The 72,089-nt window shown below is 34.9% G+C and overlaps 2 protein-coding genes across 2 annotated transcripts; one reads left to right on the forward strand and one right to left on the reverse strand.

Annotated features, from left to right (window-relative positions):
* Nucleotides 1-19,307: 19,307 nt before the first annotated feature.
* Nucleotides 19,308-49,556, forward strand: LOC123534216 (zinc transporter ZIP4-like). The gene is made up of 15 exons (XM_045316355.2): nucleotides 19,308-19,692; nucleotides 34,304-34,565; nucleotides 35,403-35,539; nucleotides 36,075-36,186; nucleotides 37,820-37,924; nucleotides 38,527-38,657; nucleotides 41,519-41,699; nucleotides 42,450-42,619; nucleotides 42,891-43,014; nucleotides 43,450-43,502; nucleotides 45,785-45,835; nucleotides 46,808-46,886; nucleotides 47,654-47,806; nucleotides 48,086-48,273; nucleotides 49,181-49,556. The coding sequence occupies exons 1-15, from the start codon at nucleotides 19,438-19,440 to the stop codon at nucleotides 49,310-49,312; spliced, it is 2,133 nt and encodes a 710-aa protein (XP_045172290.2). The 5' UTR covers nucleotides 19,308-19,437; the 3' UTR covers nucleotides 49,313-49,556.
* Nucleotides 49,557-68,978: 19,422 nt separating this feature from the next.
* On the reverse strand, nucleotides 68,979-71,039 carry LOC128547606 (trichohyalin-like). The gene has a single exon (XM_053520652.1). It carries the CDS (start codon nucleotides 71,037-71,039, stop codon nucleotides 68,979-68,981), a length of 2,061 nt encoding a protein of 686 aa, XP_053376627.1.
* Between the last annotated feature and the right edge of the window lie 1,050 nt (nucleotides 71,040-72,089).

Below are 72,089 nucleotides of genomic sequence, written 5' to 3' on the forward strand. Positions count from 1 at the left end.
GGTCTATATTCACTATTTTCTAGGTTAAAATTTGATGTTAAGACTAAATTGACACTCTTTGCTCGTATGGTTGAACCAATTTTATTATATTGTGCTGAAGTATGGGGCATATACGATACAAGTTGCTTAGATAGAATACATATGAAATTTTGTAAAAGGATACTCGGTGTAAAAATGCAAACCCCAAATATGGCAGTGTTGGGTGAAGTTGGAAGGTATCCTCTCTCAATACTATGCAAAGAGAGAGTTCTAAAATATTGGTTAAAGCTTGTAAATAATCCAGATTCTATCATGACTGATATTTTTAGAGACCAATGTAACAATGTCAATTCTCCCCGATGTACAAACTGGCCCAAATATGTTAAAACTCTTTTAGAACAACTAGGATATGGATATTTATGGAACCATATAACGCCAAATATAAACTATTTCCAATGCTACAAAAACGGTTAAGAGACCAGTTTATACAGGAATGGCATGGTAGTATTACAAACATGCCAAAACTAGAATATTATTCAAGATTTAAAACGCTGTTTATGTTTGAAATATATCTCACAAATGTTGATAATGATTACTTAAGGTGAGTCGATACCTTATTCGTCAAATATGACATTCCCTCCGATTTTGATGAAACTTGGCCCAATTGTAGCACTATGGTTCTAAACTATTTTTCCGTCGTCTTAGCAACAATGCGTTATCAGTGATGACGTCACGAACGTCACAACGTAGGGCGCCAAAATGTCGAAATACTGACGTTTTGAGTCCTCTAAAATGTCTAATTATGATTTAAAATCAGCGCAACTATACATTTTGAAACTTTATTTAATTTATATTAGGAGTAGCATGTTTGTAAGTGGTATCACACCATATTACAACGTACATTTATCATTTGATAAAGCAAACCATGTTCCTTCTGATACAAAATTTTGACAAAGAATCGGCAAATATACGCGAAAATGACATCTTTAAAAATCTACAGACCTATTAAAGGTCTGAATTTCGACACAAGTGATCAATTCGCAAATGAAATGTCAAATCAAAAAGGGAACTTTACGTTTTCAGTTTTTCACAACATAGTGTTGAAGACAAACTGTCCTTCCGATTTTTGGACGTACAACTCAACGTTTTGACGTTAGATGCCATGTACGTACAGCGCGCCATAGCAATTTGATATCTATACATGTGTTTGTTCTTCGTTTTACGAGGAGATCACATAATAAACATAATAAGCAAATAAAAAAAAAGGTTTCCGAATCGGCTAGTGCTTCACAAATATATCTAAATACCTGTGGCAGATATTTCCTTAATATCGATGACGGCGATATGACAATTCCATCGGCACTGGTTAATGAAATCGTTAGCATTGATTTATCAACGATTTTGTGTGGAATTGTATGATGAATCTGTACGCCTGTTTTAAGTAGTCGTGTATCATGTAAAAATTCGACTAATATTAGGGAAAAGTGATTTACATCCAAGAAAAAAAATACTCAATTCACGCATGTTTTCGTTTCTGCCTCGATGTCATTTAGCTACATTATATTTCTTTTCTCCCCGGTTCAGTTTTTGGTGCGTATGCGAAACAGCCATTACTAAGATACTCATACGCCCAACGTGCCAGACAGAATTCACGTGCGAATGAAGGGCGGGATAAAGGACGCTGACTGCAAATTCAGCGGGAACGAGACAAAAAAAATACGTTCCGTGTATCGCGGTCATGCAGTTAAGTAGCGACTTGTAGTTAAAAAGGAAGGAAAATGTCCTTGCCTGAAACCCAGATAGCTGGTAGTGTGTCAATATTAGAAAGACTGATGCATAATAATTTCCCAAAGTTGTTGGCTCATGAATACAATTGAAATGGACCTAAGATATAATGCAAACGTCCAAAGCACAACGATGCAAACAATAAGCAACGTCGATAAAACGTTGCGTTTTACGTCCAAAAATCGGAAGGACAGTTTGTCTTCAACACAATATTGTGAAAAACTGAAAACGTAAAGTTTCCTTTTTTATTTGACATTTTATTTGAAAATTGATCACTTGTGCTGAAAAGCAGACTTTTCATGGGTCTTTAGATTTTTAAAGATGTAATTTTTGCGTATATTTGTCGATTTTTTGTCAAAATTTTATATCAGAAGGAAGTGGATTGCTCAATAAAATTATAAATGTCCGTTGTAATGTGATGCGATACCACTTAAAAATACACTAGCCCGTATGTGAATAAGATTAAGTATCATATTGTGAAATTTTGTTTATTTTAAATCATAATTAGATATTTTAGAAGACCTATTACGGCGGATTTTGGGCATTTTGGCGCCCTACGTTGCGACGTTCGTGACGTCATCACTGATTATTTATTGTTGCCAAGACGACTGAAAAACAAAAAAAGGAACCATAGCGCTATAGTTGAACCAAGTTTCATCAAAATCGAAAGGAATGTCAGATTTGACGATTAAGGTATCGACCCACCTTAAGGAAATTACTCAGTTGTTTTAGAATGTCTTCACATTGCTTAGCTATTGAAACTGGAAGGTATAGTGGTATAGCTAGGGATCAAAGGAAATACACCACTAAAACGATAAATATCAAGCTAACTACTATTTCAAAACAATATCTACAAACCTGTATCTTTTACTACATACTGGAATGTGCCTTCTATCATTAGTAATTTCAATAAAAACTAAAATACTCTAAGCTGCTGCTCAAGCTATCAACTCTGCGTGGAAAGTGAACGATTCGCATGATATTGTTCTACTTGACTGATTTCACGCGCTACTTCTTTTACCAAAAACTATTTAACTACCGACATCTACCGTAATATACCATGAAATTACCATAATACACGGTTAGTAAACAATTATAAACTAACAGTAAATAACCAGGTGTTGACCCCGCCACATACTCCTCTCTTCTCGGAAATGGCGTCCCGACATTTAAATAAAAAATAAAAAATGTAAAACTATAATACATCATGACATAAATTAGTTCTAATAATCTTTACAGAAAATGTGTTACGACTAACTCTTATTATTTCATTGAACTATATTCCAATGTCTGATTTCAGCATCTGACCAAAAATCTGCAAATGAAGCAAATGTAAGTCAAAGCTAACTTAATTACACTGAAATAAAGATATGACTTTACTTAGATCACATAATGCTAATATTCTCCTTCACCCTGCAACTTCTGTTATACTGAATAATTACATACATGAAATATTATTCAATATCAAAAATTCATAGTAAAATTATGTACAGTGTAATGCTATTCTATCTAAGCTAGTTCTTATGTAACATCATCTGAAACAAAATTAGATGACAAAGTAATCACGCTTATTGACTATTCTAGGATTTGTTTGCAACTGCCCAACTATATATGGTTCAAGCCAAGCTGGTAATTTCCTGGTCCGCTCTGGTCTCCTTTTTGTATCTGACCCGTATCTGGGGGTTCTGCTTGCGGTCTATTCCCTGCTGGTTGTTGAACAGTATCGTTCTCATTCAATCTATCATCTGCACCATTTTCACTACTACCATCTGCACTATTTTCACTACTACCATCTGCACCATTTTCACTACTACCATCTGCACTATTTTCACTTCTACCACCTGCTTCAGAGTCATCCTCTGACCCCTCCTCCTCACTTTGATCATCATCATTACTATTATGATCATTTTCCTCATTCTCAGAACTACTTGTATCTCCACTGAATCTTTCTACCGTGTGGTGGGCGTCCCCATGCACACTTGGTTTATAGTTAATATGTATTCCTCTGATTCATCTTGTGTGACGTCACTTTTTTTATCAAACTCCGTTTCATTTTCAGAACTATTTGTTTGTTTTGTCACTGAAACAATATTCTCTGGTGCTGGTAATACTACATCTTGTTTCTTTACAATGTCTATTTCCTTATGTTTTGTGGCATGCCTGATCTTAGTATCTACTTGAAACAAATGATTTCTGTGCAGGGTTTTCTCAATTCCATCGGGTGACTTGACCACAAACACTGGTATATCCGTATTTGGCTGTCTAACCACCTCGTAAAATAGTTCTTCAAATTTGTCAGCCAGCTTGTGTGGGCCATCGAATGCTAGTACTTTTACCATTGCTTTGTCTCCTACCTTGATACTTGAAGCTTTGGCTTTCTTATCAAACTGTTGTTTTTGTTTTAATCTTGCTTTGTCTGCTATCCTTTCTGCTACTTCATATGACTTTCTAAGTTTTTTTTGTAAGTCACAAATATATTCAGACTGAGTAGATTCTGTACTGCTAGTCCTGTTTTTCTTCCTTTTCTAGTGTCCCAATCATATCTATCAGGCTTCTGTTGAATTTTTCAGTGATTCCATTACACATCGTATGATAAACCGTTGTTCTTAGTTTCTTAATTCCTGAAATGCTACAAAGTTCTTTCATCAGCTGACTTTCAAAGTTTGTGCTTTGGTCTGTTAACAGTTTTGATGGAAATCCATAGTGTAGAATGAAATTATTGAAAAAATTTTCTGCGGTTGTTTTAGCCGTTTGATTTTTGGTTGGAAAGGCTTGTGCATATTTAGTGAAATGGTCAGTAATTACCAAAACGTTACTAATTCCGCCTCTGCTTGTTTCAAGTTTCAGAAAATCCATGGTCACCATTTCAAGAGGGTATGTGCTTTTTATGTTAACAAGTGGAGCTTTTTGGTTTAATGGACTTTTTCTTTTTGAACATCTCTCACATGTTTTTATCCACTCTTCTGTGTCTGATGTCATACCTGGCCACCAAAATCGTTCTTTGATAACAGCCAATGTTCTTTCCCTTCCTGGATGTCCCAAGTCGTTATGACAACCTTTCAACACATCTTCTTTGAAAACATTTGGTATAACAAGCTGAAGTTTTTTTACATCTTTTTCAGTGACTTCCCTGTACAGGACTCCTCTTTTAAGTGTGAAGTGGTTATAATTCTTCGACATAATAGTGTGAAGTTTGTTCTTCTCAGTCAGTTTCCTTTTTGGTCTTATTTTATCTCTGATTGCAGTGACCCATATTGATATAATGCTGTCGTGTCTTTGAGCTTTACGTATCTCATGTACATCTGTCTGCGTAGTCAAAGTACCAGGCATATCTGCTGCATCCATTATGTCGATTGATGGAGAATATGCTGTTTCATCTATAAATGGTGGTTCTTGAATGTGTCCACAGACTGCTTTGATTACATCAGTTGCTATTTCTACACTGTTACTATCTTTATTGACTGTTGGTAGTCTTGACATAGCATCTGCATCAGCATTGTGTTTGCCAGGCTTGTATACTAGGTTGAAGTCATACGATCCTAGAGATGCTAACCATCTATGACCTGTTGCATCGAGTTTTGCTGAACTGAGTACATACGTCAATGGGTTATTGTCTGTTATGACTGTGAACGTGTTACCATACAAGTAATCATGGTATTTTTCTGTGATAGCCCACTTCATGGCTAGACATTCTAATTTGTGTGTGGGATAGTTTCTTTCTGACTTTGTTAGTGATCTGCTAGCATAACTGATTACACGTAAAATGTTATTCTGTTTTTGGTATAGTACTGCTCCTAATCCATCTCCTGAGGCATCTACATGTAGTTCAAAAGGCATTGAATAGTTTGGATATGCGAGTATTAGAGCTTTTGTTAAACATTTTTTCAGACGTTGAAAAGCCTCTTCTTGTTGAACACCCCAAATAAAATTGTTTGTATCTTTAGTTTTCTTTCCACTTCTCTGGTTTTGCATTGGCATTACTTCATACAAGGGTTTGGTAATTTATGTAAAGTCTTTTATGTATTTCCTGTAAAATCCTACAAACCCGACGAATTGTCTAACTTCCTCTGGAGTTTTCGGTGTTGGCCAATGTATAACTTTTTCTACTTTGCCTGGATCTGTAGAAACTCCTTTTTCTGATACAACATATCCAACATATTCAACTTCTGACTGCAAGAAAACACATTTCTGTGGAGCAAGTTTCAAGTTACATTCTCGAAGGCGCTGGAATACTATTTCCATTCTTTCAAGATGTTCTTCAAATGAATTTGAGAAAATTGTCAGGTCATCTAAATATATTACACAGATTTTCATATTTAGGTCACCCAGACATTCTTCCATCACTCTTTGGTATGTGGCAGGTGAATTGCACAAACCGAATGGTAGCCGATTGTATTCATAAAATCCAAGCGGTCCCACGCAAAAAGCTGTTCTTTCTGGTGCTGCTCTAAAACCTCTAACTGATGATATCCACTTTTCATATCCATTACAGAATAGTACTTTGCGCCTTTTAGAGTGTCTAAAATGTCCTCAATCCTAGGTAAAGCGTACTGATCACGCAACGTCCTAGAATTCAATAATCTGTAATCTGTACACATTCTCCGAAATATACCTGCCGAAAGGAGCTGTTCTAAATGTTTCCGAACTTCGTCTATCATTCTTGGTGGGATTCGTCTGTAACGTTGTTTGAATGGTCTTTCATCTGTCAAGTGTATCTCATGTTTAATTCCTGTATAGTGACCGATGTCTGCTTCATTTTTAGAAAAGATATCAATGTGTTTCTTGATGAGCTGTTCTAATCTGCTAGTTTGTGCTTCACTAAGATTAGAATTTTCAATAGTAATTTGTGAGAATATGTCGGTATCCCCGTCAGTGTCAAGTTTGATACTGTCATCCACCTTCACCGGTTGTAGTTCGCACAGGACTGCCTTTGGAGAGATAGCAACTGTCCTAGTTGTAACATTTGAAACATTTATGTCTATGATGTTGTTATCTTTGTACTTATAGTTAATGAGTACTGGAGAGATGCCGATATCTGATGGTATTACTGAAAACTCACAGGCTTCTGTCATGGCACATGTTGGACTGTATTCAAGTTGTTGATCTATATACCCTTTCATATTGATACTGGAGTAAGGTTTAACTAGCACTGTTTTACTTTCAGCTGATCTAACGATTCCTAGTCTATCTTTGTTTTTTTCGCAACTCTCTTTCTCGAATTGTCATGCATCGGAATGCTAAGTACCACGGTGTATGGAGCTTTGCTGACTGTAAGAATCTATCACCATGTTTTGTTTTGCAATGTTCAATAAGTTCATTTAGTATGTTTGTACCAATTAATAAAGGAACTTTGGCGCTGTAACTGCATTCTGGAACGACTAATAGGAGATAATGATGTTTGGTAGAATCGTCTATTCCATTAAATTGTCACTCCATTTCAATAAATCCAAGGTACGGTAACTGTTGTCCGCTAGCACATTCAATCTTTAATATCTGATCTAGCGGCTGTATTTCTAAATTAGCTAAGTTCTGTTTGTAAAATGTTTCACTCACTGTGCTCACACATGACCCTGTATCTATCAATGCATCTGATGAAATGTTGTTAACAGTTACTTGTGCTTCATTGCTTTGTCCGACTAAATTGTTTTTGAGACCATCATTTTTATCTTCTTGTTTTTGTTGTTGGCCCAGTGTCTCCTCATCTGGGCCCTTCCCATCTTAAAAAATCTTCTCTTAAATTGCATTGATATTGGTAGTGACCTTTCTGACCGCATCTGTAACATGTTACATTGTCTAAATTTCTTCTTGGTGTTTGTTGTTGTTTCTGTTGTTGATTTCCATGGTTGCTTGTTACTGTTTTTTGTTGATTTGTTGGTGTTTGGTTGTTATTACGGTTCTCGTCTTCTGTGAGAATCCTTTTTTGTAGCCTCTACCTCTACTGTATGAATAGTTATATCCTCCCCTATTATATCTGCTGTTGTTATATCTGTATGGTGTATGCTGTTGTAACTGGCTTTGATGCTGTTGTAACTGGTGACTCATAACAGTGATGTTTTCTGACATAGTAGCCATCATCCCTTTCAAATCTTCCAATTCCTTCTTTGTGTGGTTTTCTTCAGTACATGTTGCTCCTTTGCTGATAGTGTTTGTTGTTTTGCACTTCTGTTCTATTTTTCGTAACTCTACTCTTAATTTATCAAAGTCATCTATTTTGTCAAACTTGTAACCACAGATATCTTTAACACGATATAGCCGGGGAAATCTAAACTATTTGGGCGCAAATTTTAAATTGACAATTTGGGCCCCAAATATAGTGGGGGGGATAAAAAACACGAATTATGAAGTTTATAAAAATCAACTTTTTAACTGAAAAGAATTAAATAAAATTTTTCGGGAAATTTTTAAGTTATGAAATACGAAAACATGAGGGGTTTTTCATCGTGAAATCTGACATTTCCCTCAATAACTCAAAATTTAAAAAAAGATAGAAAATCCTGATTTAAAATACAGATAAAAAAAGGCCTTATGTAAAATTTGGACACCGTCCCCCCCCTTAAAAAAAAATTAAAATTTTTCTTAAATGAAAACAAAATGAATACTGAAATAGCAAACACAGCAAAAAAAAAAAAAAAACCCCTGCACTATCTTACACCATATAATATAGCCACCTTTTACACTCTACTTAAATAACTGCACCACATTTTCTCTACCGGGAAATTTGCTTAATATTGACCTTTAAATGGCTGAAATGCAATTTGCCCTCTCACACCGGGAATTGCTAATTTTCGCTTATTAAAGTAAGTCGCGCTGATGATCTGCCAATACAAGTCTTTACCGAAAAATCCCGTGAAATTGCTACGCCCATACTATCGCTAAACACCCTTCTCTATAAAGAGTACTTTTGCCCCCTGGGGTAGCAATTTCCTACTAGCATAGCTAAAGGAATTTCTCCCCATACTTTCCCAAAGCAAAACTGAGCAAAACCCAAAATTTTAAGCACTCTCCAATAAAAATCTGATCTAAATCTGGCAACTCAAAATGGGGGCCCCCCTTAAAGCTAGCCTTCAAAGTCGGAAACCCTTTTTCTTGACTTAACCCCCCCCCTACAAGTTTTTGGCGACCCTTTTTCGTCAAATATTGAGTGGAACGCAATGGCGCCGAAATTTGAAAAATTTAAAAAATATAAATAAAAATACACATAAAAAAATAAATGTCGTCAAACTTTGAGAAATTTGTCTAACAAATTACTACTTCCTTTTTTACATTCTACGGAATCCGATTTATCTCACATCTTTTGTACTTTCTGTCCCCTCTTAAGGACCAAGACTAAACCTTTCTACTCTACTTGAAAATCATCACTACTTCTTCGGATCTAATCTGTCATAATCTCTCTATCCCCTCTACAATAGCTGCTCCAACCTTATTTAATAACCCTTTATCTGGTATAATTACTTTCTGCTGACGAAACTGCGATCCACAACGGTAAGCATTTCCTCGGCACCCAATCTACTAATATCTACTAATCCTCTGCTCTCTCTCATTTTTCAATACTAGGTATGCATCGCTTCGGGATATCGTAGCATAATCACCATAGTCAAAAGTACCTGTTTTTATCATCATGGGTTCGATCGACCAACGTATCGACGGAAACTCCCTTAAAAACGGAGATAATCAAAGCTTTTTCCTAGGGAACTTTACTTACTCTACCTTGCTATGTACGTTGAAAAAATACACATGACTGACAGTACCCCCTAACCTCTCCCCTTACCCCGGGCCATAAAATTCCCCTAAACCCTATCACTAGTTTTCCTTAACCTAAAGGGCTGACAGTAACGAATTTTTGTGCAACTTTCATCACAGTTTCTCAAAAGACTTTTGGGTACAATCAACTGTCTACTTTTGTCAAAATTTTGGGGCGGAAAATACTCTCTAATTAACTCTACCTTATCCCCCCCCCCCACTCTTAAACTTTCCCACCCCTTCTTTCTACACAAACTAAAGTGTATTTTTCTGTTGCTTTTCTAAGAATTCCTTTCTAATACATCTAAAATTGGACAAACCTTAAGTTTTTACTTGCTTTAACTTGGTTGGGCCCCCCCTAGTTTCTACGCGAGTAAACTACTAAACGGGGGTTCTACAGCCCCCTCTACATTACCAATTATAACATCATTGGTAGGAAAACTAAAACCCAACCCCTCACGACCCGAAATCACAACAAATCTTTTATAGCTACATCTACCCTATTTTCCCCCCCTCTAGTACTTACTCAAGGGTTTTTTTCCTAAAAACTGACTTGTTTCTTTTAAAGTTCCGTTTCACTAAAAACATTACAACCTTTTCGAAACGTTTAATCCCTCCCAAATAAAAGTACCGGGTTTTGGGGACATTACTTAAAAAAGCATCCAACCCTCTACATCACTTAGTTCTATATCTATTTCCAATCTTTTGCCATTGACTTACTCCTATTCTACTCAAATTTCTTCCTCACCCTGCTCCTAGATCGGTCACGGCCCACCTCTTTTTCTATTTCCTTACTTTTTCATTCTCCCCTTTACATTTCCCCTGTTCCTGCTCATTTCTAACTCTGTGCGCATTCCCTTTTAACCGCCGTATTTTCCCACCCTACAGTAATATGAGCTATGCCCTTTTCCCCACCTTATTACACTTCAGTACCCAAAAGGGGTTAAAAAACCTCACCTCATTAGCAAATTTCTATACCTCTTTTATAGTGCCTACATTCGAACTGGGATACTGTCCTGAGGTATTTCATATGGTTTATGGCTCGGTCCTTTTGGTTCGATTCACCATATTTGGGGACCTCCACGATCTTTGCAAACAAATTCCCCATTTCGCTACATCCTTAGCTTTAACTAACCTCTTATACTCAAATTCTGGTATGTTCTTTTTACATACTTTAAAAAATTGGCCCCTAAGTATAAAATCAAATAACCTCGACTTTTTCTCACCTTACTCAGTTAACCCCAACCACAAAAAATCTCTTTTTCTGGCTAAAACTCACAAAGGCTCTTTAAACCCCGAGGCTTTCATTCTAATTTTTTTATACCCATGCATGATTCGAAGACGTGCAAAGCGGCTTCATTTTATCATAACCTTCCATTTTCCACGAACCTATAAAAACCCCTCTTTGGCCCCTTTTAGAAGGAAGGGTAAGTTAGTGACCATATCCTTTCCCCCCAATCCGTGCAACAGCGCGTTTCGACAAATTCAAGTACGCATCCAGGGAATCAATTTTCTCATAAAAGGGGAGACATCTTAAAAACCTTTTACCTTTTTTTACTCATCTTTTTAAGCTGTCTTAAACTTATGCCTTTCAATTTTCCTATTTTGTTCCCTTTTTCCTGTTTCTAACTTTCTAGCAAAATTTTTAATTATCCTTTTCCTTTTCAAACTTTTCCTGTTCTAACTTACTTCAATTCATTTTTTCCCTTCTGCAACCAGCCTCTAATTTAAACCCTTACTCTCCTCTTCTAATTTTTCCTTTCTGCTTCTAAACGATTTTGTTTTCATATTCTTCTTTTCCTTCTGTAACCTATTTCAAATTTCTAATTTCCCTTCTCTGTTCTAAACTACTTTTCGTTCATTTCATCTTTTTTTCTGTAACCTAGCTTCAAAACTCAATTTTCCCCTACTCTTTCTCTCTCGTTCAAACCCATCTTTCCTGCTTCTAATTACTATGTCTTTCCCACTTTCCCAGTTTTCCCTTCCAACAAAGTTACGAAATCCCTCCTTTTAAAACCAAACCTTTTTTCCACTTCGTTAACCTACAAACAGTCATGTTTTAAATGAACACAGTTAACACTATACAACACTACGCACACGTATATAACAACCGAGACACAAAATAAACAATCGTGAGGGAATACTAACTACACATTTACACAAGCTTACAGTTTCAACTGAACCAAAAAAAATCTATCTCTACGTATATATACAAAAAAACGCCCTATAAAATAAAAAAACATAATTTGCGCAACAGTACTAGTGCAATCAAGGTTGCATGGGCAACAAGCAACAAAGTACAGTGACGTAGGGCAAAAATACCCACCTTATCAAAATCAAATTAAATTAACTGTGTTAACACTTTAGGTAAAAAAATAACAAATAAATAACGGTTTTTTCCTAAAATAAAGTATGGGAAAAACAACTTGTAGCCTAAACATAAAGAGGGTTAAAGTATAGCAAGTAAACAAACTTGCTAAAACACAAAAAAAAAAAAAAAAAAAAACGATTGGGTTTTATACAGACATAATACAAAATAGGGTCCTGGGAGAAATAGGGCGACGCACAAATTTAAGAGGGATAGGAAACTCTCCTTTTCAAGGGCGTCCCTCTCAGCACAGATATAGGTTTTTAATCAAGTGACACAAATAAACCCAAAAAAAATAAAAGAACGAACCCCCCAGAATCCAAGTGCGTAAGCAAACCCGTCTACATCTGTACCACTAAAAATGGTTACTGAAGTTAGGATCGTCTTGTTTTCGAGGTAAGACGTCACTCGAAAAAAAATAAAAAACATTAAAAGTGTACCAATAGAAAAAAAACAAGAGGAATCTTTTCAAATTTTTTGCTGCATTAAAAGGGGGGTTAAAATTTTGAATAGCTACTGTGTCTGGGGCACCAATCCCCCTTTGACACCATTGTGACAGGAAAGGCCGTACCGCGACAGTAACCCTCAGAACAAATCAACACCCTTTGCAATAATTTTTCAAAATTTATTTACAAAAAATGATTATTAAAATGAAAAATTGAAAAAAAAAACAAAAAAAACTGATTATAAGAAAAAAAAAAAAAAATTTAGTATTCTAGTACAAAAGTTCTTATATTCCATTCTAATCGACGTGACACAGGGCTTAAGTAACCCGTGAACTTTAAGTAGCACAAACAAAAAAAGATTTCTAAATTTAGCCCTTTTTAAAAGTGAATACGTTGATTCCGTGTTGGCTCCAAAGGTGGTAGGTGATTTATCCTGAGCGACTTTAGAGGTAAAAAATCATCGTCTTTCGGGTTTACGGCAAACCATGGACGAAAGCTCTGCGTGGGAATATCACATCCAGGCGAGTGAAACAAGTGAACCCCGGCATTGTACTTTCCCTTAGACTCACCCGAAAAAGTCTGGCGGGAAAAAGCTAAAATATATAACAATGGAAAACCCAAACAAACAAAAAGTCAGGGGATAAAAATGCTCCTTTTGGGGAACCAACCTCCGTAGGCCCCTAAATAAAACGGGTACTTTACAAAAAATATGTGCTACTAATTTTTTAAAGTCACATGATTAAAAAAACTCAATTTTTCTTCCTTTTTCCAAAATAATACTTTCTTAAAAAACTAAATTTTAAAATAAAAAAAGATTGAAAAGTATATGATGAAACATTTTAAAATACGGGCCGATAAACTGAGCCTTATTTTTCAATAGAAAAAAACAAAAAATTAATGTAAACAAAGTTTATAGAGTTGGCATCCCTATAATACTAAAGCCATACAATTAAGGGGGATGTATTTTAGCAATAGACGTCACACAATTTTTATATTACAATAATATATACATGGTACAGACGCCATAAGATTTTTAAAATAACAAAACAAGCAGTAAGCGTTCCATAATAACGAAATGTTTGACATAAGTTTTTGAAAAAAGCTTTATAAATATCATGTTACAAATTTCGTAAAATTTTTTCATCTTATAAAATGAAAACATTTAGATTTCCCTTTCCAAAAAATTTTCAAAATCTGAAAAAATTTTAATAAATCACCTGACATACCGAAACTAGCCAAAAAATATCCGAAAAGTAAAGTTACAGAATTTTGTAAATGCCAAAAATTAACCCAAAAAAAATCGTAAGCAAAAAAACAACAAAAACTAACAAAAAAATTTCTACCTCGACGGCAAAATTTTTAGCAAGAAAATTTAAACAGACATAGATTTTTCTATAAATCGGGAAAGGGGGGTGCGCAAGGCAATCTAGCCCAGTCTATTTAAAGGAAATGTCCCCCCAAAAATAAATTTTTTAGGATTCACGGTTAACCGGAGCTCCGATATTGTCATTTTCACGGGTTACGATATAGCCGGGAAATTAAACTTTGGCGCGAATTTAAATTGAAATTTGAGGCCCATTTTATGGTTTGGGGGTAAAAAAAACGAATTACTGAAATTTATAAAAAAAACAACTTTCTATTATGAAAAGAATTTTAATAAATTACATGGAAATTAAGTTTTGAAAACAGAAAAACATGGGGGTATTTATGCGTGAAATCTGACATTTTTCCCCCAATAACCAAAAAATTACAAAAAGAGATGCAATCCTGCATTTACAATAAATAAAATAAGGCCCCTATGTCATTGTGACAAGGTTAGACGCAAACCGCATGACATTCAAAAATTTTAAAGTTAGTCTGTCTAACCTTAAGAGAAATGTTTAAGTCAAAATCATAACCATAAAAATTTCCTCCTTCATCAATGGGTAAATAAATTAAAAAAAATCAATTTACAAACTAAACTTCATATTTAGGATGTGTCAACAAAACGCGTCAAAATGTTTAAACCACCCTAAAAAAAATGACCTTTCTCCAAACATCAAAGTTTTCAGTTTCCAACGTAATAAAGTATGCCTGAAAATAAAGACTGCTTTTTAACTCTTCCACGGGTGGTCTTTGTGGGTTGACTATATCTTCCATGGAGTAAAAATTGTTCGAGCCGTGAAGAAAAAGATGGTTAAAAAATGATACAAGGCGAAAAAAAACCATGGGGGTAAAACGGCATACGGGTGAGGTAGAAAGATGGGTTTCAACTGACACATGGCTGAAAAAGAAATGATAGGTTTAAACTGGCTAAGGGCTGACAAAAAAATGAGGTTGAAAGAGTTTCTTAAGACGAAAAATAGGGTAAAACTGACATCGCCTAAGAAGATTTTTCGGCTGCAACTGAAAACAGGGTGATTAAGAAATAATGGGTTTTTTAAAATTGGGAAAAAATGAGGGTTTTCAGTGAAACGCTTGAAGAAAAATATGACATAAAAATTTTCATAGGGGGTGAAGACAAAGGACGGCTGAAGAAGAAAAATGAGTTGTAACTGAAAACGCGCTGAAAAAAGAAATGATTGGCTGTAACTGACACAGGGCTGCTGAAGAAGAAATGATGTGTTTCAACTGGCATATGGCTAAAGAAGAAATAATGGTTTATAATTGACACAGCGCTGAAGAAGGAATGATGGGTTATAATTGATACAGTGCTGAAGAAGAAATGATGGATTTTGATTGACACAACAAAGCTAAATAAGAAATGAGGGGGGTAATGACACAGTTTTTTGAAAAAGAAATTTGGCTGAAGGAACTGCTGAAGAATAAAAAGGGGGTTTAAAAATCGAGAAGGGCTGAAGATTTTTGTTTTTTTGGGGGTTTTTAAACCGTTTTTTTAAAAAATTTCATTAGTAACGGGGGGCAGTTAGCCAAACCAGTTTTCCGAATCTGTAAGTACCCCTGTTATCCGCAAGAACTGGCACCCTTTCCCCCTCCTGAATCAGAGTTTTTAGGACGAAGAATCAACACAAAGTCTTTACAATTGGGCACGAAGAACATAAAAAACCGCCCGGGGAATCGAATCCCCCCGGACCATAATCTCTACCTCCTTTGAGCTAACGGGCGGGAAAGGCTGAAGAAGGAATGATATGTTGTAATTGACATTGCGCTGAAGAAGAAAAGACGAATTGTACCTGACAAAGTGCTGAAGAAAAAATTATGAGTTGTAACTACACAGTGTAAAAAAGAAAGAGATTGTAAGAAAAGCGCTGAGAAAAAATGATGATTGTAACTGACACACGCAAGAAGAAATGATAAGTTTTAACTGACAATCCTTTAAAATGAATGATGAGTTGCAATTGACAAGCCTGTACAAAATATGGGTTTTTAACTGACGAGCACGAGAAATTTTATGAGTTTAATGAACACGCGAAGAAGAAAAGATAGGTAATTTACCAGCGCTGAAGAATAAATGAGAGTTGTAAAATGACCAGCGCTGAAGAAGAAAGAAAAGGGGGTTTAACTGACAAGGGATAAGAAGAAATGATGCTTTTTAATTTTCACAGCGTGAAGAAGAAATGATGGTTTAATTTACACAGCCGAAGAAGAAATGAGGGGTTTTAAGACACAGCGTGAAGAAAAAGATAGCTGTAATGACACAGCCTGAAGAAGAAATGATGAGTTGTAATTTACACAGCGTTTTAAGACGAACGATGGTTGTAACTGAAACAGCGCTGAAGTAGAAATAGGGGTTTTATGACACAGGTTGAAAAGAAACGATGGGTTGTAATTACACAGGCTGAAAAGAAATGATGGGGTTTTAAAATGACACAGCGCTGAAGAAAAATGATGGGTTGTAATTTCACAGCGCTGAAGAAAAAAAAGGGTTGTAAATGACACAGCACTGAAGAAAAAATGATGAGTTTAATTACAAGCCTGAAGAAGAAATAGGGTTGTAAAATGACACAGCGCTGAAAAAGAAAAAGACGGGTTTTTAATTTACACAACGCTGAAGAAAAAAATGAGGGTTGTAAAATGATACAACGCTGGGGAAAAAAGAAATGAGGGTTTGTAATTAAAAACAGCGCTGTAGAAGAAATGAGGGTTTAATTTACACAGCGTGAAAAAAGAAAGATGGGTTTTAACTGACACAGCGCGAAAAAGAAATTGGGTTGTAATTTACACACGTGAAGAAAAATGATGGGGTTTTAATTTACACAGCGCGAGGGGAAATGATGGGTTTTTAAAATGACACAGCGCTGAAAAAGAAATGATGGGTTTTTAATTTCACAGCGCTGAAGAAGAAAGATGGGTTTGTAAAATTTCACAGCGCTGAGGAAGAAATAGGGTTTGAAAAGACACGGCTGAAGAAGAAAGAGAGTTGTAATTTTCACGCGGGGGAAGTAAAAGAAAGGGGGGGACCCGACACGCGCTGAAGAAGAAAGATGGGTTGTAATTTTTAACAGCGCTGAAGAAAAATGTGGGTTTTTAATGACACGGCGCGAAGAAGAAACATAGTTTAACTGACAAGGATGAAGAAGAAAAGATGCGTGTAACGACACACGCGAAGAAGAAAAGAGTGTTTAAATGGGTTTGGCTTTAAGGGGAAAAGATAAGTTGTAACTGACACGGGCTGAAAAAGATTGAGGGGTTTTAACTGAAAAGCCTGAAAAGAAAAAAGATGAATTGAACTGACACAGTTCTGAAAAAAAAAATGATGGGTTTTAAAAAAACTGGAATATGCTAAAAAGAAAAAGATGCATTTAAATGACATCAGCAAAAAAAGAAATTTTGCGTTTTACTGAATAAAAGCAAAGAAAAATGGTGCGTTAAATGACATACAGCTAAAGAAGAAATGAGCTTTAAAAGACATACACTAAAGAAGAAAACAAAAAAAGTAAAGCATCTTGATTGACATCATTGACTGTTAACGTTTTATTTTAAATATGTCCAGGTTTGGGGCTTGTGCATTAAAAAAAAACATCATGGGTCGTCGGGAAAATTTTTCCGCTAAAAATCAACACAATTATTTAGGGGTGACTTTTCCGTATCGGCGTTTCCGCAATATTTATGAGCTGAAATACAGCCCCCCTCGATGCAATATTGATCATAATATTTTATTAGTTTTCTAAATTCAATGTATACAACCTAAGTGTAGTCATTTAGTAGTCATTACGTAAAACAGAGGTGCAACGTTTTTATCATTAATTTGTAACTTCATTTTATTGGAAAACCCTAGATAGCAATAAAACTGATCATACATTAAAAACCCCTTTGAACAATATTTGACAACGAAATTTTTTAAATTTTTGTTATGAAGAGAAGTTTTCCTCTAAAGATTTGTACAGTGTAATTTGGGTTTTTGAGTCCACCGCCCCCAAATCCCCCCGCCCCCCAGATGTGGTCTATATAGCTCCCGGACCTCATTACAAGCTTCATCGATTTACATTTTTTATTCCTTACTGCCTTTCCCCCATTATATCCCCCCCCTTGGCCTTGCCCCGGGTTTTAATGTTCAGTATTTTCTAAGCTGTATACCGTCCACAAATTTATTATTTAAATTGGTTTCTCCCCGGGAAAAAAGTTTGTTGCGTTTTGTCAATTTTACAACTTAGCCCAAATTACGGTCTGATTCCCTCCTCAGTTTTTTGGGGTCGTCTCTGTTCCCCGGAAAGGCGGGAAATTTTTGTGACCCGATATCCTTAAAAAATTCCGATGTTAAAGAAAAGATGCACGGGACAAAAGCAACACCCGCCCTTGGGGATGTGCATGAACCGGACTTTTTAATTATGCAGGTAACACTCCCGGGAACCTACGGGGGTAAAAATTTTTTTACTTTCTATGACTCGTTTAAAAAACATTGAACAGTATGTATTGGTTTCATATTTTGCTTTTCCCCACTGATAAAACGGGTTTAAATTAGACATTTCTGAAATATTCTTTTGTGTCAAAATGAATAGTAAGGGGGTTAGCATTTTTTAGCACAGTAATTGATTTTTAAACCAACCCCACTGACCAATTTTAAAATAAAAAATGTTGTTTGCAATTTTTTTTTTAAGTTTTAAAGAAAAATTTCTCCAAGAGCAGAAAAAAATTTTGGGTTGGGCCAAAAAATAGGGTTTGGGCGGGATACCCAAAAAAAAAACAATTTTTTCGCCTTAAAAATTGCCGATTTGCGAATTGGAGAATTTAGTGTTTTTTGGTCAAAATGAATTTGATTTTAAAATCGCTAAGAACTGCGAGGTTATATATACGTATATGCTATATCTTGCCAACTAGCGTGCATTATAAAATGGCGTTGTCACTTCTTTGAATACGGTGTTAAAAATTAAACCGGACAATTACCGCCTCACCCCCCCCCCCCCCCCCCCCCCCCCCCCCAACACCCCCATCAAAATATAATTCCAAATAGGGACCTTGCTGACAAGACATCTATCTAACATTTGAATTGCGGTTAATTTTGTTCTTGATATTTTTTTTTAAAATCAAATGCAATACTACAACGATAAATTCTTAAGGGGCCAACATAAATTACAATTTCATGTTCCATCTTTGAAAGAGTAATTTCAAATGAACAGGTAGGGAACAAGATTTTTATCTACAGGCCGTAGGTTCGAATCCTGGGAGCAAGGCATTATCCTCTCCTGCGTATCAATTAACTGAGACTGAGAGGAAAAAAAACGCCTACAACCTCTGTTTTTGTGAGGAATTTGTCAATTCATTGCATGGATTAGGTAAGGGGAAAAGAAAAACTGTAAAAGTAACTGATAGCCGTATTTTAATGAAACATTTAAGAAAACTGGGTTAAACACAACTATTACACGCAACTACTTTCTGATCATAAAGGAATGTCTGACCTTTCTGCATGTCGCCGTTTATATTAACTGAGATAAAAAAAGTATTGGTGCAGGTTTATAAAGATTAAACATTAAGTCGCATAACTACATGGTGCGGTCACATGATTTAAAGATTTATCTACGACGTGAAAGAATGTACAAACATTACACTACCCAGCTATTCAAGAGCCTTCATCCGTAAACTTTACGATAACTTTATCTTCCCATTTTGTACTGCAATAGTTTATGTGAAAGCTTTCGTTAAAACGGGAAAGTCACGTTGTTGGATCAGCTATCAGCAAAAATGAGAGCGTTGTTGAATTGCGTTTTTGTTTTGTTGTGCATCAAATTAGACCGTTACGTCCATGCTGATGAGACAGAGACTGGTTTATTAACAGATCCATACCTCGAAGTGTTACAATTTTATAATATACCGTCGGAACGAAACTTTACGGTTGAAGTTCTGGGACAATTAATTCACGACTTTGTTGAGAGGATCCACTGTGATGAAGAGGCACAAGACCACGGAGAGGACACGGAAGCTTGTCCTGATAAATTCGTAAGTAAACGTTTTGTTAAAGTTAATATTAAGAGCAGCTGCAGGTATATACATGGACGTTGACAGTCGCTGAATTCATTTAAGTGTACTCAAAGAGCTTCTTTGTGTACTTAAGCTCACAATAAATGTTCTGTAATTTAGAAATTTTAAGCAAATTTTGATATAAATTGTCGATCACTTGTGTTAAAACAGACCTGAATGAGCGGGTATTCTAGAAAATTAATAATTTATAAAGGAATGGACTCCAGATGTAAAAAAGTAACTAATCTAATTTAACCCCCCCCCCACCCCCCCGCACCAGAAAAAAAGACAAAAAAATCACACACACACATCTCTGTCGTTAGCATTTAAGTTTGGTCAAATAATTAATGTAAGAACTTGAGTTTTTGTTTCTAACCTATTCCCAAAAAGTGCTGACTTAGGATAATAATCATGTTTGAGCTGGCCGGAATCGAAACCGTGCCGCCTCTACATTAAAATCGTTCCTACCATGGTGACCAACACAGGAATGCGTACTTAACGACTCTTTATCAGGCTTTATGATTGAGGCAGATTACCTTGTCAATAATAAATGGAATGAAAGTGGAAAAACAATTTATTCTCACGTGTTTCCAATAATGATAGTGATGATGATGATACTAATACTACTACTATTACTACTAATAATAATAATCAGTCAGGAAGAGTTTTAAGCCTTTTTAAAATAATGTGAAATATAACAGTCACTTCTTAATTCTTTAGGTTTTTCTTTGTTGTCGTACGTTCCAGTGGGAAGTCCGTGTGTTTAATTCGGCAGATAATGTACAGTTATGTTGAAAGGCATTATTTTTTTTTTTTTTTAAGATTGTTGTTTAATATTGCTATTGCAAGGTTAATCTGCTATAAATTAGTTAGAGTTTGTTTAAAAAACGTGTTTCTTGTTTACATATTACATTTTAACAAGTTCAAAAATGTGAGTAAAGTTTTTTTTTATGTAATAACTGTATCAATAAAATGAATGATTTGTTTATATATATATCATCACATTTACAGCGTACAATGATAAATTTATGTATTGTAAATGTTGTTGTTATTGTTGTTGTTGTTGTAATACAGAACAATAGGAAACAATGTTCATACTATATAAAGAACTAAATACCTTTCTAAAATACTTGCCTTAATATAGCTTTTAAATTCTTAATATTGCAATACATTTATATGATTGCATATTGTTATAGACCAGAAACTGTAAAGATTAGAGTCTAATAGAATATTCTTCTTCTTCGTCTAAAAATAGCACAGACAGCCTATCAGGAAGTTATGTTATATTTCTCAAACACTGTCGCATTATTAAAGTGCAAACAGACTGTTTGTTTTGTTGTATTGAACAAACTCTTTGTTCAAACCATTCCCAATATTTCATGCTTCAATAACGACAATTGTTTTTTACCTTACGTAACTTTTAGATTCAGTAGATGTAGGCCTATTACCTTGCAAATCTGCCAAGCTTATAAGGAAGTTTTGTATTTCTTAAATAGTATCGATCGTAATAAAATGCATTTTGTAGCGTAGCCGCTCCTTAAGTCATCCGGATAAATAACTTAAAACACTGTTTTTTGTTTCTATCTAGTTTATTTTTCGTCACCAACAGTATAACTTCTAACTGACAGAGCTAACAAAATTCCATCTAGCACAAGTAAGCCTTAAAGCATTTCATAACTCTCTGTCTCCGTCTTCGCAAGGCCTTAGCCCTGGCCGGTTTCCGAACCACCACATGGTTGCTGTATGAGCGGGCGTTCCCTTACAGCTTTGTCCAACAATGCACATTTTGTCTCCATATTTATACAGATCGGTCAAATACATCATTTACATAAGCAAAATTAATGAATTCTGGTACAAACCGGAATTAATAAACAATAAAAATATTTCTCGTAAAATATAGATAAATTGTCACTCGAGTTACGCACAATGTCCATCATTTTACTGCAATATAACACTTATATGACCTGACTAGTAACTTTAGATGCATTTTATGTGCACTTCGTGAGAAAAACAACATGTTTTTCTATAGTGTCTTACTTATTAATTAACCTAGATATTAACCTGTGTAGTCTCGCCTTTTTGTAAGAAAAGTGTTTCTTAACTTATGAAAAGATATAAGGAGAGTGTGTTTTCTTTCAACAAAAAGAAATTATATCAATTTCTTTACATCTTCCATTGAAACAAAGATTTTAAGTTCATTTAAATGAAGTTAAATTCTAAGCCAGTTAAACTGCTTACTAATGTTACCTAATGTGCCGTTCTTAGTCCCATCCTTTATTTGAAAGGAATATTTATTGACCTATGTAAATAGGAAGTGTTTTATAAAGAAACTGTACTCATTTCTTTACACCTCCTCTAAAACAAAGATTTTAAGTTATTTTTTTTTATACTCGTAAATGAAAAATCTTAAAATCTTAACTGATAAATTCGCCAAACGATTTGAATTAAAGAATCAAAAAGGAAAAAAAATATAATAAATTGCTTGAATTGTCAAGACAAGTGACGTTGACTGACACTTACATTACCCATCTAGATTTTAATTAATTGACCTAAAAGTGTCTTACCTGTCGTATTGTCATTACTAGTTATATATGCTTATGTTTGTTTACTCAACATAAATATAGATTCAAAACCCTAAACATTGATTAAAACACAATACTTACGCAACCCATGCGATACATAAACAAAATGATCAACAACAGGTAAAACAAAATATCGGATGTTCAACTGATCTGATGTTATAATAGTGTTATACATTGTCCTATTAATCACTGTAATTCTATCCAAGAAAATAAAAACGAAATTTACTGTCCTAATCACTTCTGTAAACTCTCCGCAAATCGTTTATGTGTCACACCTCTGCAAATCGTTGATGTATCACACCTCTTTTTTTAAGAATTTACGTTTAGTTTAGCCTACGTCCTCCGTGTGTGGCATTTACCTGTAAACCTCAGATAACTATTCGGGAAATTGCACTACCTAGATATCAGATATTTCTACCATTTTCGATGAAAATATTTAAAAAATAATTCCTTAAATTTAAACTATGTCCGTTTGTTCATTACACTCCTGAATCTGTTGTTTCTGTTAGTTTAAACAGCTTTGAATTTCTTTTTCCGTAACGTACATATAATATTCAATATCAAACAGTAATGATTGTACATATACTCCCCCTTTTTATAATTATTATCTTATTGTGCAGCACCCTATCATAACCTTACTTCAGTTTCATAAAGAAGGTATCAGTGAGACGGAAGTCTGGCTGTCAGCAAAATTACCAGACTTCTTTCCCCATATTGAGGAATGGGTACGTTTGGGCGTGTTTTACGTTCCCAACGACCAACGCTTTTAAGCAGCTTAAGGTTTAGGAGTATATCACCAAAACACAGAAATATTTTATAAACGAACAACATCGTTAACAATATTTTACCTGACCATTACATGTTCTGCCGTATTGTCCCGTACTGAAAATATTCCGAAAAAGTTGTCCCCCTTTGAAAATGAATGTCATTTGTAAAGAAATAAAAATAAACAATTGCTGAAAACTGTGTTCCACCTAGTTATGTGAAATTTCAACACTCGCACGCTATTACAAATGCATCACAACAAACATGTGTAACAGTTGCTTGAAAATGGTGAGTTTTTAAAAGCGCTCGACTGTCTGGAAGTGGGGCCTATTTAGACAGTCCTTTTTCGGAATTCAATGCTTATATCAGTATACTGACACTTGTTTTGTAGAGTAATATACACGCTATCATTACAAAAACAACAAAACAAGTGTCAGTATACTAATATAAACATTGAATTCCGAAAAAAAAAGGACTGCCTAAAGGGACCCCACTTCCGGGCAGTCAAACGCCTTCAAAAACTCACCATTTTCAAAAGAACTGTTACACATGTTTGTTTTGATTCATTTGCAATAGCATGCGAGGGTTGAAATTTCACGTAACTAAGTGGAACACAGTTTTCAGCAATTGTTTATTTTTATTTCTTTACAAATGGCATTCATTTTCAAAGGGGGACAACATTTTCAGAATATTTTCAGTACGGGACAGTAAGGCAGAACATGTAATGGTTAAGTAAAATATTGGTAACGACGTTATTCGTTTATAAAATATTTCTGTGTTTTGGTGATATACTCCTAAACCTTAACATTGCTCACAGATTTATCTTATCAAGCCTTATCGCTTTCCATGCGATTAACAGCATATTTCGTATGCTCCCGAGACGTTACGTACGTTAAAAATGGTAATTTCAACCATATGATCTGTAAAGCGTTCCCCTACGCTTGTATGTTATACCATAAACACATTATAAATGACTTCATTAAAACAACTATCAACATTTAGCCTTACTCTATGATCAAAAGAAATATACCCATCACCCATGATAACTACACATATACATACATAAAAAAGATTACATGTTTCTAAGAGTAGGCTGTTTCAAATAGTTAGCTTGCTGCACAATAACTTTGTATTTTATTACAATAAACATTTCTGTCTGTCTGCTGAATAATGTGCCACACTTCCACCAATATATGACACATTAGTTAGAAAACGACTTTATGTTATTTATTCCCCTGCGAAAATGTACATCATTCATTCATATTTTTATCGAGAAATATTGAATCTGCATACATGTCAGAACTGTTTTGTTAATTACCCCGACATAGTTGACGGATAACGTAATCGATATTATGATATCTATGCATTGACGCAAATACTCCATAAAATTGTTTATAATTTATTATTACTTGTATATCTTTCTCTTTTGGTATTAAATTTCTCGCCGAATACTTATTTTATTCATATTGAATATAAGTTACTTTGATATAGATACTTTTATTTGTCAAACTACCGTAATGACTTTTATTACGGTTTTTATTTTTTTTTATCAAAAAAGTTTCAAAATATAACCTTAATATACCAACAATATTTTTAATTTTCTTCTCTTTGAACTTGCATTTTCTAAATAAATCTATCTGTTTCCGAATAGCCACATTGGTTTATCAGATAGTATTTAAACAGCCACTAACCGTTTTAGATTTATACATTTTGCTGTTTCTCTTCCACTGATACTTGAAAATTCCTTTTGAAATTCACCCAGAAAAAAATACCTCCTTTTGTTAACAGTTTAATAGCTTTTGGTTCTCTACGTTCCTTATGTAGGTATTGTTCCATTTCTCATCATTGAATATGTATTCATCCATCTTTTGATCCCGATATTTAAGCAGTTTTACCATCCCAGCCAAATATGATTGTTGCGTTATGTCTTCTTCAACATGTTGCCTGAAAGGTAAGCAAGAGCTGACAATGCATACCCTTTGTCCCAGTGACCGAAGTAGCCGTTTTGATGTCGTGCATTTAGTTGCGTGTCCAAACAATTTCCTAAGATATATTTGATCCATTGTAGTATCATATTATTTACTCGTAATCTAAATAATACTTGTAGTGTTTTACTTTTTAGCTCACCTGAGCACAAGGTGCTCAGGGTTAGGTATTGTGATCACTCACCGTCCGGCGTCCGTCCGTCCGTCCGTCCACACTTTCCTTTAAACAACATCTCCTCCTAAACCAACATGCCAATTTTGATGAAACTTCACAGGGATGTTCCTTGGATGGTCTTCTTTAAAAATTATTCAAAGAATTGAATTCCATGCAGAACTCTGGTTGCCATGGCAACCGAAAGGAAAAACTTTAAAAATCTTCTTCTCAAAAACCAGGAGACCTAGAGCTTAGATATTTGGTGTGAAGCATTGCCTAGTAGACCTCTACCAATTTTGTTCAAATCATGACCCCGGGATCAAAATTAACACCGCCTCAGGGGTTACTTGATTTTACATAGAAAAATCTTAAAAAATCTTTTTCTCGAAAACCAGAAGTCCTAGACCTTAGATATTTAACATGTAGCATTGCCTAGCAGACCTCTACTAAAGTTGTTCAAATCATGACCCCGGGATCAAAATTGACCCCGCCCCAGGGGTCACTTGATTTTACATATGAAAATCTTCAAAAAATTTCTAAAGATAAACCAGAAGGCCTAGAGCTTAGATATTTCACATGTAGCATTGCCTAGTAGACCTCTACAAAATTTGTTCAAATTATGACCCCCGGGGTCAAAATTGACCCCGCCCCAGGGTTCACTTGATTTTACATAGGAAAATCTTAAAAAATCTTCTTATCAAAAAGCAGAAGCCCTAGAGCTTAGATATTTGAAATGTAGCATTGCCTAGTGGATTTCTACTAAAGTTGTTCAAATCATGACCCCGGGGTCAAAATTGACCCTGCCCTGGGGGTCACTTGATTTTACATAAATTATGAAAATCTTCAAAAATTTTCTTAAGATAAACCAGAAGGCATAGAGCTTAGATATTTCACTTGTAGCATCGCCTAGTAGACCTCTACAACATTTGTTCAAATCATGACCCCCAGGGGTCACTTGATTTTACATAGGAAAATCTTCAAAAAATTTCTAAAAATAAACCAAAAGGCCTAGATCTTAGATATTTGACATGTAGCATTGCCTAGTAGACTTCTACAAAATTTCTTCAAATCATGACCCCCGGGGTCAAATTGACCCCGCCCAATGGGGTTAATTGATTGTACATAGAAAAATCTTCAAAATTTTGTAAAAATAAACCAGAAGGCCTAGAGCTTAGATATTTAACATGTAGCATTGCCTAGTGGACCTCTACAAAATTTGTTCAAATCTTGATCACCCCCAGCGTCAAATTGACCCAGCCCCAGGGGTTACTTGATTGTACATAGGGAAATCTTCAATAAAATAAAATAAACCAGAAGGCCTAGATCTTAGATATTCGATATGTAACATTGCCTATTGGACTTCTACAAACTTTGTTCAAATCATGACCCCACGGGGTAAAATTGGTCCCGCCCCAGGGGTTACTTGATTGTACATCGGAAAATTTTCCAAAAAATTTCTAAATATCATCAGTTTGACATTTGAAACATGTAGCTCATATTACTCTGGTGAGCGATCCAGGGTCATCATGACCCTCTTGTTGTTGTGTTTCTGCGACGATTTCTAAAATATATTTGGTCCATTTACTGCTATCGTATTGCCAGTGATCAAAGTAGCCTCTTGTAGTGTAGTACTTCTTTTGTTGTGTTTCCGCGACAATGTTTCCATCTTGTTCGATCCTTGGTCACGGCACCATATCAACAGTGTAGTGTAGCCGCTCCTTAAGTCATCCGGATAAATAACTTAAAACACTGTTTTTTTGTTTCTATCTAGTTTATTTTTTGTCACCAACAGTATAACTTCTAACTGACAGAGCTAAAAAAATTCCATCTAGCACAAGTAAGCCTTAAAGCATTTCATAACTCTCTGTCTCCGTCTTCGTTCCTTCTCAGGCTGTAAACAGCGCAAGGCCTTAGCCCTGGCCGGTTTCCGAACCACCACGTGGTTGCTGTATGAGCGGGCGTCCCCTTACAGCTTTGTCCAGCTATGTACATTTTGTCTCCATATTTATACAGATCGGTCAAATACATCATTTACATAAGCAAAAATTAATGAATTCTGGTACAAACCGAAAGTAATAAACAATAAAAATATTTCTCGTAAAATATAGATAAATTGTCACTCAAGTTACGCACAATGTCCATCATTTTACTGCAATATAACACTTATATGACCTGACTAATAACTTTAGATGCATTTTATGTGCACTTCGTGAGAAAAACAACATGTTTTTCTATAGTGACTTACTTATTAATTAACCTAGATATTAACCTGTGTAGTCTCGCCTTTTTGTAAGAAAAGTGTTTCTTAACTTATGAAAAGATATAAGGAGAGTGTGTTTTCTTTCAACAAAAAGAAATTATATCAATTTCTTTACAATTTCATACACATCAACAGACTGTTTATTTGTTGCAAGTACAAATTTGTATTGAACAAAATCTTTTAATCATTCCAAAATTGATCATTCGCATTATTTCAAGGTCATTTTACGAACATTGGCAACACCTGTAAGAAAATAGTGCATTGTTGCACTGTAAATGTTAATTTGACTTTAAACTTGTTTCTTTATGTAGACAGTATGTTCTTGTTCATGTATTTTATTTATTTTAACTATATTATATAAGTAAATAAATCTTTTTGGGAAGGGTGCTAAGGTAGCAGGTTTTGGCCCCGTCAATATTTGTAATAACTAGAACTTCGTGATTTTGGATGTCTGTAAATTAAAGTGAGAGATAATGATTGTTAATTCTGTAGAAAATTTAAATAGCTGATACATGTAAACTGCGTACATACAGTCTTTTTAAGAATGAACTCTGCACAGAAAATTATTGTCAGTTAATTATGCCAATCCAACATAGGTCAGCATTGAGTAAATTTAGGTGTGGAGTAGCTCCATTACGCATACAAACAGGAAGATTTGAAAAGTTACCTGTTGAGGATAGAACATGTCAATTTTGTGAAACTGTAGAAGATGTGTCTCGTGTAATATTACATGGTAGAGCATATGATGAGTATCGCATACATTTGTTTGCTAAAGCTGTTGAAATAGATCATTACTTTATGTCTCATAGCGATACTAAATCTAAGTACTGAAAGTACAGTAAGGCTGGCTACCACAAAACACTGAATGAAAACTGTGCGGGAAAGATGTTTGCAATATCTAAGATATTATGGGTTCTCCATATCAAACTAAGGCGAGCATAGGGTATTGTTGTGATGAACCATCTTGGTTAACTTGTGAAGGTAGTGTAAGGATATTACAGACTATAGATGGTGTGAAAAAAATACAATGTGTTTGCTTCATTAGTGATACAAACGGCACATAATTCTCACTTGGGAATCTGAAACTGCAAAAATTACAATATTACAAAAAAGTCAGGTTCCGAGAACGTAATCCAATCAAACCTCATAGGATAACGGGCGAAAATTATTGTTTATTCGAGAAACCTAGTTTTTCAAATGTTAACCATGGTGTATGGTCGAAATATTAGAATTAAAAAATAGACTATGGTTCACGGCCGTGAACCTATATTTACGAGTTTACGAACATGAACCCCTGTTTACGACCGTGGGCCTAGGTTTATGATCGTGAACCATAGTTAACGGACGTGGCATGTATGGAAATTGTCCAATAATAAATGAACTCAGCTTCACAGTCGAAAAACTAGGTTTAACGATAGATAAACTAGGTTTTTCGAACGTAAAAGCATGTAAACTTATTCTTTCGAGCAAAAACATAGGATTACTTCGTAAACCATAGTTCACGCTTGTAAGTGTAGGTTCACGTTGTACACCGAAGTTAAAGTTCAATCGAGAAACCTAGTTTATCGGACGTAAACATGGGTTCAAGAGAGTAAACTATAGTTTACTCCCGTTATCCTGTGTGTTCGCTCGAAAATTTATGTAAGTATTCAATTATCATAGTTTTTCGACCAAGAATGTAATTATTTGATAATTTGATTGCCGAGAACCATTGTTAACGGACGTGAACCTATGTTTACGACCATGAATTTGGGTTTACGAGCGTTAACCATAGTTTAAGAACGTGAACCGAGGTTTACATCCGATAAACTTGGTTTCTCGTACAAAACTATGATTGATGGTCATTATCCTATGTTCACGAGCGTGAACCTATGTTTACGCCCGTAAACCCATGTTCACGGTCGTTAACCTAAGTTCTTGATCGTTAACATATGTTCACGTTCGTAAACTATGCTTTACACTCGTGAACCCTGATTTACTCCCGTAAACATAGGTTCACACTCGTGAACTTAGAATAACGGCCGAAATTCAAAGTTCAATTGAAAAACCTAGTTGAAACCTGGGCGTGTTTTCGCCCGAAAATATGGGTAAGTATTAGAAAAATCTAGTTTATCGATTGTTAATCCTAGGTTTTCGACCGTGAACCTAGGTTCACGTTATAATTGGACAATTTGCGTACCATAACCGTTAATATAGGTTTCTATACGGAAAACTTTGAAAATCTTCTTGTACAAAACCACATGGCCTAGGGCTTTGATATTTGTTATGTAGCATCATCTAGTGGTTCTCTACCAAGATTGTTCAAATTATCCCCCTAGAGTAAAATATGGCCCCGCCCCGGGGGTCACATGTTTTATATAGTCTTATATAGGAAACTTTGAAGATCGTCTTGTACAAAACCACATGGCCTAGGGCTCTGCTATATGGTATGTAGCATCATCTAGTGGTCCTCTACCAAGATTGTTCAAATTATCCCCCTAGGGTCAAAAGTGGCCCCGCCCCGGGGGTCCCAAGTTTTACATAGACTTATATAGGAAAAAAAGTTGTTTAAAAATCTTCTTGTCTGAAACCACAACACTTAGACCTTTGATATTTGGTTTGTAGCATTGTCTTATGGTCCTCAACCAAAATTGTTCAAATTGTACCCCTTGAGTGAAAAGAGGCCCTGCCCTGGTGGTCCCAAGTTTTATATAGACTTATATAGGAAAAAGCTTTAAAAATCTTATTGTCTGAAACCATACGACCATAATTTGGTCACTGATCACATCACTGAAGTTTCTAATTTAAAGGTTCGTATAGACGATCAACAAATTAAACTACCAACCATGTACTGGATTCCTAAATTGCATAAACAACCATATAAAGCTCGCTTCATCGCTAATTCAAGCTCTTGTACAAATACAAATATTTTAAAACTATTAACATCATGTCTAACTGCTGTGAAAACCCACGTGGAAAGATACTGCGATAAAGTTTACGAAAACTCTGGTAAACACTTAATATGGATAATCCGTTTTTTGGTCAATTGGTGGGTACTATTTATCCTAGGGAGCTTCAGTTAAATAAAACTAACAATTCGGATACTGATGCTTCATTTTTAGATTTACATCTCTCTATTTATGACAATATTATACATACCAAAGTTTATGACAAGAGGGATGATTTTAATTTTAGTATTGTAAATTTTCCCCATTTGGATGGGGATGTACCTCAGGCTACATCTTATGGGGTATATATTTCTCAATTAATTCGGTTTGCCAGAGCGTGTACTCATGTCAAGCATTTCAATGAACGTAATCAATATATTACAAGTAAACTTCTTCAGCAAGGCTACCGTTATTACAAATTGCGTAAATAATTTGCTAAATTTTACTATCGTAATTCTGATTTAGTTTTAAAATTCAATAGTAATTTAAAGACACTTCTGCGAGAAGGCATTCTAAACCCGTTTTTTTTTTATGGGGATGTGGTTTACAAACTTCGAAAGATCTTGGGTCATGGTAATTTTCCAAATGTATTTGGTAAAATTATAAAACGTTTTATAAAGAGGTTACGACCCAACTGTTTTTTGAGACATACCGCATGTTTAGTGTTCAACCCGTTTACAGTTGGACACTACGCTTCCCTCTTTGATTGTGTCTGACGGAAGAGGGGAGGACTCTATGATAAGCAGTTTTAAATCCTACCAGGACTGAACTGTTTTGATATCTGTCTTTTGGCCTGTTTCGTCGGCCCTTAAGGGTGTTTCTCTTGTTGCTCTGTCTTCTGAAAAGGCATTGAGTACATACGTTTTTGGTTCTAAAGGTTTGCTTTTATATATTTATACACGAGCATTTTTGTGTTTTACATGCCATGCCTTTTTGTTTCCATTACGTGTGTTAGAGATTCACCTGGAGGGGATTACTTTTATTTACAATGTCCCGTGTCTTTGGAACATGGTAGGGGTAAGAGTGAGGTTGGGTGCGCACCATAAACCGGTTTAAGCTCCCCAGTGGTGTTTTTGCCACTGACCGTTCCAAGGCGGTGCCCCACTGTGTTCCTTTGTTTGTTCGTTTTGTCCTAATGTGTTGGCTTTGTGTATGTGTGTGTGTGTGTGTGTGTTTGTGGTGTGCGCGTCTGCGTGCTGTGGGTTTCGTTTTGGGGAGGCTGCGTTTTTGGTAAGTGGCATTCCCTGTTTGATATTTGTCTTTGTTTTTTTTCTAGGCTTTTGATATTTGGTATGATGCATTGTCTAGTAGTCCTCTACCAAACTTATTCAAAGTATGCCCCTGGGATTAAAAGAGGCCCCGCCCTGGGGTCACTTAGTTATTATATGAGATATACAGGAAAAATACTTAAAAATCATCTGATCCTAATCATCTTGTTTGGGGAAAGACAAGAGTATCTATCCGTTGCGCGTGATCGGACAAATGTATACTTTCCCCGCTTGGTAGGCAAGAAAGGTATGTCATGTATAGTGCGCAACTTGACCCCGATGGTTGACCTTTGCATTATAATACATAATAAGGCTCAACCTACTATTGAAAAGGAGTGTACGTAAAACACGAGCTCCACGAGAAAAAGGAAATATAAATTTGTATAAATATTAATTAGTGTATTTGAAAGTTTTAGCTAATCATATGTAAGTATATATACTTTGATACTGCACTGTTTATAAACTCATTCCATATAAATATGCATGGCTACCCTAAGCACCCTTGATTTCTACAATGAAATAATCGATATGAATAATCAGCCTAAGGTCAACAATCGCGGTAAAGTTTCGACTACTGTACATGTAGTGATGAACTGATTATTTGTCATCAATCATGTGCACCACTGGTATTGCTTTTATATTTAATTCAAATAGTTTATTTACGTCTCTTTTATATGCATATATTTCGTAATCATGTATTTCATATGATGACAAATTGACGTTGATCCGTTCCATTCAGCTGTGTTAAATAAACTTTCATCAGATAATCTTTTAAGCTAAATGATGTGTGTTTTACTAAAACATGATATTTACACACCAATAGTTCTGCAATTCATTAAACAAGCAAAATACGTAACTTTCAGTTATAAAATTCAAATTTTACTCACCCAGCTATGAAACTGAATTTTCAAATCGTTCATACGCGTTCGTCGTTAAATTAAGAAATAAAACATTTTTTCGGTGTTCATACGAAATGAACGACAGAATAGGATTGGCAAATCCATGAATCGTGCATGTTTAATTTGTCTATCCTATTCAATCTATCGTTCATTTCGTATGAACACCGAAAAAGTACATTTCATTTCTTTTATATATATTTCCTTTCCATTTGTAAACAAGATTATATTATAAATTGCACATATTGTGTGGCATTTAATATTAAAATCAGCTTCCGGGTCATTCTGTTCACCAGACGGAACAACAGCGATGTTATCTAAGGAACGTTCTCCCTAACTATACGCGGACGTCGTCAAAACAGCGGCCCGTTATCACTGAGCAGCGTTGACGTTACTTTCGCGCTTTTCCTTTTACTGTTCATACGAAATCAACGTCAGATTTTTCGGGCGAATCTAAATATATTCTATGACAGTATTGCCAAAGATATATTTTTAACAGATAATACTTGTAAAAATATCTGGCTGAGGAAAATTTCGGAAATATTTTCGCAGTCTATACAAGGACTATAATAGATTTGAGCCGCACCATGAGAAAGAAAACCAACATAGTGGCTTTGCGACCAGCATGGATCCTCACCAGACTGAGCGGATCCATGGCGCGGTTCATTTAGATTCACGGGAATCATCAACAAACGAGGCAAAAATAGTCATGTCAGTTAGCTGCATTATACAACAGCAAATTTTAGAATATGAATGACACGACATTGAATAACAATAACAAACATACAATAGTAATAACATATACATATACATGTATACTTTAGCAACGTTTGACATGCCATATCGTATTACATGTTTTCAGTAAATTAAGGAAGTACATGTCTGATATTTTCATCGAAATAAATGTCAAATATACTTTTTTCGCTGAAACGGAACTACAGAATTGGGTTAAATAATTGAAAAAGCCATGGAATAAAAGGAAAATCAGTAAGGATCAATATATATAGCTTTGGCTTGTGGCTAGGTTATATTGTACTCAATGCATATAAAGTCGGTAAAGAGAAAAAATTTCGATCTAATGGCATTGTATTACATATAACATTAAAGGTTTTTCCGTATGTCTGCAATCAAAGAGTTGATATAGTGAAAACAATTAGTCAATAAAAAATGATGTACCGCACTTAATTTCTTGCCGCAAGATTTGAAAAAAAGAAGAAGAAAAAAAAAACAGACCTCGAAGAAATCTTGGAAAAAATCTTCTGCTAACATACACGACAAAAAGCCTCGGCACACCCTTATCCATTTCTTCTGCCGATTGCGTTTAAAGACGTTCGCTAGAGTTTCTAAAGAGATGTGCGAACTTTTTGGGTGAAATGTCGTTTGTAAGGGTAGATAACTCTTTTTCAATACTAGTGATCTAAGATTTTTATTGCTTATTTTTATTTCTCAGATGATTGTCCTTCAGTATCCAAAGTTTGAAGAAGTTCTGTAATTGTGAAAACTTTCGCCCATCTCATATTCAGAAACTCTAGCGAACATCTTTGATCGTCTGATAAAAGGCTTTGTTTTTTCTCAAATATATAAAAATTAAGTACTAAAAATCACCAAATCTGATGCAGAACATTTTGTCACTGGTCTCCAAATTTGGTTTCATATTAATATGGCGTATAAAGTTAGCACAAGTTGATGTGAGAAATAAGTTTATTTACGTTTAAATATAATGTTTAATTTTTCAAATGTTCATTCTTTGCAGTGCATGAATGTTTCCAGTGTTCTTGCAAGTCTCAACGAAGGAAATATTACATACATTACGAAAGAGACATTCGAAAAGATCTCGGTGATTCTGCTAGATATTGCAGTTGGTTTTAACGAATCTTGTCACACTGAAATTATCCTAAGAGAAGATGGGTTTGAAGCCTACAAAAACGACCTAAAGAACAGGTTCTCTGGCGACAATGGTACTAGAGGGTTATGGCTTGTAGCAATACAACAATCACTGGAATTTATCATCCTTGGTAACAACATCATTTTGGACCCATTCCCATTCTGGAGTAAAATCACGTCCTCTTAATATCTGTTATATAAAAAATGAATGACAAATGGATTATGCGAACTTTCCGTGTAGAATACAAAAATGTGGTGTTTAACCCTTAGCCTGCTGGCGGCAAGTGATTTTTCCTTTGCGACCACTTCTCACTACTCAGTCAGTAAATTTTCTGTGAACAGCCATTTGAATACTAAGTAATGCTGCCCAGATGACTGCAATGATTGACCAGTCCATTTTAGAAATCTAGCAGGGTTAGGATTAAAGATTAAAATGTACAGCGTTTACGCGTCTCGGGTGCTTTTGAAAAGATAACCAAAACAAACATTCTATACAGTAATTTTAGCACATAATCAATACAAAATTCCAATTACTTTTATTTTATTATCGAAAATTTTACATCTATCTGTTGACAGGTAGATATCAATAATTATATTTCACCAATCAGTGACATGGGTAGTTTGAAAGCTGTGGCTTAGATAATGCATATATTTGTAACTAAAAACAAAATAACTTCTTGCCCAGTAACGACCAATGAAATAGCGCAGACAGATATAGACACAAGTAAGCGTACCATTATTTAACTTCCGCCAATATAAACTATATCTGTCAAAGATATAATTCGCCCCGCGAACACTTTATGAATATGTACTGATTCAATGTCAAAACATACACCATGAACAGCGCTTATATAAAGGAAGATCGTTTGCGTCGGTCTCAAAAGGGCATTTTTTTTAAATGACAAGTTTTAATGGCTAGTCTCCAAATTTCCAAATCTAATTTGATGTTGTTTTTTTTTTTTTCACAGACGAACTTCACTCTCATAACGAGGAAGTTGGGTCTCATGACGACGATGGTGAGCCTCACTCTGATAACGACGAAGCTGAAACTTCTGCGGCGGAGGAGGGGCACGAAAAAGACAACACACTTATATTTAAAGAAAATGTAAGACAGATACCTATACTCTTGAAGCATTGAAGCATTATGTCATTATATCGTAATTCAATCCAGAATACATATGTACTCTTGAGGTGTCAGAAGGTTAAACGAAAATTTAAATGTTTTTGTAATAAAAATAACTATGTTTTTAGAAATGAATAAAATATGTTGGAAGATCTTCTGGGAGAATAGAACGCAACCAGGCAACATTATGCATGTAGCAGACACGGTTTGATTGAGTCTGGTCATGGGAGGTAATGAAATGTGCAACATCAAACACGCCCACTCCTCTCCTCCGCCCATGCACGGCCTTAAATCCATTTTCTGTCCAAAAAAAAAAAAAGAGAAAAGTGTCAAAACATTTACTTAAATTTCATCGTCCGAAATATGTTAATTGTTGCCGTCTTATTTCCGTTTTCGATCTCTCTAAATTCAAAATTTGAACCACTCCTGAATAGGCCATTATCTGTAGACTGTAGCAATTAGATTTTTTTTTTTTTTAAATGTGAACACATGTTTATTTCTTTTTCTGTTTTTATAGTGTTTAGGTGCTGATCTTGTGTTTGAACAGTTGGGATTAGCGTTAGATGGCAACGTTTCGGTTGACCATATTGGAAAAATCGCTGGACTTGTTGTTTACCATATTCTTAAAGGTAGGTGCATGTACTTCAAGCGGGCAGTCAAGCATATTTTTCTCTTTTCTTTTGAAATATTGAAACTGTTAATCAGATTCCGCTCATGGAATAAAGCCTTAAGCGTCCCATCCACAGTCACAACCTCCAAGCAGAAATATTGTCAAAGCAAATCACTTGACGATGGTACAACCTTGTAGTCCTAAGATGGCGGCGCGCTTGGCAACGCCGGGTAAATCAAATGCTTGCCTTAATCTACTGTCAAATTGACATTTATGTCACAACCTTTAAAAACATAATGACAATATTTGATATATCTATATTTTGCAGTGTGCCACTCGTCAAAGTCTGTTACTGTACTCAAAATACCGTCAAGTAATTTCATTGTTTACATTTTAGCAGGTGCGCGTCACAACACCAGAGATAGAAGTAATTTTAGTATTACTACATTATGTTTTAGTTCTTTGATCGTTTTACAAACAAAATATATAATAATATATTTTAACAACTGCGATATAAACTTTGTATAACAAAATTAAGATAATGAAAAATATAATCTTTTACGTGGTGGCAGTCACGGTCTACTGCACCGATAAGGGGAAATAACACCGTGTTCGAGTTTACAACATTCAATAATAATGGCAATAACGTTGTCAATGTATGTATAAGACATTGGCAATCATATTGAATTTGAATTTGCAATAAAGAATAAAAATGTTGGGTAAAATGATTGTGCAGTTTGTGGCAAAAAGATTATTTAGTCAGCATTATTGCCAATATTATTGACTGGATGGGCCGCATTATAGGTATCGCACAGTAATAAGGCGCTTTGAAATGTAAACAAACAAAACAATAGCATAAATCTAAGTCAATACACTACGTTTTACGATGCAAACAGTAATTCCTCGTCGGCCGAGCGGTAACGGTATTCGTGTTATACATTTTTGTTGGGAATTCGATTCCCAGACTCGTAAAAAATGTTTTTAAAACAGTATTTTTTTTTTCTACGATCCAATGAAAACCAACACGAGTTGGTTAATCTAGTACTAACTTGTTCACTAACTTATATATGCATGTCACGGTTAACACGTATTTATGTTTAAATACGCTTCGTCTTTAATATGATCTAAATTTTTGAAGCGTTCGTGAATGAATTAGAAACCAGAGAAAAAAACAAACTTACAAAGTATGTAAATTAAAATGTAGAATGAAAACTTTTTTGGACGGCTGCAAGGTTCGAACCATCAAAACGGTTACCTATCACTACAAAATGATTGCATATCTATCCACTCAACCTACTGCTTCATCAAGCCAACTATTGAACTTAGCACTCTCTTTTCAAACAAAGATAAGGAATAACTAAAAATAAAAACGCCATAATACTGTGCGGTACTTATACCTGCCACACGACAACATTAGCTATAAATGAAATAGGTATTGTTTTTAGATTTTTTTTTTCTAAATCGTGAGAAAAAAAAGATATTTAGGACTAATGTGAACTTCTAGAAAACCTTTGTCTGTATTTTGTAGTGTCATTTCGTTGTGCAAATACTGACATTCAAACCGAGGGATGAGATGTAATGTTGTAAGATTTTTATTTTATAATTATCAAACACTCAATTTTGATAAATGAAATGATATGTATCCTTTTCAGGAACCGAAATATCACGTGACTGTAGAGCGTTACCGAGAGAGGATTTCTTTTTCAAAGAACTCGTTCATATATATGGCGATGAAAACAGTACTCTTGGCCCAGAAGGTGAGATTATGACCGCATTTAAGAAAACGTTGTCTCCGAAAAAATGTACGAATTTCCAGCGATAGTTTTATAAACTTCCATCACAAGTTATTCTGCGGACACAGATTTTGTATGTACTGAGATACATCTATAAAACTGATTAACATATTTTCAAATTAGAAACCGGTTAATCGCCGATAATGCATTAATGAATGCCCTGAATCAGTATTATGTCAGTCTGTGAGTCTACGGGTCAAAATTACACATCTACATTTCCAGTTGATACTCCACTGATTACGGTAAGGCAAAATAAGTCGTTAAGTAAATATTTCAGAATGTCAGATTTATCTCGATAGCATACTCGTGTACAAGCCTAATTTTAGTGTTTAGAAACCGTTCCGTGTAATTTAAGTGACCGTTATATCAAAGAGCTATAAAAACAAATTGTAAATAAATTGTATTTTACACTTCTTTGGTTATACCCGGCACGTTTATAAGGAAGTAGCTAAAATTCAATTACTCATATACATACAACGTTTTGCTTGCACTTCTGTACTTCTTATGAAAAAGTAAAGAAAAAAAACATAAGCTAAAGCCAGATGAAAAAATGTTAATCTCTTCAGGTTTTACGCAAGTGATGGATGCTCTTCAGATAGGAGGTGTACATGCGCAGTTAGAGACAGCGGAAGATGACCATGACCATAGAAGAAAAAGAAGCGTTGGAAAGTTCGAAATGGACTTTAAAACATTATGGGTATACATTAATATACTAATAATCCAACAGTTAGTAATCGAGTGGCGCAGATGATATTATTTTACGTAATGAATTACACACACAAAAAAGAGAAACTCTAAAGAAGAAACTCAAATGTAATATCTACGCATTTCATATCAAATCATCTGACATTAAATGCCAAATTAAGCATAAGTTATCCATGGTTTCAAAAAACCTGTATTTACAAAGGCCTGCGATTTCTAAATTGAGGTACACGTTTGAAGACGGGGTACACACAAAAATTAATATCTAGTTTTTGTTGTTATCGTTTTTGAAATCATCGTAATGCTTAAATTTCATGCATGAATTTTGCATCCGCATTTTGACAGGTTTTTGATAAATGCGTCTACCAATACATTGCGAATATGTCAGGTGCTTTCAAATAATCATTTATATATCTTTCTCATACGAAAGTAAACATTCTATAGAAATCGTAAACAACATCTATTTTATTTTTGCATACGAAAATTCAAACTGCGTAAATTGTTTCTGTATTTTGGTATCCTTATCTGGATATAGACTGGTAGATTGATAAATTGAAATACACATTGATATTGACGTTAAATGTTATATTAAGCGCAAGCTTTTTTTTTTACTTGATACCTTGGATGACTCGAGCATTTTTGTTCTACCTTTGCATGCTTGAATACCATTGTTTTACTTGGGGCCTGTATGGCCGAACCGTTAAGGTCGCTAACTTTAAAACACTTGCACCTCACTGATGTGGGTTCGAGCCTCACTTGGGGCGTTGAATTCTTCATATGAAGAAACCATCCAGCTGGCTTACGGAAGGTCGTTTGTTCTACCCGGATGTCCGCCCATGATAAAATAATGCAAGGAGGAGCACTTGGGGAAAATCTAATGAAATACTGTCAATAGGACCAGCTTTTATCTTTATAAACAATATAAAATTTAGAATGAAGAAAAATACCGAAGGTGTTACCATTTCCCGTTCCTGGGCGGTGCCAAAAGTGTTCCTTTACTCATCACTGTCTGTTTGTGTGCGTGCGTGCATGTGTACGTCTGTGTTTCTATTTAAGGCGGGCCTATTTGGCGATGTGTAGCTCTGGCTGTATTTGCTATGCCTTATGCTTGCAAAGAATATACCCTTATCTTTTCCAAGATAATTACAGGAACAAATAAATCTAATTAAAAAACGAACTTGATAAATCTCATGCAGATTATATTGTTAAACTAAGAAGAGCCGCTTAACTCCCTTTATGCTTTACATTTTATTGCATTTTTTCACACTAACCTTTTTCATTTTACTGGCGTCGAATTTAATGTTACGCAAATGTGTCGGCGTATGCCAAGGTACCCCCGCTGTACTCCATGACGACAAAATTCATCTCGTGATCAGGAACGGGTAAACAGAGAGTTTCCCAGCCAGTGTGTTTACATACATACCACATGTACACATTGCAAAGATTAATTAGTATTATCTTGAATAAATAACACACAAAAACTTAATTAAGTTTCAATTATTTAAATGAAAGTACACAATCTTTCACTTACCTAGCAATACAGCTCCATTGTCCGTCAAGAACGTTTGATACTTTTCGACATATCTCTGCAGATAATGTATGTGGTAATTCATTTGTCCTCTGACTTCGACAACAATTTGCTTTTAGAATGAATTTATTGTCTGTTTTACAAGCAAAAGCATCGTGTACATAGCTTTCAATAAATCAAAGGACTGAATGTACTGGAGGATCGATTATCTCTGTATTAGATTTTGACGATTAGCATTTATCATTTATCAATTAACATTTGCTATTTGACATTTAGCATTAGGAATTCAGCATTAATTATATAGCAAAAAGCATTGGTATGAAGCATAAAACATTAAGCAACTGTCATTTAGCAATAAGTAACTGCCATTTTGCATTAAGTTATTGGCATTTAACATTAATTATTCGGCAATTGGCATTTGACAATTAGCATTGTGCACCGGCCTTCCATAGATTCCCCATAGATATGGCTTTCTCCGCATGTAAAAATATGACTATTTAATACATATTCCTCCGAGCGTCAATACTTTCTCGAAACATATAATTTATTAGCCTGTGATCAGTTATCCGTAAGCTATATTCAGTGTTCCTATAAATTAAAATACTGCAGGTAAGTTTAGACAGAGCCCTTTGCAATATTTTTCGTGACCGATAAAACCATAACCCGCCATCAGTATTAGCCCGTAATTGCATTCATGACCTGCAGAAGGGGAACCCCCTTTCAGCACCAACCGCGTACTCGCCTTTTCATGGCTTGTATTTGCACCCCCTTCCAAAGAATCCTGGTTACGCTTATGTGAAGACAAACTTTCAGAACACACCAATACATGGAACAAGAGAAATTATATATTTTATACGACTACCGTATTAGCGAAAGGCTCATCGTTTCCGATTAATTATTTATTGAAGCATACCATTATACTGTGTCCGAGATTTTGTTAATTCATGCTCATAACAGTTAATCGTGCTTTTTTCAGTATTATCTTTAGAGCAATTTTCTAAAATACCCGACTTTCTAGTCACGTCAATAATTACGAAAATATGTCCCGCCGTTATATAAATGAAATTCTGTTGAAAAACGGCGTTAAACCCAAAACAAACAAACGAAAATATGTTTGAAATAAAAACGTGTGAACCACAGCAGATACTACTTCCGATAAGTGCTATTTTTGTTTAATATTCTTTTTTTTGGACTTAAAACTGCTGCTGTATAAAAATGCTGCTATATACATGTATATAGGAAAACATTTAGGATCGCTTCTTAAAGTCAGTCTTGTACCAGTTATAGAGATCAATTAGTTAGTCAGCAGTCCGGTGTCTGAATTTCAGCAGAACGTATGTTATACTGATGAACAATTACTGGCAATTTTCCATGCACATGACAGCAACATTCCGGCAGAGAAATTTAGCGCCATGTGTCCTGCTCTTATACAACAAAAGCTTTCAGGCGTCTGTGTACAGAGCGAGCAAGAATCTAACCAACAGGGGGCGCAACCATCAAAACTCGAGAGTAAGTCTTAAAACATTTAACAATTCTTTACAAATAGCAAAGAACAAATATACCAGTTTCTCATATTTCACAGTGATAACTTTTTTATAACCATTCAGCACTAAATGATAATTTTACAGCAAAACATTCCATAAGAACAAACAATATTTCAGAAAAGTAGTTATTAAAACATGACATTTCCTCGAGTCAGCATAAGTGAATATTACAATTACGAAGGTACGTAATAAGTTTTCACTATTCTCTTGCTAATCATATTTGAAAAATTAAAATGCTTTAAAAGTGTTTTATGTATTGATAAGCTGTAATTCTTACTTTCTTATATACTTAACCTGAATATTAATTTCGTTTTTAATTTATTTATTCTTTTGTTTTTGCATTTCTTGACTAAGTCAAGGACTATAAGTCTGCTCTGATTAAGATATTATCTTTAACAAAACACCCCAGGTGCACAAGTTCACATGCTAAGCGACAGTTTTATCAACTGGTCAAATATTTTTGGAGATACTTGCGACAAAAATTTAGGCCCTATATACAGATTTATGACTGTGGTCTTATTTGGTAAATTTCTAAATAAACCACCATGCTGAATAACAGTTTGATGTCTCTAGGTCAAAGACTTCTTGAGATATGTACGACACAAGTTCGGACGGGCGGACGGACGGACGGACAATGTTAAATCTAAGTCTCCTCCCCAACAACCAAAGTGGTGGTGGGAGAAGGAGGGGCACAAAAGTATGATTATCTTTTCAGGGTACGGATACGGAAGCCTGGCAACAATCATAGTGTGTTTATGCTCTGTAGTAGGCGCGTTTGTCGTCAAGTTCAGCAGCGATAAGGCGTATGATATCATCATGGCGTTGTTTCTTGGGCTTGCCGTCGGCACACTCTTCGCAGACGCCATGATACATCTCCTGCCAATGGTATAAAAGTACAGGTTTAGTTTTATCGAAAACGTGACTCGGTTAATAAACTTATTACAAGCTAAACATAACTTTAAATGTATTAAATGCTTGGGGCCCCTATGGTCTCTAGTGGTAAGACGCTTGACTGTCAATCCAGAGATCCGGGGTTCGCATCTCTGTCCGGGCACTAGAAATGTCTTTGTTACACTAAGTGTGCAACATTAACATCCCCATCCCGGAAGAATATTTGGTTGACCAGTCAATACCCGTGTTGTGTATTACATTTCAGGCGCTTGGTATTCACGGTCATTCTGAGACAGATAACCACGGTAATGGAGAAGAGGATCATGGTCACGGGGAAGGAGACATTGTGGTGGAGGAGTATGTCTGGTTTTCCCTTGTGGCTTGTGCTGGTAAGGCCGACTTGTGTCATCGTTGTGCAGTACACTTTTTATTTTTTGACTCTTTTGACTATATGTTCTGTGAGACAAACTTTCTTATGAGTAAATTCCAAGAAAGTATTGTTATATTGTGTTAAACGGAATATATTTTATGAAAGCCTAGATTGAAAATGACAGCTCCTTTACCTGCACCTTACTAAATTTCTAAAATGAACTGGTCCATAATTCATTCTGGGTAGTACCACTTATTATTCAAAGGAGTGATCACTGAAAATTTACTGACTGAATAGCGAACGGTGTTTTACTGGTAGCAAAGGCAGAACCACTTGCCGCCAGCCCGCTACAGGTTAAATATGCACTGAGTATCTGGTGCAGAAATGAAGCCTACCTCATGATGAATACCTGTCATTTCGGATACCCCTCTTTGATGTTTCTTTTTCTTTGCAGGTTTATATTTCTTCTACCTGTTTGAAAAGATCTTGACACTGGTACGAAGACAGGTGAGTTGTCTCCTTGCAATAAATAACGCAACACGCCAGAATGAAGTGGCAGAAATCGGCCACTATACCCTAACGGTTATTTTCTTGCAACGGCGATAAAGTCCCATATGCTCTTTTTTGTGTATTTACGTCTACAGAAGCCCGCGGGATTGTTTGTGGCCGAGACCGAAGGTCACAAACATATCCCAAGGGTTTTAGAAGACGTTAATACACAAAACACACGTTTCTTGTCGCTATTCTTGCATAAAAACTTTACACGACGACTAAATGTATTGTTTTCGTATGTGATGGCTTTACGATTCCGGTACGTTTTTAAATTACCATTCTGTTGTTCTTGGAAACGGTAAACTTAAATATCCATAACCGGGGCCCAGAAATCAGCACATACTGAAGATTTTACACGATTTTTTTATCTCTCGTTATTACCTAAAACAGGTCATATAACTTCAACATTTGGTAGACAGGAGCACAATTTCAAGAATAATAACTTTACATTCGAGTTATTTTGAGTACGGATGAGTACGAACGTAGTGTCAAGCTTTCAAGCTATTTATATAAATTCTTCCAGAAATTTGATAAAAACATACCGACTGATACTTACCAAAATCATAAATATGATTCCTAAAAACAAACAATCGCACAAGTTACACGCGATTCTTAAATTTTCACGGATGTCTACAAAAACTGAAACGACGCTGAGTTCTAAAAGGGGAGTAAACTAGGGAAGAAGCGAGTACGAACATTGTTGGGGGTAGCGCATTTGGCGTTGGTTACTGATACAGTAAAATATTTTATGGTTTAGATTGCATCTTTTATGCAAAAAGAAGAGATTTTTATGAAAGAAACAAGGCGCAGATAACAAATGTCAGTCTACATATACGTCCCTGGGAAAGCATTTCAAAAATAAAAATCGGCTATTAACAGCACGTGAAATGCCTTGTTTGCGCACGATTTTTCTCCCGTTAATACATGAGCAGATCCAGTGAAAAAAGTATTTTTTATGCAAGAATACTTTTTGACGAATGTTTAGAAATAATGTTTGCGTGAAAATTGTTGTACGTTATAGAGGATATTTGTTTGTTTCAGTGAAATATCAATTTTATTTCGCAAGTGAGCATCAAAAACTGATATTTTCACGAGTGGCGTAGCCACGAGTGAAAATGACTTTTTTTGGTGCTCACGAGTGAAATAAAAATGATATTTCACTGAAACAAACAAATTTTCTTTTTATTTCATGTGTAAAACTCTATTTTTGTTGCGTAATTTATAAAAATGTCGAAAATCGCGGGAAAGATCAACAGAAAGCATAACACAAATGACGTCATTTTAACGACGTCACCGTCATTATGGTCCCCGGTATTCATAACGCCCGTTATACAATTTGACTTCAATTGCAACGGGGGACCGGAACAAGTTCGGCAAAAACAGTGAAAATAAAAATGATAATCTACTGTTTCAAAACTATGGATTATCACTTTTATTTCACTGAGAAAACTCCATAATTCACTGGTAAACATAAAATAAAAGGCAGTTCTGCACGTTTGATAAACCGGAAGTGATGCCGTAACGCCGTTTATCCGGAAAACGTAGTATAAAACCTTGATTCGGCGTACGGAAATGAAAACCATTTTCCTAATTAATCGAAACCTGTGACTAAATTAAATACAATGGCACAGTTGCTATATTTCGAAAGTCATAATATGATATTGAAACATATGACACGTTAAAAATTTCAAAATAATGTCTTAATTTCGCGTGATATGTCCGGTTCACTTTAATCATGGTCAAATATATCAAAAATAAGCACAAGGACCTATACATTTTATTTCAACAAATTATAGGCCACACGTTTATTTACAACTGTAAGAAGTTTCATCAAAATCTACATTGTAGAAAAAATTCTATTCGCGAAATTGTATGAAAGTTATGATTTTCACACAGACTCCCATTAAAAATATTGTGTGAGGTCGATTTTTTTTTCAAATCAGTCTATCAAGGATTTTGCAAGGTCGGATCACAATCTCGTGAGATCTGATCTGGCAAAATCCACTCCAATCGAATACAGCATCACAGATGGAACTACTATTATAATAGCCCTTATATATTTCTGCGTCATATGCTGTTCCTGCCAAGTAGTAAAGTGATTCTGATATATTCTTGTAGCAACTTAAATTGAATTAGCTATGTCTGCTTATATGAAGCCTTGTAAAGTTTCCTTTAAAAGATTTAAAAAAACATATTAAGATATATGGAGAAATTCTCTATTTTCTAAATTGTTTCAGAATGTTCACAGTCACGGACGGAATATGTCAGATCAACAGATGCATGAAGAGGTACCACAAGTAACTTTTGTGTGTTTGATAAGCAGCTTTATTTGATAGTAAAATTATACACTTTTTATATGAATAAGTTTCATAAAACGAGGGAATCAAATGTAAAATAACAAGATTTTAGACACAGTCTAAATACTTTCTTAAAAAAACCCCCTGATAATCGGCAGGACGTTTTAAGTCCCATAATGCTAAAATTATGTCAAATATAGTTAGAGCTGCTATCAAAATACAAAATATGGATAACACATTGTAAGAAAAGCACTACCCGCAAGCTTAGGTTAATGGGGAGAGCGCAGATCTACGGATCTCAGTGTAGTGAGTTGGATCCCTGGGCGAGGCGTATGTTCTGTGTGACGATTCGATAAAAGACATTGTGCTTGAAAGCATTCGTCATTCACCTCTGATTCATACGGAGAAGTTGGCAGTTATTTGCGAAGAACAGGTTAATACCAGTACAGAATCCACGAACACTGGTTAGGCCAACTGTTCTCTGTTACGTAACTGGAATACCTTTAAAGACAGCACTAAACTAAAAACACACGAACAAAGACTCTTGAAAAGCTCTAGTTTCAAAAATACACATGAACTTGTACAGTTATCATAAAGGGTGGTAATTTAAAACAATGGAATCAGTATCTATTACTTCCTAATATGTTAATAAATAGACAACATTTTAACAAATATACAATCATCGAATAAAACGTTAAACAAAAAAGTATATTTTATGTTCTACAAAGAATGTAGCAGTCGTTTTATTAATAAAGGCATTATAAACCTTAAAAGCAAAAAAGCAATCATTTTGCCTCAAATTGTAACTTCGGTTGATAAATGTCACACAATGTAACTAGAAATTTCTAATAATATGAATATCTAGTATTATTTAGTGAATGTTTGAAATACAAACATTTTTTCACGATAGTGAATACAAATTGGGACAGTTAATGTTTAATTTCTGCATGTATAAACTTTCAGATAAATATTTCGCAAGCCAACAAATATACTGTAGAAACAAAAGAGAATGTAGAAGACGCCAAAGCAGAATCAAAGAAACGTATGTTATATTTTTTAGCAGCGAACGTCTGTGTGTGCCATATTCGAAATAGTCGACAGACACAAAACAACAAATAATCGGCCCTAACGTAGCATATTTACAGCACATGAATTGCGTTGACCCTTATATAAATATCATATGGCAGCGTTTGTGACATTGATATTGTCAACCCGAGGGCAGAATGTCACCCAAGGCGAAAGCCGACAATATCAATGTCACACACGCTGCCATATGATATTTATTTTATTATACCTAACAAAATTAATTACATAAAAACGTTAAAAAAATGTTTCTAATTTGTTTTTCTTTCTGTCAGTTACTGTTGTCTGAATCGCCTGTGTACACATTGAATAGTTGACGTCACTACTATATGTGTACAAGGGAGGCAATCATTTCGTGATTCGGCTAAAAACCTGAAGCAATTATTTGCTCTTATATGATATTCAAAATGTCAGCGCTGTCACATGACCTGACACTTTCGCCGGTTCACGTGTCAAAAAGTTTGAAATGTTTTGATAGTCAAAATATCTCTTTCCCGGATAATGGGATTTTAACATTATAGTCAAAAGTGAAGTATAATAATACACAATCTTTCTCATTGATACAGTGTTTACGCAAGAATATATCTACATCATTTCCACCAAAGATATACAGGAAGCATAACCTTGTTTATTCAAACTAAATAGTTCAAGCATAACCTTTGTTTACTTTGTCATCTTTGCAAGAAAAACATAAATTCATTGATGTATACCTACATTTATTTAAAGGTACTTCAAGCATTGCTGTTATGGTGTTGATGGGAGACGCTGTGCACAATTTTGCTGATGGTGTAGCCCTTGGTGCAGCCTTCTCATCCAGCTTGGCGCTAGGCTTGTCAACTACCATAGCAATATTCTGTCATGAACTTCCGCATGAACTCGGTAACTACTGAAATATACTGAAACGCACACACTATCGAGATACGTGTGTCATGCTCGGAGTAAATCTTAAATATTCTTTTGGACATCAGTCCATTCTGAAAAGCGTAAAGGCAAACGTTTATAATCGCGTCTTTCCGATTTTCTCACAAACTGTAAGTCAATAAAGCTGAGCGGATTGGGGGTTTCGAAAGTTCTAGCAGTAACGGTTGAGACTCATTGCATAATTCTTCTTTGCGTCAACTTGTCTGAGATGTCTAATGATAATGTTTTCTGTTTCAGGCGACTTTGCTATCTTACTCGCCAGTGGTGTTTCTTTTGGTCGAGCTTTGTTCTGGAACTTTTTGGTTTCTCTCACCGCCATGATTGGCTTGTATGTGGGCTTGGCTATATCTGATGACGAAACAGTCAAGCAATGGATCGTTGCCGTCGCAGCTGGGTTGTTCATATATATTTCTCTTGTGGATATGGTAAGACATATTGCTAGGAGTACTTCATTTCTAAGTTAATGTAGATAATTTAATCAACAGATCTTTTTAAAAAAATACAATATCCACTTTTTCAAAGCGTGTCAGATGTTTGAAACGTTTATGTGGCCTCCTTACATTGGCACGAGTAGTTGTCGTTCTTGACCACTGGAACTCTGTAACAACAAAAATTTATTGTACATAATCTGTAACTTATTTATTTTGTTGTTTCTTATGTGGTCATATCAGAATCTGAAGGACTATTCAGTCATCATTCTTTAGCCGAATTGAATAGAAACAATTGTGTAGGCATGTCTGTAATTTTTTAGGTGATATTAGGTGAAAATTCATTGAATGTTACACGCTTATTTGCTCATGATAGCGCGTTAGCTGTTTCATCTTCAGACATAAACTTTATGCAAACTACTTTAAATTCTGATATTCAGAAAACTAGTGACTGGTTTCAGCAATGGCTCGTTGGATTTAATAATGTCCTTCGGGTCAGGGACGCAAAACCTGCGTTGGTATTTAATAATGTCCATCTCGACTTTGTTGTAAGTCATAAACATTTAGGACTAACATTTAGTCCTTAGTTCTTGGATCTACAGAGCTTTAAAGTCTCTCTCTCATCACAATTTCATTTCGAATTACACAACTTCTCATATTTATTTTGTTTTCCCCGCCTAGTTACTTTATGCATTTCTATTGGGAAGGGCCGCTTAAAGATGTTGCAAGAACTTGTGGCCCGGCCTATTTTCTTATTTTCTTTGGCTGTACATGTACATTTATTGATTTATGTTATTATAAATGTAAATAATACTAGCAATAAGCAGTAAAATAGTTGACAGATCTCTTTTTTATACTAAAAACAGATAACAGTTACCAAAATGTCACTGGTGTTTATTTTCAGATGCCGCAATTGCTGCAGAGGTCCGCACATGGAGTTCGTGATTTCATTCTGAACAATATAGGAATGCTTCTTGGAGCTGGCGCCATGGTTATTCTTGCAATATTCGAAGAACGGATAAGCGTTTCAGTGTGAACCTAAATGACATTGCACTAATTCTATGCAAAGTATATACAACATTGACTGTCATAAAATTGTTGCCTTTTCAATATATGGATTCGTCAATTTTAGTACAGAATGCATGAAGATTAGGATAATGTGACTGTAATAATCATAACAGATTAAAATGGTACAGATCCCCTTTTTTCAACAGTATAGTAGCATATTTCTGCCGTAAATTAAGTGCTAAAATTTGCGTTAAATAAATATCAAGAAAGTTGTCTGGTTATCTATTTAATGTTTGAGTCATTTCCCCAGTAAGATAATAATCTTAGCACAAATGCAAGTACCAAGAGTGCCCAGAAATGCCATCAGTTTTCCATGTTATTCAACCAGAATTCTTGTTTGCTTTTTAACAAAGGGTTAATTCCCATTGATTTTCTATTTCGCTGGATGTTAATGGTTCTTCCGTTAAAACAAAATGAGTATAATTATAAAAACAAATACTAATGTCATAGGTCATAAAATAAGTATTGTCTAAGGTCTATAGTATCAGTGTAATTTATATATTATATTCCAATATTTTATTACCCTTACCAAAATGAAAAGTTTGCGGCAAATTTGCCGCAAAGTTGCGGTAAATTTGCCGCAAACATTTTAGTTCACCAGAACAGAGTAATAAATGTTTGCAGGAGTTTGCCGGTAGCGGCGACCTTTCGGCAAACGTTTCGGTGACTTTGCTGCAAACTCACCACAGACTTTACTGAATTAAGAGTTTGCCATAACATCGCCAGAAACTTTATCACATGATTTTGTTCACCTAAACGTCACCAGAATCTTTTATCTATATTTTATTCTCCAAAACATTCGCCATATGATGTTTTAATTATCTGACCAGATGTGAAAGTTCGCCAGAGGATTGCCAGAACAATATCACATGACTTCTTCTTTGTTTTTATTGGCTGCATAGAGTTTGGCTCCGTTTTCAAACTGTCAAACAGTAGTTGAACATTGATGTATTAACATGAATTACTAATGTTTCTTTTCTAAACAAAAACTTCCACAAAAAGATGGCTAAATCACCGAAGTATACTGTGTTTAATTCCGTGGATAAATGTTGCGATGTAAGGTTAGTTTTCACATTATTACGCACGCAAAAGCAGAATGATTTTTATACGGTTAGCCTTTGTTTATTTCAGACATGTGTCACCTAAAGACCATCAGATACAATAGATTGCAATAAATAATTTAGTGAATCTGCAAATTTATTAAGACATTTGCACACTGAGGAATATTTTGCAAATCAGTTATGAGCTTTCACAACGGTTCCTTTAAAATATTTAAAGAGTTTCAAACCCATGTAAGCAAAAAATATATTTACTAACGACATACTTTATTATAATGATCTCGTGCATTTGTATTTTTTCTTTATAATCATTTAGAAAAGATAAATCATTATTAGCAAACCCAACAAAAAATCATTATTAGCAGATGATATTTTGCTAATTTAATAGACCTTTCTTACTTTTCTTGAAAATATATCCTTTGTTCTTCAAAAACAAAAGGTCTGTTGCTTTAGCGCCAAAAGTTTGCTGCAAATTTGCGGAAAATAAATTTGCATAATTGTTTGCTGCAAAGTCGCCACAAACTAATTTGCATAAATAATTTGCCAAAAGCTCGCCAGAACATTGCCGTAAGTTCGCCAGAAAGGTTTTGGCGAATTTGCGGCAAACTTTTACCATGCAAATTAGGTTTGTCGCAAATTTGCTGCAAACTTCATTTGCATATTCATTTGCATAAATTGTTTGCGGCAAATTTGCCGCAAACTAATTTGCATGGTAAAAGTTTGCCAAAAGAATGTTTGCTGCAAATTCACCAAAACGTTTACGGCAAAGGGGCGGTCTCCATAAGGCTGTTTTCCTGGTACAAACAGATTTTGATATATTTTTGCTAACAGTTAGCCTTATGAATGGGCATTACGTCCCCGGAAAAAGTTAGCCAATCGGAGCTTTAGTTTTGAGAGAATTATGTCTTAAGTGTGGGTGGGGTAATTCCATACTTGGCATGCCTTACATAACAAATAGGTCCATTTCAATGTTTTTATATCAGCTGAACTTAAAGTAAAGGGGTATAATGTGTACACTATAAATACATACTGACATGATGTAGGACATTTAATTCTGCAGCATACCTTTACAAAAATATGCCACTTCATATGCACTTTGTAGAATCTTACACATTTTGCATCTACCAACTTTGCGGAAAACCACAACATTTCTTGACACAAGAAGAGAGACAAATACCATTTATTGAGAATACTTGTTAATGACTAGATATTGCAGAATTATGGGGATTTTTCTATGCTTTGCCTGAGAAGTGACTTATTTGCCCTTGACTGCAGAAAAAGACATGAGAAAAATGCAGAAAATACCAAATTTTCTTATTTCAGAATTTCAATCCATTTATGTGAAAAAAAATTCTGGCTCAATGACTCATACTGTATTTAACTAAAAAATCTTTTTAGCTCCACTATACGAAATATAAGGAGAGCTATCCAACTCGACCTGGTGTCAACGTTGGCGTCTTTCCGCATCCTCACCTAGGTTAAAGTTATTTCTACACTTTCTCTTTTTTCTATTTATCTCTGTAACTACTTGATGGATTTAATTCAAACTTAGCTATTCCTCATCATCACCCGCATCATCTGACCTAAAGGCCATAACTCTGGTACCAATTTTGCATTATTTATCCCCCATTTCATTTAGATTTTCAGGTTAAAGTTAGGATGCACTTCCACCCTTATCTCTGTCATTACTGAATGGATTCGATTCAAACTTTAAAAAGTTGTTCATCATCATCACCCCCATCATAGGAAGCAACATGCATAACTCTGGCACATTTTTTTTCCATGAATTATTCCCCATTTATACTTAGAATTTCAGGTTAAAGTTTTGATGCACTTTCACTCTAACTCTGTTATTACTGAATGGATCCGATTCAAACTTAAAATATTTGTTCAACATCATCACCCACCACTTCATATGACACAAGGTGCATAACTCTGGCACAAATTTTTCATGAATTATCCCCCTTTTTACTTAGAATTTCAGATTAAAGTTTTGAGGCACTTTCACTCTATCGTTGTTATTACTGAATTGATTTGATTCAAACTTAAAGTAGTTGTTCAACATCATCATCCACATCATATGACACAAGGTGCATAACTCTGGCACAAATGTTTCATAAATTGTTTCCCCTTTTTACTTAGAATTTCAGGTTAAAGTTTTGATGCATTTTCACTCTCTCTCTCTCTGTTATTTTTGATTAGATCTGATTTAAACTTAAAATAATTGTTCAACATCATTACCTACATCATATGACACAAGGTGAACAATTTTATTCATGAATTAAGCCCCTTTTTACTTAAAATTTAAGGTTAATTTTGATGCATTTTCACTATATCTCAGTTATTATGAAATGCATACCTGAAGTAGTTGTTCCACATCGTTACCCACATCATATGAATTATGCCCCCTTTTTGCTTAGAATATACTTATATAGTGTTTTGATACACTTTATCTTTACCTCTCTTATTACTTAATACATGTATTTGAATACATTTTATTTTCAATATGATGTGGCAAAGTCTAGAGGCAAAGGCTGTAAAGTCAGATATGGGCGTTCGTCCCGACTGAGATTGTATGAACATGATATTTGAGTTTTACATTAAAATCAAAAGTTAGTGAGGGTAATTTACTTTGTGATAAATGTTACGGGATTCAAGCTTCCTCCTTGTCTAACTCCATCTTAAGGGAACGGCAATCAAATAATAATGCCAGCACTTCAGAACTAGATCCACCATCATCACCTTCTTCTGTGAAGTGCCTTGTGTGTCAAAAAGACAGACATATATATAAATCTGTCAATATGACAAAACTTTCGCCAAAACAGAGAACTAACATATTTTTATAAAAACAGGCATTATTATTACTTTTTTAAGTTTTGAATGTCACCAGCAAAAATAAAACCACCCCAAAGCACATGAGAAACTCATGATAGCTTTGACAGATGCTGCATCTGAGGCATGGGACACCGAAAGTGCATGCCTCCTCATGTGATGGTAATGCAGAATAACATAAAGACGATGAAATATCAGAAAGTTGAAACAGAAAACATAACACAAGGAGTAAATATACACCAGGCTCTTATATTTGATTGCAAAGTCTGTATCTTTTCCCCATTGCTTTCACAGGTATAGCAACGCTAAGAGAGTGTAAAAGCTGTTTGACAAAATCAAATTAATAGCAACTCAGAGTTAAGATATGCTTTTACGAGTCAAGTACAGTACATTTCATTGAGCATAATTGACATAAATGAATTGAAATTGTGAAATAAGAAAATTTGGTATTTTCTGCATTTTTCTCATGTCTTTTTCAGCAGTCAAGGGCAAATAAGTCACTTCTCAGACAAAGCACAGAAAAATCCCCATAATTCTACAATGTCTAGTCATTAACAAGTATTTTCAATAAATGGGATTTGTCTCTCTTCTTGTATTAAGAAATATTGTGGTTTTCCGCAAAGTTGGTAGATGCAAAATGTGCAAGCCTACAAAGTGCATATGAAGTGGCAAATTTTTGTAAAGGTATGCTGCAGAATCAAATGTCCTACACCATGTCAGTATGTGTTTATAGTGTACTCATTATACCCCTTTACTTTTAGTTCAGCTGATATATAAACCTTGAAATTCACCTATTTGTTATGTAAGGCAGGACAAGTATGGAATTACCCCACCCACACTTAAGACATAATTCTCTCAAAACTGAAGCTCCGATTGGCTAACTATTTATGGGATGTAAAATCCATTCATAAGGCTAACTGTTAGCAAAAATATATCAAAATCTGTTTGTACCAGGAAAACAGCCTTATGGAGACCGTCCCTTTGCCGCAACGTTCGCCGGAAGCCTGATATTTTGGTAAGGGTATGCATTCTCCTCTACGACCTATACATTCCAATACAATACTCTACTGACGGATACCGTACCATACTAAATCAGATAACCCTTCCCGTGAACCCCTTTGTTATTGCTGTCCGCCATTATCTGATAGATAGATAGATAATCATTTTATTATAATAAATATATTATACATATATTTACAGGTACGTTCCATCTATTATTTAATACACACTATATATGTTATGTTTTAGTTAAGTCATACATTGTTTTATCGTGCATTTGTAATATGCTTTTAATGTGAACTTGTATGTAATGTTTTACATGAACCTTTTGTTCTTGTTGTCCGCCATTATATGATAGATATGTAGATAATCATTGTATTATAATAAATATATTATACATATTAGGGATGGGAACGAATACTGAAATCAATATTCGAATATTCGGTTGGCCATATATATTCGAATATTCGGTTAGTTTTAATGGAAGCTTTAAATTCTTATTAAGTGATTGGCATATACACAACGTAGCGTGGATCGTCGTAAATAAGGCCAAAAAAATGTTTGTTTCGGGTAACCCGATCCTACATAGCGAAACCCGCTGATCCTAGCGTTTTATTTCACGATTCTGTCAGTATAATCATGAACATATTTAACTAATTCAGTGTTTTAGCTTCAAAATGATACAAAAAATCAAAACGATTAATTTAAACCGTCGCAATTTTATCTAAAAATAGCAGGTCGTCCCATTTAAACACGTGACGCGCTGTTGTATTACCGCCGCCATTTTGAAAAACTTCAATCGGCGTGTAAAAATCGCCGTGTAAAATGCAACTTGCAGCAAGTAAGGCAGACTTAAACTTCCTTCAACATGAACTTGTGCATCAATCCTACGTTTTTCTTGATTTTATTATTAACTACTTCAAAATTTAATTCGAATACGGCCGATTGCGGATGAAAACCGATTCTGCTGATGGTCTGAAACGTCGTACAAAATATTGTGAAAAGATCGACAATATCTACAAGTTTGGTATTGTTTTCGAAAAAAAAATTCTACAAGTTCAAGTTCAAATTTTATTGGCATAAATATCGGCAAAACTTTGCCTTTGGCCATTTACATAAAATATATACACACGGAATAAAGCAAAGACAGTATACATATAAAACATACAAAACATACAAACAACAAGAGAATATAGACAACGAAACATACAAATCCTGATAAACATGTAGGTTCACGAAATATTGGATATAAATTTATCAAAATGATTACGAAACAGTTAGAGATTTCAGAGTATTTTCACGCAGAGTAGTTGCGTCCCTAACAAAGTTTGCAAGTTTGTTCATTAGCTTGGTTTTACAAGAAGATAACAGGGCTACAAATTTACCTAAAGACGGCCATGAAATATTTCCTAAATGTTTCCTACGTAATTCAAAATATTTAGGACAGCACAATAAGAAATGGTATTCAGACTCAATGCAGTTAAGATTACACATTTTACAAAGCCGATTATTTCTATCAATACCGTTATATCTTCCAAATTCAATTTCAAGGGAATGTGCGCTCAATCTTAGTCGAGTTAAATACACTCTGGATGACTCATTTAACACTTTGTCTAAGTATTGTTCATACATAAATTCCTTTTTAAACTTACAGAAGTAGACAAGTTTAGACATGTTATGTATAGATGCACTCCAATCCTGTATATATTGGTCACGTATGCGTCTTTTAAAAGTCTGAAAGTAACTATGCTCAATATTATAGTTTTCCCTAACGTACCTTAAACCGAGATGATCAATAATGGAATGGATTTTTCGAGCCCAGCAGTTACCAGTAATAGTATTGCATTGGTCTCTATAAATATTATAAAGCGGAGATTCCCTGCTTTTCATTAGTTTTATCCAAAACTTAATCGAGCGCTCTTTTGCAATAATTGACAACGGAAATCTGCCTAGCTCATCGTACACCGCGTTATTAGGTGTAGATTGCCTAACTCCAAGTATACGCTTACAAAACTTTACATGAATTTTATCAATGTATTTAAAATTATAAGCACCCCACACTTCTGCGCCATACAATAAGATCGGTGCTACCATTGAATCAAAGAGAGATAACTTAGTTTTTATATCTAGCTTGACTTTATCAAACAATGATAAAAGATTATAGTATGCCTTAAGCGCTTGATCAGATAATACTTTTACAGCTTGCGACAAATTCCCCGTATATGTAAAATTCACACCCAGGTATGTAAAATTATCCACGATTTCTAAAGATTCACCATTAATGTAAAAGTTAATATCACGATTTTGTCGTCTTTTTTCAAAAACACATACTTTAGTTTTCTTAGTATTTATTTTTAATCCCCATTTTAAAGAGTATTCATAAATACTGTTTATCTGCGCTTGTAAACTAGCTGGGTCAGTTGTGAATAAAACAATGTCGTCAGCAAAAAGAATGAGATATCTGGATAGCAAGCTAATATTATTATCCGTAAGTGAGTCAAAATCAATAGATGAACTTATTTCATTGACAAAAAGGATAAAAAGTAAGGGAGATAATGGTTCTCCTTGTTTTAAACCAAGTGTAACATAAAAAAACTCAGACATATTCATAGTAGAGGACACTTTTACACAAGATTTCACACTGTAATAAATGGACTTGATCATAGTTACCATTTTCGAACTAACACCTGACTGTAACAATTTTATCCATAAAGCGTCTCTTATAACGGTATCAAAGGCTCGCTGATAATCTATAAAGACACACCAAAGCTTCTTATTTCTCGAAAGTACTTTCTGAATAATTGAATGCAACATAAAAATAGCATCAGCGGTTGAGCACTTATCACGAAAGCCAAATTGCGAGTCATTAAATACACTGTTATCTTCACACCACTTATTTATTCTGTTTCTCAAGGTTAGTGAAAAGATTTTTGCTAAAGTACTTATCAAAGTAATACCTCTATAGTTGGAAGGATCCTTACTATACCCCTTTTTATAGATAGGAACAATAATTCCTTTTGACCACAACTCTGGGTATATACCAGTGTTATATATATAGTTGTATATACTACACAAATACGGACTAATAAAGTTATTTGATTCAATGAAAAAATCCGCTACGATATTATCATAACCACAGCTTTTATTACGCTTTAAATGGGAAATAGTTTTCTGAATTTCGTTAACCGTGAATGGGACATCAAGCTCGTTAGTATCTAGAGTTACGTCACGTGCGGTACTGTTAAACTGATTAGGATCAAACTGGCAATGCGGTGTATTAGAAATGTCACGAAAATGTCTAGCAAAATCTTGCATACTTACATCACTGTTAACAGATGATTTACGTTTGAACTTATTAATATATTTCCAAAATGTCCGAGGCGATGTCTTGCTTAATGATGATAATTTAGTCTTTTCTTTATTAAAATATGATGCTTTGGCACGCCTTTTGGCTTTAGCAAAAGCTGAGCGACATTTCAAAAACTGAAGTTTATTAATCTCCGAGTCGTTTGAATTAAAAGCACGCTTAGCTTGCAAAAATGCGGACTTCGATAAGCGACAGTTATCATTGAACCATGCAGATTTACTCGCTTTAGGTACCTTTTTATTGGAGCAGCTTTTTCCGAAATGATTAAAAGAAATTGAACATACAACGTTTGAAAAAACATCAATACACTGGTTAATATCGATTTCACCGGCAGTTAGTTTGGCAGTAACATCCTCAAATAAATCCTTTTTGCTATAGACACTCGTTAACAATTCTTCGGATTTTGCAGGATCCCATGCAATTTTATCAAAAGTTACAAAACGATTGTCACACAAACAATTTATATCGCAAGATAGCGAAAATAACACAGGGCAGTGATCGGAAAACTCAAGTAAATCTGATACACACATGTTATGTATATATTTAAAATTGTCATAGCTAGTGATCAAATAGTCAACGGTACTTTGAACAGACTGGTTTCTATAAATGGAATGAAAAGTACATAAACCTTGCTCTAATCGCCCGTTGGCAATAATAATACCATTCTCCTTACAAAGAGTTAACAGTTTAGAGCCGTAATAGTTCACGTGCTTGTCATGATTCACGCGCACAGGTAAATCTGTTATTTGTGGATAAGGCAAAATATCAATGTAGCGATCAAGATGTATATCATTGACATAGTCGAGCTGCTCGCCCGTGCGTGAATTTAAATCCCCTGTGACATAAACAATGCCAATGTCACTATATTTGCGAATGTCATTTGATAAATGTTCGAAAAAATCAAACTCAAATAACGAGGAATTTACATTGGAATATACAGTACTATTTTCAGGAGGAATATAACATAGGCAAATATAAATATCGTCAGTAGAACAGGTAAATTCTTTCTTTAGTTTAAACCAGATAATTCCATTTTCATTCATATTTTCCAGAAACAATGCATTACGAAAACGTTCACTATAATAAACAATAACACCACCGCTGTCGCGTTTGGCTTTACGGTTAGCTTTGGGTCGAGCACCAACAAAATAGTCATATCCTTCAATTTTTACAACTTGTTACATAAAACAGGCACCAATAAAAATGAACAAAAGATAAAAAGATATCACATTTACGCCTAATACAAACTGTTAATCCGTAGCGATAACCCCAGGTAATTATGCATTGCAATTTTCTTGTTAACTGGACATCTTTTGACATGCATCTGACACATTGACGCCTGTTGCAAACTGTTAATAAGTAACGATGGCCCCTGCCAATTATGCATTGCTATTTTCTTGTTAATTGTTAATTAATCTTTTGATACGTGATAAACTAAATGACATGGTTTTATTCTGTAGAATTAGCATGCTCATATTGCCCAAAATCAATGATACTTATTTTGTAAAAAAAAATATACAATAATTTACGAATATTCGAATTTGATTTTCATATTCGAATATTCGACCGATATTCGAATATTCGAACATTCGTTCCCATCCCTAATACATATATTTACAGACTTCCTCATACAGAAGCCATATGTAAGAATCAAAACACTGTAATGACGTCATTCCTTTGTACTCGCAGTGCTGTATTTTTAGACGGATTGTCGAAGACAATTCCGTCCAGTGGAACCACAATAATACATATACGAATTTCGGCTTGATCGATTTTTTGATAACCATCATATATTTCACACTCCGCCGAAAGAAAATTGTTCTCAAATGGCAGCACATAGAACATCGAAATTAACACGCTTCACTGCGCGCTTAATTGAATGCTGACGATTAGTGTAGTATAAACGCGAGCAGGCGATGTACACGATGACCAATAAACGAGACAGTGTTCTTATCGCTGGAAGACGGATTTTTCATTGAATATTTTACATCAATGGAATTCTAAAATAAATTAGCTGTACTAAAAATTCAGAATTTAGAGGAAGTAAAAGCTCGGCTATTTGTTATTTTTAATCACCACAAAGAAGTGAGATAGAACAATAGAACGTTGATAGATGCTTTTGATAATCAAAGGAAGTTTTCAGTGATTTATGATATACTTGGGAATTTATTGAGAAAGGGATTTATTATATTGCCGAATATTTCTTAGCTCTTGGTAAATCTGTAAAAGTTATAACTATTTTCAGAGCAAAAACAAAATATTTCGTGCTCAAATGATTTGTCTATTACAGTCTATTTTAATTTGCAACAAGGTAACCAGTTATATGTCTAATCCTTAAAAGTCTGATCGTCCCTGCTATAATTAGTGACCTTAGAAAATGTGTTTCAGTTCTGTTCCCTATGTTATTATAGTTTGATGTATATTTGCCCAATAGTTATTACAAAATTTATGATTGTTTTGTAATTGTGTATCTGTGTCTACATGCACAATTGTGCAGTCTGATCGTGATAGTCTGCATTGTTTATATTTAGTCTTTAAATTCACAATGAACATAGACATTTGGAATGGATACACTGTTGTAAAAAACAACATCAAAACAAGAGTTTACTAGTTTAACAGTCCCAACAGAAAAGGGACATTGCTGATCTCGGACCTGACAGAGTCAATACATTTCAAGACAATCCGTCCTGCAGTATTTACAATGCTTTGATTAATATTGGACTGCTTTCAGTGGGACTCAGTACTGTATTTACCTCGTGGAGTCCAATAAGACAAACAAATACATTTCAGCAGTCCGATATTATAACACAGTACTAAAAAAAAGAAAAAAAAAAAGAAAAAAGAAAATTAATATCAAAACAAAGCTTCATGTATTGATGCTGAATCAATATGGAAGTAATCGTAAAATACTTAAAATATTAACATCATACATTTTTTTTGCATGTGTCCGCTTATTTTACTCCCTAAACAACACCCTCTTTGAGCAACAACTTCCCTGGAAAAATATTGTTTAGGCATTTTGCAAGAATTTGACCAATCTTAATAAAAATCGGTTTTATAGGACCAGTGATGATTTCCCGACTAGTCATATAGTCCAAATTTCTCTCTATTGAATGAAGCTTGCATTAACTGCCTGTCTGAAACGAAATCAAAAGTGCCTTACTGTCAAAACATTACGCCCGTCATCGAACTTAATCCGAGAGTGTCTTGGGCGATTTGGGTGGTTATCGATCTTCGCGAGATATCATGCCCACAAACGTTGTCAGCAAGTTTGGTGAAGATCGGATGAAAACTGTTCAACTTAGAGAGCGGACAGGGATAAATTCGAAGTTTTTCGAGTAATGCAAGGGCCATAATCAAAGAGTGTCTTTGGCGATTTGGATGGTTATCAAACTTGGCCGAGATATTATGCCCACAGACAGTTTCAGCAAGTTTGGTGAAGATCGGATGAAAAGTTTGACTTAGAAAGCGGACAAGTCAAAATTCGCACTTTTTCGAGTAATTCAAGGGACATAATCTAAGAGTGTCTTGGCGATTTGGCTGGGTATAGAACTTGGCCGAGATATTATGCCTACAAATATTGTCAGCAAGTTTAGTGAAGATCGGATGAAAACTGTTTGACTTAGAGAGCGGACATGCTTTGGACGCCGATCGGCCGCCGCCACGGGTGTTCACATAATACGCCCTGTTACTGCTACTACTGAACACGTTTAATTTCAGTCAGTCTTTAAATGCCATTCTAATAGATGCATGTGCTGTCCTTATCTTAATTGTAATTCGACAATACGCTCTACTGTTAATAAAAGAAATTTCAGTTTAAATATTCATTCAGACATTTCTTGAAATTCCTCTGATGTTATCTATGTTCTTACATGAAATGCCCATAATTGTAGTATTACAGTATGTTGGGCAAACGAATCGACCTCTTGAAACCAGATTTCGGGAACACTGTTACAAAATTCGTAATGAGAATAAATTTCGAAACTTCTTATTCAATCATTTTCGTGAAACTGGACAATCGATTAAAGATGTTTCTGTTCGAGCTGTTGAAAAATTAAAATATGGAGTTAACATGACGTCTGGTTTCAAAGCTAAACTCAGACATGTCTCTGAACTTAAATGGATTAAATTTCTACAAACACACTTTCCATTAGGTTTAAATGATAACATTTAAAGGCCTAGATTTTGGCAGTGGGCCAAGGGATTTTTGTCTTCACCAGCACAGTTGGGGGCTAATGACCATCACAGTATGGCTCCAATAAACAAGGGTCATTGTTTATTGGAGAGTCAGTCTACCTTACAAGTGTATCTATTAGTGAGAAGGGGAAACGATGTAATTTATTTTAAATTAATGAATAATTGGTAACTTTTAAAGTTATACTAATTTTTTTGGCATTTCTATGTAAAAAAAAATATTTTTTGATCAAACACAATAATAAAATAATCAGAAACTTATTTTCACAATAATGAAATAATGAGAAACTTACTGAAAGAAACATGCAAATTTTTATTTTTTCAAATTCTGTCTGGAGAATTGTGATATTTCTGAAAAATGTGACTTTCACTCATCTAAAGTTTGCAGAATACTTTAAATAACGTTTGTCTAAATTGAAAACAGAATGTGAATTTCAAAGTTACAAAGCAAAGAATGAAAAAAGTCCCTTTTGACAACATACTGAAAATGAAAATTGAATATAGATGGAACACAATAATTTTATATTCAAATAATGTTGATTACATGAATACATGTCTGAATAAAGGTTGTGTCACATAGCACAACACAAACACGAAACGAGTCTATACATTTTTGATGTTTATTTACACAGTAGGATATTTCGTACATAACTTTCATGATTCATTTTGTAACTTCTTAAGTCTTAACAAATGTCATATCTAAAGCCTAACTTAATCTTAATATCTACGAGACCCATTTCCTAGGTCTCAGTCCAGCCGGACCCCTAAGCCCTTCTGACCACTTCTGCTATCTAAATATCTGTAGCTCTATTATATAGCTATATCATAACATCAGTTATATTTATTGTCTGACAATTTGACGTACAAAACGTGAGGATGTGATATAATAAACAATTACAAATATGCACCAACAATATATCAACTTGACAGGTGTGTAGCTGGTGTACTGTCTAACCTAACTGATTATTTTACATACATGAAAATCAATTTCCAAATCGAAAAATATTGTTTGTCAGCATAAAGAACTCAGGAAGTTTTCACTATCATTATTATTTTCAACATTATTACTGTATCTTTTATCATCCTATATGTAATATAATAGTAGTAATAATAATAATAATAATAATATACCCATGATAATGATAATAATAATAATAATAATAATAATGAGAATAATAATAATAATTATGATTATGATTATTTCTATTATTATTATTATCATTATTATAACATTAAAGTAATAGTTATTATCATCTACATAATATCAAAATAATAATTATTATTATTATCATTCCACATTTACAGAAGAAAAATTAATTTCTTTCAACTCCACTGCACACATCTTCATGGTCTAGTTGGGGTCCCTGCTGTGCTAATTGCCCTCTAATCAGTTGCTATTACATAATCGCTGATAAGCAGCAGATAAGATGGGAGTTGTATATTGGATTTGGGGGGGTACACTTATATAGTAGTGAATCTAGGCCTTTAACAAAAGAGAAATATCTCAAAAGTTTCTGGAATCAATATATTCTCCATCTATTCCCCAAGAAGACGCAGAACTCGTTCTCATTGGGTTCGGCGAAATGGGAATATCAAACGTAAACTCCGCAAAAGAATGACTGTCGCTGATTGCAATGTCACGGGGCTATTTGTTTATTGCGGGTTCTTGTACATATGAGATGGGCGCTGTAAATATATATAATAATATATTTGGACAATGTATATTTATTGTTCATACAACAACAATAATGGCGGATGACATAACAAAGGGTTCATTACACATATGTCAACGGTGTTCAATAAATGTCATCAAATGTACTTTAAAACAATATATCAGTTACATTTAAAAGCCTTAGTTATTTAGAACACATATTTATGTAACTAACAATATATATTAGGACATCAGAACATACCTGTAAATATATATAATAATATATTTGGACAATGTATATTTATTGTTCATACAACAACAATAATGGCGGATGACATAACAAAGGGTTCATGGGAAGGGCCAAGGGAGATGATAAGTATAACTCTGGATTAGTGCAAGTGATACGACCTACGATAGTAATGTTACAGCTTACGAATTGACTAATGACTACTACTGACTGCTAACTACGTGACAACAAATAGATTCTAATACAGTACGTTCCTGAAAGTATAAAATAGGTAAATAATGGCATTTGAGACATGTTTCATGTTGATAATATTATTTGCGTCCTATGACATCATTCTCGCCTTTGTGAAAATGTCGTCCCCGACATTGCCTATAATACAGTACGTTCTGAACATTAAACAATATAAAATACTTATCAAAATAAAAAAAGCTATATGTTACTTGCATATGACTAGCATATATGCAAAATACCCTGAGGTAAATGATTAAATAAATGCATATATATGATTAGAGATATTCAAATGTTCAAATACATGGATGGAAGAATGAATGAATGAATGATTGAATGAATGTATGAATAAATGAATGAAAGAATGATTGAATGAATGTACATACATATGTATGTATGTATGTATGTATGTATAAAAAATTGAATGAATGAATGAATGAATGAATGAATAAGATGTAATAATGTGACTACAAACATATTGTTAGTGTAATCTCTAATTACAAAAATAAATGTTGCAATACCGTCACATCACCACAACAGTCAAATTTATGCAAATGTCAAGATATCTAATTTCTAAATGATAATGTATTCTATAAATGCATATTTGAACATTTTGCATAAACACATATCTATCAATACAGTCACTATAATACATGTGAATAGTTGAATACAATTAATACAATATCACCTTACTCCAAATGCATGGTGAAAATTTTCAGCTACCAATCTTTATTCCTCCTTGAATTATGTAATAAATACAAACATTTCAAACATTTCATTGCATCACTCAACGAACATCAGATATCTCCTTTAGACATATCTTGCGACACATACTTCTTTTCAAACTTGCAAACTTCTTGATAACTGAAACAACATGAAAATGAATAATCCGCCTTCACAATTATTCACAATATGAATCGGTAAAAGATATTAAAATAATTCACCATGAAGTTGTTCAAACAGTTCCTGCTTCATGTGAACAAGTTCATTCAGTTCAAATTCTAAAACATTCCTATCTATATCTATTCCATTTAAAACGTGTAGTATGACATTTATACTTGTATCATTTCAGTCCTTCGCTGAGATTATCACAGGTAAGTCTTTCAGGTGGTCTTTTCTTCCTTTGTGGACGAGTTTCGCTCCTTTCTTCCTCTGATTCACTTTCCATTTCAGTTAGATCATCCTGTACGTTTTCGTCAAGAATTTCATCAAGGTAAGTACCACTGTGGTAAGTATTTTCTTTTTCAGCTTGCTGTATATCGGCTTGATTATTTCTGAAGGACGGTGATGGCAAAGAAAAGAAAGGTAACAACATATTGCGATGTAACTTTCTTATCCTAGACTTTGGTTTGTTTTCCTGTTGGACCTCAAACACTGGTATATCATTGTTTTGTTGTCTGAGAACAACGTAAACATTGTTTTCCCAAGTGTCTGCCAATTTCTGACGTCCTTTCAGTCCGACGTTGCGTACAAGGACACGGTCACCTTGTTCCAAAGCAGCATACCTTACTCGTCTGTCGTAGATTTCCTTATAGCGTTGTCCTTTCTTGGTGGCTTCTTTGTTGGCAATATCGTATGCTGATTTAAGTCGAGACTGAAGTTTCTCAACATAATGTGAGGAACTGACTCTTTCTCCGTCGTCAAGTGAGGGCAGTCCAAGAAAGGCATCTACTGCAAGGCGTGGATGACGACCAAACATGAGGTAGAAAGGTGAGTATCCCGTACTCTCATTTATTGTGGCATTGTAGGCATGGGTCAGTGTAGACACGTGGGCCTTCCAGTCGGCTTTCTGGTAATCTTCAAGTGTGCCAATCATGTTCAAAAGTGTTTGATTGAACCTCTCTACTTTACCATTGCACATAGCGTGATACGGTGTCGTCCTGCTTTTTGCCATGCCAACCATGTCACATAAACTTTGAATAACCTTTGATTCAAAATTTTCCCCTCTATCGCTATGTAGTTTGGCTGGAAATCCGTAATGGACAAAGAACTTCTCGTACAATGACTTGGCTGTGGTGTTTGCCGTCTGGTTTTTGGTAGGGATTGCTTGTGAGTATCGACTGAAATGATCGGAGATCACCAGGATATTTTCAAATCCTCCTTTTGACCTATCAACAGTGAGGTAATCGATACAGACCAGCTCCATTGGTGCACTTGTAGAAATTGGAACAAGCTCAGCTGCAACTGTGGGAGCAGTTTTCCTTCGAATGCACCTACCACATTGCTGTACTTTAGTCCTGATGTATTTGTCCATACCGGGCCAATAGAACCGACGTTTGATCAGATACAAAGTGCGATCTCTCCCTTGATGACCCAAGTCTGAATGGTAAGCGTGGAAGACTTCATCTCTTAGCTGCCACGGAAGGATAAGCTGTAGACAGGATTCTCCTTTGACTTGACCTTTGCGATATAGAACACCATCCTTGAATTGCAATTTGTCCAGGTCACGGTACAAAAACATATTTATACCCAAAGTTTTTGCGTCTTTCAGGGATGGTTTATGGCTCATCTGGATAGCATCAATGAGTGCTTTGATTGACGGATCTTGTTGTTGGGCCTTTATCCAGTCATATGATTTAACAGACACACGCTTGAGAAAATCGTCTGGAATTTCATCTTCAAGTGGTAGTTGGTCATCATCAGACAGCAGAAGTAATGTCTCGGCGATAGGCTGGTCTTGTGTTACTGCAAAAGATATTGCTTTCAGCACTTCTGGGAAGACGATATGTTGTTCATCTCCAACATCTTGTACTGTTGTAACCCTTGAGAGACCATCGGCATCATTATTCAGTTTACCACTGCGGTACTTCATGATGCAGTTGTAATTAGCTAACTCTGCTACCCAACGATGTCCAACAGCATCCAGTTTGGCTGACGAAAAAACGTAACATAGTGGATTATTGTCTGTCAGAACTTCAAACGATGCACCGTAGAGGTAGTCGTGAAATTTGTCCACTATGGCCCATTTCAACGCCAGGAATTCCAATTTGTGGGCTGGATAGTTTTTCTCTGATGGCTTAAGACTTCTGCTGGCATATGCTACAACGCGGTCTATACCATTGTATTCTTGATAAAGAACTGCTCCTAAACCAGTACCAGAGGCATCAGTGTGAAGTTTAAATGGCTTAGAATAGTCCGCATATGCTAGGATTGGTGGAGTAGTAAGTTTCTGCACTATTGTGTCAAACGCCATCTGTTGTTCAGGTCCCCAGGTGAATGAAGACTTCTTACGTTTCGTTTTGTTTTTCTTATTTGTAGATTGTCCTACCAGAAGATCATTAAGAGGGCGTACAATGCTGGCATACCCACGGATAAAACGTCTATAGTATCCAGTGAAACCTAAGAATGCACGTGTGTCCTTGATGGATTTAGGAATTGGCCACTTTTTCACTGCTTCGATCTTGTCGGGGTCCGTTTCTATACCATCTTCAGAGACGACATGACCAAGATATGTTACTCTAGATTTGAAAAACTCACATTTTGATGCTTTTAATTTCAGATTGTGTTTTTCAAGCCGAGAAATGACAGCATCGAGACGTTGAAGATGTTCTTCGAATGTTGTCGAGAAAATTACGACATCATCTAAATAGATTAGACAATCCCGCAAGTTCATCTCGCCCATGCATCTTTCCATGACCCGTTGAAAGGTAGCTGGGGCGTTACAGAGCCCAAAAGCCATGCGATTGAACTCGAAGAAACCCAGCGTTCCTACCTGGAAGGCTGTCTTTTGTTTATCATCCTCCTCAATATCGATTTGCCAGTATCCACTCCTTAGATCAAGTTTAGTGAAATACTTCGATCCTGACAAAAGATGGAGGGTGTCTTCGACTCTTGGAATAGCATAAGCATCTTTCTTGGATCTGCTGTTCAATTTGCGATAGTCCACGCAGAATCTAATGGTACCGTCCTTCTTCCGGACTATAACAACGTTTGATGAAAATGGACTTTGACTGTCTCTTATTGCTCCAGCATTTAGCATTTCTTTCAGATGTTCTCGAACTTCTTGAAAAAGTGCAGGTGGAATGCGTCTATGCGGTTCTTTAAATGGTTCTTCATTTTCTAATTTAATTTTGTGTTTTGTGAGATCGCAGGAGCCAAGATCTGTAATGTTTCTGGAAAAGATATGCTTCCATTTCATCAAAAAGGTAGTGACTGTTTGTTTTTGTTCTTCTGTTAACTTTGATTCACTTAAGTCTATTTCTTGTATATGTACCTTATCTTTTTCATTTTCTTTTTCAGATTGCGTTTGCTGATGGACCTGTGCAGTGCTGGACGTCTTGTTTTCAACGAGTGGATGATGTCTAAGAATGTTGACTTCGTGGAGTTCACATAAATTTGCTTTTTCAGGAATCTCTACAGCTTTTGCTGACATGTTAAAAACTCTTACAGGTACTCGTGCTGTATTTCCGGGATCGTCTAGTTTAACCACTCTAGGACAAACTGTAAATCTACTTGAGTATCCTTTTTCAGATGGTTCTGTTACAACGGATTCACAGTCCTTCATTTTTCTTACAAAACCAGTAATTTGTTTTGTTTCCATAGGTTGTAGAGTAAAACGTTGCGTTGATTTGACAATTCCAACCGAAGAAGAACAAGTCGCTTTAAAAGCCATATTCCATACTTCCGGAATTTCTGTAGTGGCATCATCCATTTCTGCTTGAAGTTGACGTATAATGTTTGTTCCAACGATGACAGGTACATTCGAATTATAATCAGTTCTTGGAACAATAAGTGCTGGTATGGTGAAACATCTATCACATAAAACGGAGACTTTTAGGTCAACTTCTACATAACCTAGGAAAGGAAGCTTCTCTCCATTTGCACTTGAAACTTCTAGATTAAAGTCTTCTAATGGAAGTAGTTCTGGTTTTGGATCCATATCTTTGAAAAATTCTACTGATATTGTTGTGATCATTGATCCTGTATCAATTAGTCCCATTGTCTTTATACCTTCTATTTCAACTTCGCTTTCATTAGTTGATCCAACCATTCTTTGAAATAAATTTCCTTTAGGGCTTTGTTTCACATTGTCTCTAATCTGCCCTCCGATAGAGACATTTACTGGTTTAAAGATGGTTTCTTACTTTGGTCTGCTTTCTGGTTCTGTTCACTTTCATCTTTTGCTTGACTTTGCTTTGAATGGTCGTTTCCTCTACCTATTCCTCTTTGTCCTCTGACACCTTGATTCCTATAACCAAATCTCCCTTTTGGCCTTCTATTACTCATATATCTGTTTGGTGTTCTATTTTGTAAGAAGTTCGGTGGACCATATTGCTTTTGTACTTTCATAGTTTTCATCTGATCTTCCAGCTCCTTCATTCTGTCTAAAAGTTTATCAAGCTTTGCATCAGTTTCTGTGTTTGTTCTAACTGGCTGCTGAATTGTAGACTTTACACCCTCTGTGTATTCTGGCACTGTCGTGTTATCTTTCTTCTTCCTTGTTTCAATTTCTTCTTCTTCTCGCCGTGCTTTCTTTCTCAACATTTCAAATGTATCTTTTGATTCAAATGATACTCTCAGTGCTTCTTTTAATTTTTCTGACTGTAAACCTTTCCAAAATTTTCTCTTCAACATGTCGTTTCGATTCAGCTCGTCGACATCACCTTTTTCAACAACTCTTTGGAACAGATTTTCAATTCTAATGCCCCAATCTGAACTTGATTCTGTTGGGTTTTGCCATGCAGAAAAGAAGTCTTGGAGAAGAGTGTCTGATTCTTTTAAACTTCCATATACTTCTTCCAATTTTTCCATCAGTTCACTTGTTGATGCTGTTGGATTCATTGATAACAGTATCTTTCTTGTCTGTCCTTTCAATGAATTCCTTATTGCTTGTGCTAGAACTTTCTCTTGATACATCTTAGACTTTATTAAACATGACACTTCCATTTTCCAATCTTCATAATTCTTTCCTTCAAAGGCGGGTAAATATGGCTTTCCAAGTAATGCCTTTTCAATTGTAAGTGTCTCTACTTTATGTTCTGTTTTATCTGTAACCGGTTTATCTGTTTTCTTGGATTCTTTCTGAGCTATTCTCTTTATTGTCTCATTTTCTTTCAATTTTAAAATTTTAATTCTCTTGTCCATGGCTAATTCTCCTGCAACCGATTCGTCAAATAAGGATTTAAGTTTTTCACTCTCTTTTACTTTTTCATCTACTTCTTTCTCTTTCAGTTCCAGTAACTGAATACTTCTTAATAACATTTCCTCTTCTTTTCGTTTTCTTTCTTTCTGTAGACTTAATTGTTTATTCTTCTCAATCATTTGTTGGATCTGTTTTTCATGCTCAGCTTTCAACTGATCTAAACGTCTTCTTTCTGCTTCAATCTGCTTTATGCTGTTTTGGTATTCTAATATCTCACTGTCACTAATTCCATCAGGATTTGCACTAGTATCTTCATATTTCACTCTGTCTGTTCCTTTAACCGAAACTATCGTTTCCTCTTCAGGGGTTATTCTATAGTGATACCGTCTAGCAGGTGTTGTTATCTCCTTCTCCTTCGTGTTTGTATGGTGTTCTCTTCTTTCAGACTGTATCATTTGCCTTCTTGATGTTTGTCTATGGTATAATGTTTCACAGGGGTCAGTGTTTATGGTTACCCTCTTTATTGGTGTTCTGTTTCTATTTGAGTTATTATCATTCCCGACGACATCCATTTCTTCACCTCTTTCGGCGTCCTCTTCATGTAACTCTGTTAATCTTTGGTCCAGCGCATCTATTTCAGCAGATAAGTCTAAGGACGATTCTGCATCGTTTTCTATTTGAGTTTCACAAACTGGAGATTTTCTTGGAGATTCTTGATCAAAATATCCAGTCTCATCCAATGTACAAAACGAACCATTTCTAGGATCTTGTTCATTTTGAACCTCTTCCATTTCACTATATTCTACCTCATCTGGGTAATAAGAACTCTCTTCTCTATCATCATTGGATGTGTGCATTCTCCTTATTGATGTCTCTTTTTCTCTTTGCAATAACAACATTTGTCTTTGTCTTTGAATTAATTTCATTTGTTCCTCCTTATCATACTCTGCTTTTTCCTTCTGCAATCTTTCTATCTCTTCCTGTAAAGCTTCTCTCCTCTTATACCTTAACTGACGTTCAGTGAAATATTCTGCCATTGTGATACTTTATAATTCAAAGTTTCAATTCACATTGAAAAAACTTATATTCTCCTTCTTCATTCACTTCAGCTTGTTCACTTCTTATTAACTACACCAGCTATAAACTAATTTCACTTTCTTCTTCACTTTTGCTTTTCACTTTTCACTATAACTTCACACCTCTTCACTTTGTTAAACTCTGTGCTATGCAAATTGACACCCTTGATCAATATCAGTCTTTTTGCAAGCTTCTTTCTCCTTTCAACTCTTTTGTGTTACAATAAAAGGTATCCTCTTCACTATTTCTCTTCACTATAACTTATACTTCTTCACTTTGTTACAGTTAAGTTGATTGATACATTTTATCAAATTTCAGTCTTTGTTTTCAAGTTTCCTTCTCTTTATTTTATATTCAACTGTTTTGTTTTACAACAACATGTACCCTCTTCACTATTTCTCTCCACTTTTGTTTTCAATAATAGCTTTAAGCTATTCACTATTTCATTTTATCTCTTGAATGATAGCTTTGAAATAGTTTCCTTATTTATGTTATTTTATCAGCATCTTTCATCACTTATTTCATCAAGTGTATTTTCTCTTGATCAGCTTTAAGCTACTTCCATATAGTTAGCTTTCACTCTTCTTTCAAAACTTTTCCTTTCAATGATCACAATAGTAAAGCTTTAACACAGTTCTTGTTTTCCTTTATAAATATTCAGGGTATAACAGCTTTAAACTACTTTCATTCTTTCTCTTTTCTTTTCTTTCAACTTCTAAGTTCAACTTATAAGTTCAGTATCACAGCACAACTCAACTCAGTTCATGTGCTCCTATTTAAATATTCAAGACACAGCTGCTTTAAATCAGTTCATGTGTTCTTATTTTGTTATTCACAGCTTTAAGCTATTTCAATTTGTATAGCTTTAAGCTTTCAATTCTTTTTATAGCTTTCATCAAGTAAATATTCACTCTCCTTTCAACTTGAAAGTTCAATTCAACTATCACAGCACAAAACAAATCTAGTTCATGTGTTCCTATTCAAATAAGTCAGACACAGCTTTAAACTAC

The sequence above is a fragment of the Mercenaria mercenaria genome, chromosome 12 (genome assembly GCF_021730395.1).
Source record: "Mercenaria mercenaria strain notata chromosome 12, MADL_Memer_1, whole genome shotgun sequence".
Lineage (NCBI taxonomy): Eukaryota > Metazoa > Mollusca > Bivalvia > Venerida > Veneridae > Mercenaria > Mercenaria mercenaria.

Bases quoted from the DNA above. Each gene is read 5' to 3' on its own strand.
- LOC123534216 (XM_045316355.2), top strand. From the start codon at position 19,438: ATGAGAGCGTTGTTGAATTGCGTTTTTGTTTTGTTGTGCATCAAATTA. The intron at 43,503-45,784 runs GTGAGTTGTCTC...AAATTGTTTCAG, and splicing joins TGACACTGGTACGAAGACAG to AATGTTCACAGTCACGGACG. The intron at 45,836-46,807 runs GTACCACAAGTA...ATAAACTTTCAG, and splicing joins ATCAACAGATGCATGAAGAG to ATAAATATTTCGCAAGCCAA.
- LOC128547606 (XM_053520652.1), bottom strand. From the start codon at position 71,039: ATGGCAGAATATTTCACTGAACGTCAGTTAAGGTATAAGAGGAGAGAA.